Genomic DNA, 72,089 nt, shown 5'->3' on the forward strand with positions numbered 1-72,089 from the left:
TGAGAGAGCTGGTTGGGATCTGAGTGACCACAACTTCCCTGAGAAGTTCTAAAGATGTCATGCGCTTGGCTGCCCAATCATCCCTTTCCCTTGGGAGAGATGAGGCACTGCTAGTTAGCCGGAGCAAAACCGGATTGAAGGTGACAGAGGTCCTTCTAAGTGGGTAAGACTCAGTCCCCCACACCAGGAACGACCCTGCTACCTAAAAATCCAGTAGTCTCATTTAGGATAATGAGAGCCCACGCGACATGGCGCCGCCAACGTTTGGTCTGGCTCTAATTTTTAGGTCCGGCTGTCTCTCTCGGTCTCATATATATATTGACTCCTCGGTTCCGTTTACGGAGACGTCCGTGGCACTGAGGACTTCCGCCACCGCAATATAGGTAGATCCTATTCATAGCGGTTGGTTGTTCAAGCTTGAACTCTGAAAGGAAAACCCCGATATTGGTGTGCCTTCTCTGAACTAGCGCTGTTTTCATAATGGCGAATCCCCAGGTAATGAACATAGCAGTTAATATGCGACACCCGCTCACAGTTCATTTGCTAGCACATGGTCTCACAAACCAGGGGGGTCCAGTCACGTTTGTGGTGGACGCCCATGCAGCCTATAGAACAGAACTTTTTTATTCTTGGGTCATATTTCCAGCAGTTGATGGGAATTCAAACACATTTCACGATTACACTCTTGCAAATGTCCCTGGACAATACAGGGCATATGCATATTTAGAAATACCTCTATCTTATCAAGAACATAATAATTGGCTTGATGGCGCCCTACCCCACACCATAGCACCAGTTAGGCTAGGTCCACTAAGTAATGATGGTCCTACCTGGCCTTTATTGGCTACATATACACCACATCCAGCGGTTGCTCAGTTAGCGGTGGCAGAAGTTCGTCGTTTATATACAGAATTAACGGCTACATATAGACGCTTAGTACAATTTGTGATGCAGACATTAAACACAAACCCAGCGCGTGCTGCTCCGACACAACCACATGCAGTGGTTCCGGGTATCAATCCGGCTACTGTGCACTCTGTTATGGGCAAAGTACCGGCTAAACGAGAGGAAACTCCATTTTGGCTGGTGCAAAAAATTAATACGCTGGAGGCAGTATTTCCTCATACGGGACCTCAGGATAAACATAGAATATTAACGATGTGTTTACCGTTTGGTATGGTTCCTACAGTGGACCATTGTAATACATGGGGCACGGTGTTTGCCGCGCTCTACACTACAGCACACGGTACACCGACATTGGCTAATTTACCGGAAGTGCTCAAACAAATTCAAGATGAATATGGGGCTGCCCCTGCCTTAGATTTAGGGATGCAGCTGATTGGGAATTTTGCCACAGTTTCTTCCATCATATTGAGTAATCTGAAAGGGGAAGCAGTGGCACTGGCGGTGCGTATGCGTCTTTGTGACGTCCCGCAACTCGATCAGGAGCGGGAGCTGCAGAGAATAATAACGGAAACATATTCCAGTATTGGTCGTGATAGCCTAGGGGCTAGACCACAGAAACCACAGTTTCAGGGAAAGGGTAGTAAAGATGCTACTAAACAACAGTAACCGAGGGTACGAAAAAGTGCTGGGAGAAAAAACAACAAACACCTAAGAAAGAAAGGGGAGAATCTCCGCGAACGGAGACCCTGCAGGCAAGGTATAATCTCAGAAATAGGGATAATTTGAAGACGCCTGATAGATATCAACATACTGATACAGGACTCATCGGAAAAAAGAAATGAGAGAGGTGGGCGGTCAGAGCGGAGAACAGAGTACGTGAAACCGAGACAGGAATCACAACGCTCATCGGAGGTTTCTGTCAAGAAGGAAGAGAAACCAATCCAACAAAAACAGCAGTTTAAAAAGAAAAAAGTGGCGGCAGTCTCAGTTAGACATGCCACACAGGAAGAGAGTTCTCTTGAAGAACAAGACATGAGCACTAGCACTGTTAGAAAGCGCGGCAGAGGTCACAATAGTTCGCCGGAATCTTCTAGAGCATCTGGAGGTGAAAGCAACTGATGACTTCATACTAGTCGAAACAGCAGATATGCGTGTCTCTGATCCCGATAGAGTTTATACAGTAACTTTACAATTAGAAGGAGACATTGAGCGCACTATAAACGCCATCTTTTGGGATCGTGTAGTCAAGATATATGACATTCTGCTGGCCGAACAGGATTGGCCCCCTGACTTTGTTTGCGACTGTCCGGTTGGGGAGGAGGTTATTACACCTTCATTCTCACCACTTGTTCCGGGAGAACTCGCAGAGTCCTATAGCATTAAATGGGCTTTGGCACAAGCACCCGCCTTACATAGAAATCATGTGGGGTGGGATAGGGATTCACCTTATCATGTAATTCCGATTAAGGGCGAACCTCAGCTGCAACCGCAATATCCTATAAAATTTGAAGCAAGGGCATCGGTAAGGAACATACTTACACAATTGGAGTACCAGGGTGTAATTGAACCCTGTGTCTCGCCGATGAATAATCCCTTATTCCCTTAAACCGGACCATTCTTATAGGATAGTGGTGGACTACAGACATTTAAACGGACATGCACGCACATATGCTATACAGAATTCACATTGCGCAGCACTCATGAATAATATTGTGCGTAAGAAATACAAAACAACATTGGAGATTTCGAATGGTTTCTTCTGCCAGAATATAGCGCCCAAAAGTAGGGATTTTACGAGTTTAAGGGCGATTGGCTCTCAGAATTTTTTTTGTCGTTTGCCTCAAGGGTATAAGAATAGCCCAGGACTGTTTTCGGCTCGTGTGACTGAAATTTTGCACGAGTTGGACCCTGAAGCTTTGTCATATGTTGATGATATATATCTCACAGATGATGAGTTACTACAACATTTAAGGCGGGTAGCCCGCATTGTTGTGGGATTTGCCGAAATTGGCTACAAATTTAACTTCAAGAAGTCGAAAATTGCCTTCCTCAGCGTCATTTTCCTGGGATATGAGCTGTCGAACGAGGGTAAGAGCTTAGCGCCTCACTTTTTAGAAAAATGTGCACAGTTGCAACCTCTTAATACAATTAAGAAACTCCAGTCGTTGTTGGGATTTCTAAATTTTGGCAGAACTTACATTCCTGATTATGCTACACGTATAAAACCATTGTATGAATTGATTCGCCCAGATTTTTCGAGTAGATTTTGGACGATTGAGCATACACATACTCTCTGAGACTTGCAATCTGATCTCCCAGCTGCAAAGCATTTACATACACGGGACAATAAGACACATCTGGTCATCAGGGTTATAGCTGGGGCCGTTGGGTTTACGTATGTCACTTTTAATGAGGGTGAGACAGTCCCGATAGGATACAAGTCCCACTTGTATTCAGCTGCAGAACAACGTTTTGCACAAATTGAGAAAATTCTCACTGCTGTACAGATGGCTGTGATTAAAGAACAACCTCTTGCGCAGGGCCAACGCATCATTGTCGTTTCCCCGATTCCAGCCTTAAAGGCTGTTACAAAAGCGAGCGTTCCTAATGCGGAAGCATTACACCTGCGATGGATACAATGGGCTACGTCTTTGACAGCCACTGATGTAGATTACATTTTTGACCCAAAACTGCTGACACAAGAATTTCTCCAATATGAAATGGAATACCCGGTTCCCGCTGGCACGTTGCCTATTGATCAATATCAGGTGGTCATGTACACCGATGGCTCTGCGCAACCTGCGGTGGGAACTAAACAACAGTATTCTGCTGCATGTGCAGTAGAGAGTGGCTATATGGAGGGGAAGAAGTTCTGCCCCCAACATACAACACAGACCTTGGGAGACTGTACGGCACAGTTGGCTGAGCTGAAAGCTCTGTTATTAGCCTTGGAACATGCGGATCCGGCACAGTTTACACTGCTTGTTTGTGATTCCTATTATTGTGTTCAGTCTTTCAATGAATATTTGCATTACTGGAGGTTAAATGGGTTCAGAGATTCCAAGGGTAACACTATAAAACACAGGTTACTGTGGGGGAAGGTTGCGGATCTGAAGGAGACGCTTCCTAAGGTCCATGTTGTACATACACTTGGACACCAGCACGTTGGAATACACGTTGCTGTAAATACTTTGGCTGATGAAGCCGCAAACTCGGCGGTGGCAGTTGCCACTGTGGCCACTGTAACTCGTTCGAGTTCCAAACCAGACACAGAGATTTTGGCAGCCATAAAAGCTACGGCTGATGGCACGTCATATCCTAAAGGATTTCCGTCTAAATATGATTACTCAATGGGTGGTATGCTGAACGCTGAAGTTAAGATCCCAGGCGTTGGTGTACGTGACATGCCCAATAAAATCGTGCAACCTCAATTGATTACTGCAGCACATGAGGGGGCGGCATCTGCACATGCTGGCGTGGCTGCCACAATTTCACTGTTACAGGCCCGTTATTGGTGGCCTGGTCTCTATAAAGAGACGAAGCAGTATGTCCTTTGTTGTGACATCTGTCAACTAATTAAAGTTTCCATGGCTAGACGCCCGCAGCAGACGCCTCTTCTAATATCGAATAAACCATTACAGTGTGTGTACTTGGATCATTGTGGTCCGCTGACACCAGATAGTGCATACAAATATATATTGGTAGCTGTAGATTCGTGCTCCAGATTTGTGTGGGTGTGGCCACAGCGCTTGGCTGACGCTCAAACTATTATTAAAGATTTGCGCATCTTTGTCGATACATATGCGGTTGCGGCGTTCCATTCGGACCAGGGCCCTGCTTTTGCCTCTAAGGCATTCAGGGACGCCATGGCTTCGTTGGGGGTCCAGCTCCAGTTCTCGTCTCCGTTTCATCCCGAGGGAAATTCTGTAGTGGAGCGATTAAATCGCGATTTAAAGCAATCCTTAATGGCCAGAGTTATAGGTACGAGTCGTAGTTGGCTAACCCACCTGTATGGAGTACAGAGAGCACTGAATAACTTGCCTAGAAGGTCCCTGGGGGGTCGTACCTCATATGAGGGCCTGTTCGGAACACGAATGTTTGTTCCAGAGCTAGATGGTCCTGGTGTGGAGGCGGCGGAAACACCGTTTGACATAAATGATAGTGTCACTGTTTTGCAGGATTTACAACAATTCCATGAAGATAACTCTTCTGCACATGCTGCCTCCACAGGAATTAAGGATGAGCCAGTAACGCCTACTGGTTGGATTCCCAGAGTTGGGAATCTTGTGCGTGAAAAGGTTGCAGTGAAAAAAGAATTTGGCCCTTCGTATCGAGCGCCAGTCCCTGTACTGGGGATCCACGGCACACGAACTGTGATTTTGCCGCCGTTGCAAGGGGCCAAAGGAAATCGCTTTGTCTCCATCGACAATGTCAAGTTACAACATGTGGCCGATTCTGCACAGCAGACCAAGAGGAACGCCCAGTAGTTCCCGAATCCCTCTCACTACTGGGGAAAATGTTCCGCTGCAGGTGATTTGCACCGACGCTGTTTCCTCTCTGAGCTTGGGGAGGGTGGAAGCTGATCTTACGATTGTTCCACTGACGGTGAATAATTTGGACTCTTTTGATCAAGTTGCAGTGACTACTGATGTTGCTGAGGGTGTTATCTACAGCATGCCACGGCGAGGGACACCTGCTGCTCCTTTGTTTACGGTGGCACCTTTTGCGAGAACTGCCTCCGGATGTTTTAATACCCATGATGATGGTATGTCGGACTCTTTGTCATCTTCAACACCAGACCTGGGTCCACGTAAAATGATGTATTGGCTTAAAGATACGTATTTTGTTTTTCCTTGGAACTATCTGTGGCTTTCCATGACTCTGATGGTTTTTTTTCTGTGGATAGGGTTTGTTGTTACCTTTTTTCTAGTAATACATGGTCATTTTCTTCCTGAAAGATCCAAGGTTGAGCAGGTGGAGAAGGTGTTGACACCACATTTTTCATCGCAGAAGGTTCAAAGAGACTTGTCCTTTGTGAACATTTCTGCTTTACCTGTTCCGGATGGGATTGTGTGGGATAGAGTAATGTTTGATATATATGGTCCCACTGAGATAATTCAAATACCGTATGTTCTGAAGTTATCAATGAATGATGTAGTTATACCAGGCATTGTATCTGATGATTGGGATGTGAAGACAGTTGATTCTATGTTGACAGAATTGCAGTATTATACTGTCTATGAAAATGAAGATGCTTACCAGTTTAGAGATAATTATGGTGACATGTTTTGTTACAATTATTATGGACACCACTTTATTCATAAAGCCAGTAGCCCTAAAACGGTATTTGAATATGTGCAATGGGAACATTGCCTAACTCCTCCGCAGGGGAGTTCTAAAACATATTCTGGCAAATTTACATATTTTTCTGGGCATCATCAAAAAAATGCTAAGTCGTATTATTTTAAGATAACTCCGCAAGCAGATAAGCGAATACTGTTGACCGATACCAAATTTCTGTATTCAAATTCATTTGTTTCCCAGCTGTCTATTGAAGGGTATGAATATTGGTCCAAGTATGTTGATTTGAAGAGTGTTTGGGGAACAAAGCATTGGCAAACGCGGGGTAGAGAAACATTGTTTAGGGCATGTATCATTCCTGTCCAGATGATTTTCTTAAATGACACTGTACAACAGACTAGCTGTTTGAGCTTAGCATCCATTAGAGAATTGAATATGCCTAGCATACCTGTCCCTTCCAAAATGAAAGATTGGCAGCAACATATTAATGCCACTTTTACTGAGCTTACAGAGTGGGTCCAGAATGGTACGTTTAACTCTTCCTTGACACGTCCAGGCGGGTGGTTATTGTGGCCCATTGACACTAATGGGTGTCATCAACGTTTTATTACTTCCTCCGGGGGTTTCAGGACAAGTAGGGCAGACCCTCGCTACATATCACCTGAACATGCTGATATCATTACTACATATAGGGGGTCATTCTGACCTTGGCGGTCCATGACCGCCATGGCGGAGTGCGGCGGAAGCACCGCCAACAGGCTGGCGGTGCTTCCGGGGCAATTCTGACCGTGGCGGGAAAGCCGCGGTCGGAAAAGGGGAGCCGGCGGTTTCCCGACGGTTTCCCGCTGGCCCAGGGAACCCGCCATGGCGGTGCTGCTTGCAGCACCACCATGGGGATTCCGACCCCCTTCCCGCCAGCCTGTTTCTGGCGGTGTCCACCGCCAGAACCAGGATGGCGGGAAGGGTGCCGTGGGGCCCCTGGGGGCCCCTGCACTGCCCATGCCACTGGCATGGGCAGTGCAGGGGCCCCCTAACAGGGCCCCACAAAGATTTTCACTGTCTGCTGTGCAGACAGTGAAAATCGCAACGGGTGCCACTGCAACCTTCGCACCCCTTCAACTCCGCCGGCTCCATTCCGAGCCGGCTTCATTGTTGAAGGGGCTGTCCCACTGGGCCGGCCGGCGGTCTTCTGGCGGTCGCCCGCCGGCCCAGCGGGAAAGCCGGAATGGCCGCCGCGGTCTTTTGACCGCGGAGCAGTCTTTCGGCGGGAACCGCTTGGCGGGCGGCGACCGCCGACCGCCGTGGTCAGAATGACCGCCATAGTGTGGGGAAGCTTTGTCAACAATGGTTAAAGTCATCTACGCTAGATGCAGTTAAAACACATCTCACGCTTCTGTCTAATTATACTGACTTGCAGAATTTTTTGTCAGGCCCGAGAGTGCCCCGGAGAAAGCGTTTTTTGTATGAAGTGTACAATGAGATATGGAAACTTTCCCAACAGGAGGCAGCGGCCTGGTTGAGGCAAATAGATCAGGAGAATTTAAAACAAGCATTGTCTGTTGTGGATAATGGAATACACACCCTGTCCGACCGTATATATACAATTGACAACATCGTTTCCTCTGCTATAGACATTATTAGATCAGATATGTCTTCTTTATATCATGGACAGAGTCAGACGCGGTCTATTATGCAGTTAGGTTGGACACTTCAGACATTGAAGGCGGGTCGCGTTCCGTGGCAGCATATCAGAGCCAGGGAAATATTTTTTTCCTTCAATCTGACGCGTCAACAACAGCTGATGGCAAAAAAGGAAGCGACATATGTTATGTTGAATATTGAAAAATTGGAGAGGTTGCCTTTTACTGTGGCCGAGATTCCCTCAGCCGAATGGTTGATACACAGGGTTATTAATCTGCCTATTTCCGCTTTACAATTCACTTCTTGTTTGAAACATGTTCCGGTGGGCAGATATGAAAGATTGGGGGACAGTTATATACATGAGGTGTGGGAGCTTCCCTTTTTATACAGATGTCTTAATGGCATGAGAGAGGTTTTTCTTAGCGGTAGTGAATGCGAAACTTCTGTCAGCCATTCAATGGTTTGTAAGCAGCTGTCCTTGCATGGGGCGTGTAAAGCCTCGGTTGCAAACTTGGCCTGCTATCTAAAGAGAGTTCCAGTCCCTGTGAATAAAAACAGATTCCAGGTGCTTTCTAACGGCAGCTACGTCCTTCTTAACAGTGAAAACTGTTGTGGCATGCGTGCCTGAATAGTTTACGTGGTCTTGGTCACCAAGGCCGTTACATGCTGCGGTAATGTGTTGTTTCCCCCCACGAACTTAAGGGAGGTAGCGTATATCTGGCCTCGCATTGCTACTTCCAAGGTGAATTTCGACAAGTTGAGTCGACTAAAGGCTCTATTGTTTCAAAAGCATGTGGCCCTTACATCTGCACGCGAGACCTACGCACTCCAGGTGGCGAGGTCATCGGCAGAAATACAGTCCCTGTTAAATACTAACTTTCCGAGCCACTTTGGTGAACTCGTGGGACATATATTTAATACGTCCAGCACTGCTGGAATTGCACATTTTTTTAAAGCCGTTGGTGTTGGTTTTGCTCACGCCTTCTTTTCCATATTCGGTTTGATACCCTTGGCTATTCATTCTATTTTCGGAAGCATTTTTGGAGGATTTCCGATAACTTTGGCTTTATTGGCTGGTGTTTTGCTGTTGCTGTTGCTTTTCTGCAATGGCTGTCCCGCCGCTACAAGAACCAATGTTGGTGCTCCCATCGGCGCAGCTGTGTCGTGAGCGCATGATGCAGCATTTTGGAGCATCTTTCCTAGGACATTTGGAGTGTGACTGGTCTCTGACGTTCAGACCAGTTTTGGAATGTGTGCAACCCATGTTTCGGTGCCTTTGGTGCTCTTTTGAATATGCACTGGCTCTCAGTCTCTCACTGCAGAGCCCCCCAGTGGTTGATGTTGATCTGTTGATGTTCCCGATTAGGGCTCATTCCCAGACATGTGCCCTGCGGTTGCGTTTGCTGCGTAAGGCGGTCTACGAGATTCCCTTCCTGGAGGAAGATGGTTTTGTCTCGTTCGTGGGCCCTGCACGGGGTGCCGCCTTGGATGATTCTGAGGTTTTGGAACACACCTGCTCCATGGTAGTGTTTGACGTGGATTTTCGGTTTTGACATCTGCCGAGGTGGAGGATATCCTGCTATTCGTGGCTTCCATTTGAAATTGGACTTCTTCCAAATTGACATTGTATGAATTTGGCTCTTCCGTCACATGGTTGCATATCTAAATTTAGTTTTTGAGCTTTGGTGTCCTCTGGACTTGTCGAAATATGTTTGGTAGATTTGTAGATTTTTATATCTGGGGTGTATTTTTTAATGTTACGTTTTTGATTAGAACCACTTTCTACCGACAAGGGGAGGGTTTAGTGTGGTCATTTTTATGTATCCTTTGCGCGTTTGCATCAGGCGTTAGGCCTTCGTGCACTTTGCCCTGGATGTATTTTATTCCTTTGCTCGCAGCATTGGGCCTCTGTGCACTTTGCTCTACATGCATTTTATTTAGCTTCGTACTGTTATTATTCAAATAGCCAGTTCTACGGTCTTGTTTTATTTTTTATATTACACTGTTTAGCCTACTTCAGCACTGGAGTTCTCAATAACACATTCGTGCTCACTCTGTGCTTCAGTCAAGGATACAGTCTGGTACATTGCCGATAGACGTGGTAGGAGTTTAGTCTTTGGGTTACAGCTTGCGTAGGGACGTTTTTGTTATAAAAACACTTCCCTGTCCTAACACAAGAAAGAGGGAGATTCCGACCAGGGAACCACAACTAGACGCTGACTGCCCTGTTGCAGATGCTGATCCAGATCACAGGCCTTTGCTCAGGTATGAGGGTTGATGTCTTCCCAGGGAATCTGAAAGGCAAGCTTAGAGCTTAACATGCTGTGCTCGAAATAGAACTGACTTAGAGAGAAAGTAACCTATTAACACTATGATAGCGTTATGCTTATGTTTCACTCTCCTCATTACTATTTCAATCCTACTGTGTTGTATGGTTCTGGTTATTGCGGCTCACGCCTTGTTATCTAAAATGCAGTTGTTTTATTAAAACCAATCTATAAAACTCAAACTGCCTTTGTCATTTGTATATGAGATCATACTGTAAATGAGAGAGCTGGTTGGGATCTGAATGACCACGACTTCCCTGAGAAGTTCTAAAGATATCATGCGCTCGGCTGCCCAATCATCCCTTCCCCTTGGGAGAGATGAGGCACTGCTAGTTAGCCGGAGCAAAACAGGATTGAAGGTGACAGAGGTCCTTCTAAGTGGGTAAGACTCAGTCCCCCACAACAGGACGACCCTGCTACCTAAAAATCCAGTAGTCTCATTTAGGATAATGAGAGCCCACGCGACAACCCGTTTGAGCTGGAAATTATAGTACAGGATGATGTAGTGATGTGGAGTTTATGGCAGAGGCAAGGAAAAAAGAGAGTGCCACAAGGATTTTGATCAAAGAGATTAACTCCATCCATGAGCAATTATACCCCGTTAAAAAAAGAACTAGCAGGAGCATATTGGGCGTTAGTAGAAACAGAGCGCATAACTGGTGACCGGCCGGTTACCTTAGGAACACGGGTCCCCTTACTAGGCTGGATAAGAGAAGGAGGGGTTGGCACTAAAGTAGGCAGGGCGCAGGAGTCTACCATCGTAAAGTGGAAATGGTATCTGCAGCAGAGGGCAAAACTGGGGCCAGCAGGAGTATCGAAGTTACAAGAAGATATGCTGGGGGCAGTGGACTTACAAGCAATGGTCCCCTCGCCAGAGCCATCTGAGAAGGAGTCCTCACCATTTAAAACAGCCCCACCTTTTGAACTGCTCACAGAAGAAGAACAGCAAAATGCATGGTTCACAGATGGTACCACCCGGTACCATCAAGGAAAAAGACAATGGCAAACAGTCGCATTCCAGCCTGCTACAGAAACGCTGTTGCTGCGAGGAGGAAATAATGGATCAAGTCAGCTTGCAGAACTGCAGGGGGGTAGCAGCAGTGACCGAACAGGCCCCCATCGGAGAGAAAACGTTTGTGTACACTGACAGCTGGGCCACCTACCAAGGACTAGTAAGCTGGGCCCCGACTTGGCGCAAGGATGGATGGAAAATCAAAGGCACCCCCATTTGGGGAGGCGACCAGCTATGGGAAGAGATGTGGGAGAAAGGGCAAAAATGTAAAATCTATGTGGGACATGTGGATGCCCATTGCCCATCAGACACCTCACTTACATCTCTATTCAACAACACCACAGATCAGATGGCCAAAACACGAACAGTGATCATCAATGAGGAGGCTGAAGCTGCTCTAGCAAACTGGGCCCATGCAACATCGGGACATCTAGGAGAGAATGGCACTTATGCATGGGCACAGCAACAACAGATTCCAGTTACTAAAGAACAGGTCCAACAAGCAGTAAAAGAGTGCCCCACATGCAACCAGATAAGACAAATGCCCCTGCAAAAGAAGCCTAGCTGCCATATCAGAAGAGGAACCGCAGCCGCTACAGTGTGGCAATTGGACTATATCGGGCCGCTACCAAAGGAAGGAGGAAAAAGCTACGTATTGACCATGGTGGACACCTACTCTGGCCTTATGTTGGGTATGACCTGTAAGTCTGCAGACCAAAAGTCCACTTTGCGAGGGCTAAATTACCTTATAAAACATTTTGGGGTACCTGATGAAATCCAAACAGATAGGGGCACACACTTTTCAGGGAAAACAGTGCAGGATTGGGCGCAGGAACAGGGAATTCGGTGGATTTTACACCTTGGTTATTATCCACAAGCTGCAGGCATGATTGAGAGATATAACGGATTGTTGAAAGAACAGCTAAAAAAGTTATCAGCACATCAGACTCTAAAAGGATGGAGTAGTAATTTAGACAAAGCCTTGTTCGAATTGAACAATAGACCAATTGGGCAGCAGACTCCTTTCATTCGGATGACAGAGCATGATAAAGAAATCACCCACACAATGATTGTCTGGAAAACAGACCCTAGAGCTCGATTACCTTTACAGGCTACTTCTGGCAGTATAGGACTGGACCTGTTTGCTCCAGAGGATGGAGAAATACCCGTAGGACAGGTGAAGACTGTTCCCCTAGGAATAGGAGTGAGAGTACCACCTGGAACATATGGTAGAATTGCCCCTCAATCCAGCCTAGCCATCAAGGGAGTGTCGGTGCTAGGGGGAGTCATAGACCCAGATTTTAGAGTAGAGGTTAGAGTAGCATTACTGAACCAAGGAGATGCTCCTGTATCGTATTAAACACATGACAGACTTGCCCAATTGATTTGTGAACAAGCGTATACCCCCCACATTGAAGAAAGATCTGCCCCCCCGATAACACTCAGAGAGTTGAAGGAGGATTTGGAATCACAGGAAGAAGAGTATGGGTACATCATCCAGGGAAAAAGACAGAGGCAGGAGAGATAGTGATCCAAGGGGTGGGGAGTACGTATATTGTACTTTTAAAGAATTCTAATGTACCTGTATTTGTACCTGCAGTGAGACTTACCCCACGGTCGTAAATGATGACATCTGCATCGATGACGTGGTTCCTGTTTGCGGTCATGATTATAACCGGAAAAAGCATATTGGTCCGACTGAATGTAGCAGAGAATGTCATCACGGACCTTCATGTCACTTGTGCACCTCAAGCCGCTAATGTAACTGATGACCAGGGAAATGTTTCACTTTGCAACGTGAAGGTACCTGGAGGCAAGTGGATGGCTGCCAAAGCTGTAACCTGGAAGGTAACTGGACAGCAAATCCGACATGCCAACGGGCTGAACGAGTTGCAGGGAATGCCCGCAACAGTACAGGCTTTGAATTATACGCTAAACATGATATGTAAATATTGTGATACCATTGTACCTTTTACACCAGTACAGACATACCAGTGTAGATCTTATGATTGTTCTAACAAACAAGATATTTTACCAGGAAATATGGTGGTTGTTACAATGACTAATAGAACTAAAGGAGTTCGATACTCCAAACCGCCCGCCTTTATGTTTTATGTAGCCGAAAGACGCATGGTCAGCAATTTAGGCAACGTTTCCATAGTTCGATATAGAATAGGATGTAAGCAAGCTTTGCATGCAAGCATAATTAACCATATTGTGTTACAGATAACTATTGCCAAGGGGAATGTTTCTAAGTATGATCCATTATGCACCCCATGGACACTACAGTTATGGCCCTTGCCGAAGTTACGCATCAGAAGAGATCTAGGATCCATGATAGCCGGGGCCACTGGAATTGGGGTTGGGGCCCTGAACGCTTTTGATATTGAAGCCATCAGGAATAAGCTATCTTTTACAGGATAAAGTACAGGGGAGGCCATAAACGTAATTTCACAATGGGGGCCCACACACTCACAAGAAGTATGGAAGGTTCTGCGTGGGTTGTATCGTGATTGGCAATGGCATAATTTCACTTATGAACAATTTGGAAAAAGCTTTCAAAGCACACAAACAGTGTCCAAAGGAATTCAGTGCATAGTATGGCAAAGCATTGTTAATCAACAGTATGTAGACTTCAAAGCGGAATGGGGACAGCTTCAAGGTGAATATTGGAGACAACAATTGCATTTGCCTGAGGAAATATGGGTAAAGCCCATACAATTTTATTGTGAGGAAGAGATGTGTTATGCTCATTTTGATATAGCTAGAAGTGATCCTCCTGAAATATGGTGCCCCTTTATATTGCTCCCTGTAGTAATAGGTGAAGAATGGTGGATACCTCACACTGACAAAAAATGGATTGATCAAACAAATCACACCATAGATCCCACTAGATGTGCAGATTGGTCTAAGGGGTGGGTATGTACCCACACTGGACGGGTGCTAGATCCATGCCTTCACCCAATACCAGGAGAATGTGAATGGTTACCTTATCCTGTTAATGGCACAGACTTATATCAGATAGGAACAGAGAGTATATGTTACGTTACCAATCATCCCTTACTTATTAACGGATTTGTACAAACCACCGGAGAGCAGGTAATGTGTATGTGCAATATTACCAGCATTATTGACATAAGTACTCACATCCTATACTGACCGACTAAGTTCACCACAACCACATTACAGACGCAAATGCAAGCACAGTTAGAATGGAACATCCCGCTTGTTATGAAGCAACCTAGACTAGAGGCAATCAGGCGCTCTGCACAAATCACATTTGCTAAATTCGACATGGCAGATAAGTATACCAAGGATACCGCCATACAGATGACCATAGACGCCAAACAGCTTATGCACACTGCTTCACGCATCCAGCAAGTAACTGAGCACCATTGGTATGACATCTTCTTAGGTTGGGCACCAGGAGCTACGAAGACGCTAAATATAGTGTTACATCCGCTAATCTGGTTATTGATTGTCTGTGTCACGCTAATGATTATACTATGTAGACTATATGTACGCACAAACCAGCTTTATACTAAAATGCAGGCGCTTAGAATAATGCTAACAAGTATTCGTAGCCATCTAGCTAGCGAAGTGTTACAATAAATAATTCTTGTTTCGCAAGCATCACGCTCATCTAAGGGGTGGAGTGATCAGCATAGGGAAATGTGTGGAAAACATTGTGACGCGAAGGATTAATTAGCTTGAAAAGTGTAGATGAGCGTGATGCCTGCCGAAGCCAGAGCAACGTGGAAGAAATTCACGATGTTCACTTTCAAGCTTGTTTTCTTTTGACATTCTGTAGATAAACTTATTCGCAGCTGCATGTGTGAGAAACAGGCTGTGAAGGAGATTCAGTCTCAACCTTGAGAACGAGACCACAGTAAAAGATGGAATGAAAACAATGGCCAAGGAATGGCAAGGCAGCCAAGAGACATGTACTGATAACATAGCTAGAAAATACTGGAAGGGGATAGAATCCAAGCTTCAGGTTACTTAAACACTGAAAGGTGGGTGAGGGAATTGAAGCTCGCAGATGGAGTTGTGAAACTGTCATCTTCAGACCCAGAGCTGCCTCCCTATTGTGCTGTTCCAAGACCGTGACGCACGAGGGGGAGAGAGGTCCAAGCGGGAGGTGGAGGGCTTCTCAGTATTTCATGGACTAAGTTAAGTTCCACCCAGGGATGAAAGCTTTTGTTTCTCTGCTCTATTATTATGATTGATTATTATGCTTGCACTGTGTTTATAATCTGAGAAATTCAGCTTGTTTATAGTTTTTTTCTTACTGAACATCGTAGTGTGAGTCTGCTACAGTAATTGAAATATGCATTTTAGTGTGCAGTAAATCAAAGCTTATCTGAAGTATTCAACTCGTTTATATTCTGCTCCCTGAACATCGTAGTGTATCACATTTTGGTATACAGTTATTCCAAGTTTATATCTGTCAAAGAACTATTTGCTCAGATGTATATATAGATGCTCTTTGTAGTGTACTTATATATAAATAGATGCTTTTTTTTAATTGCTATTTTTATTCTGTCAATGAACTCTTTGCTCATACGTATACATAGATGCTCTTTGTAGTGTACTTATATATAAATAGATGCTTTTCATTGCTATTCTTATTCCACTATTGTTGATGTGCTAAATGCCTGCATTTACCTGAAATTCTAGTAAAGCTAAATTGTATTCATAATTGGCGTGTGGTCCTTCATTGAGCGTCCTTATTGACTTATACCGAACAGGTGTCAACCAGCCACCTGGATAAGACAGCCTCCATGTTGTCACAGTTATGTGCAGGTCTAGTCATGAGTCTGTGGAGCCATTCCCTGCATTAACAGAGTATCCTTCAAAGCAGAATTGACCTCAAGCCAAAGAGAAATTGACGACACACATGGGGATAGTCCAGCTATGGCACTGCAAAACATTTATGAGGCTGACAACAGGGCAACCTTGGTGTGCTCACAAACTTTATGGATCAGTAATATGAAACCGTGAGGAAAGCAACTATGAGACAAATGTACCCACAGGGAACCTCTAGGGTAACGCAAAGACAGGAATCAGTCAGGCTAACATGATGCAGGCTTTGTCAGGAACAAACATGAACAAGGCAAATACACAGTGAGCAGACTCTGACTTGGAAAAGCTGGAACAACACTGTGTGAACTAAAAACTGTATTTGTGCTGTGGGCTGCAACGTTACACTGTACCCCAAGGCCTGTGTTACACAAGTGATTTATACGGCAATGCACAACAAGGATATTCATAAAATGGCAGCTTCTAAGCAATTCCAGGCAGCAGCAATGGCAGTGCAGGTTCAAATGGCTGGTCTGCATGGAAGTGCTCACAGGTGTGCGCAGCTTCAGTCTCTCACAAGTCCTGTAGATGTGAATAAAGTTCAAAGGGCCAACAGTACCTTTCACATGGGAAGCAATGGACAGCTGATTACAGGTCCTACCGACTACCGGTGTATAATTTTGTCTTTGTACTGTTGGGAGTGTGTATTGCTAGTTGGGGTATTGTTGGGCTGTTTGTGGGTTCTTTAAGTTTCATTTTCTTACCTTCTTTCCCATTTTCCCTTTCCTATCCCTACTATTTTTGTCATGTTGGGAAGGCCACGTCTGGGGAGAATGGGTGAGGAGTAGCTGGGGGCTTTCATTTGGCTGGTGTGCCACTTACTCCCCCTGATGTTAGACGCTGGTGACAGGGTGATACAGGGGCATCACACCAAGGCGAGGAGGCTCAGCTGGTCCAATGTGCTGTTCCATCTGAAGAGAGTATTCAACAGGCAGCCCAATGACCACAAACTCAAACATCGCTGGCCTGAACTTGTGGCCAGAGAGCAAGACCTGCTGGACCACCTGGGTGTGGTGATTGGTGGCCCTGTTGGTGAGTACAAATCAGACTAATGTGCATATTTCCATGCTCTGTAGAGACAGTAGCAGATTTGTTGACATGCTGCATGCGATGTTTGTGGACATGTGGAATGCAAGTTAAATATACAGTGGCCCTGATTTATACAATATTTTCTACACATTACTGTCATGTGTTGACGCAAAAGCTGCACAAACGTACATAACACAACTTGATCTTGTAAATTAGTCGGCTTTGACGTCAGTAGATGATGGTAATGCGGCTCAAACATATGTTTGATTCATGGCCTGTGAGTGTACCAGGATTGAGATGTCTTCCACATGCTAAATCAAGGAATTAAAGTAGTCCCCAATTATTTGGAATACATGTCTGAACTGTATTCATGGCCATACTTCCAAAGTTCCTCCTAGCCTCTGGTAATATACTAGGCTGATACTTTGATTTGGTTCGTGCGGCATTTAAATTAGTTATGGATGCCTAAGTAATAGACACTGGATAATATCTAAATGTTTGGTGCTACTTTCCATAGCTGTAGTGTAACAACATGAAGCGAATGCTACACATTTTAAAAAATGAATATCTGGCCATATGTTCATTGTTCCTGTGTGCTTTAATTTGCCTTGGGCACACTTACTGGTACAGAGCTGATGCATTTGCCATCTGTGCCACTTTATAGCCAAGCAAATTTCATAAGTTAATGGGTCATCATGGGATCCCTGAACTTGGTGAATGCATGGTCACAAATTATTTATTTGCATGATGTTGTGCACGGGACCCCTGACTGCTTCCATCATACATTTAAAGTGAGGAAATAGTTTGCTAGTTTACGTTTGGTACACCCCTGCTGATCTAGTGCAGCATATGTACAATTGTTAACTTCTCAGTATGAAGGCTATCACAGACATGGGTGTATGCTAAGACCAGCAGACCAGCATTCCTATGACTGCTGCCATTCCTGAGGTGCATACAAATTGAGACCTACCTCATCAAGATTGCCATAGTAGGACATTTGCTAAACCATGTTTCAATTAGGGGGCAGTGTCAGTTTGTTGTATAACCACAGATCACCCAATTTGGCAAATGTAAGATGATGAATGTGGCTAACTGTGATTTACAATACCTGATATAGGTACACAGGGCCCTGAGTAACACATTTCAGGTGCAATGACTAAACCTGTGCCCATGCATTCTGTCACGGATGATCAAATTACACAATGTCAGCATATATTTATTTTTTATTTTTTATTTAGATAAATGGCCAATCCATGTTTAGTGTAACATTGTCATCAAGTAACACACAGGATCCATGCCATCATGTTGTCATAGGGGGCATATATGGCTCAGGGTACACTGGCAATGTGGCATATGTAACCTACAGACAACACAGGCCCACATAAAATGTACCATAGAAAGCACAATAATTCATGAGCTAAACTCAACCCACATGAGCATCACACAGTAACTGATTGTCCCTTGATGCACATGCCACAATACATGAGTGACTGGTATTGCAGTGCACCAGGAATGTGGCTTTGCATGTCTCTCATAACAACAAACGAAGAAATGGAGTACCCTCGAGAAAGAATTCTGCACAAAATTGAGTAATCATGTTTGTCACCACATGATTGGTAGGGCCAGTGTGTGTGTGCATATGTGTGTCTATCACTCACTGGAGTGACAGGGTCAATATATGTTTGCAGTAGTATGTCTGTTGGGGTGTGTACATGCCTGAGGTGCTGCTCTATCATATCAAATGTCGCACACAGTGATTTGTTGTCCCATGTTTTGTACAGTGAGCAGACATTGAGCCCATTTCACCCTTCCATGTTTTACAGGTGGACCAGTCCCCTACACAACTGAAGAAGTGGCTCGATTTGTGGCCCCAGACATATCCAGTAGGTGTTGCTATGTTAGTTCTGTGTTGTGTTTGCAGCTGTTGTGTGATTGACTCCTGTGTGTTGGACACATAGCAAGGTATGATGTGCTGGCACATGATCTGATATGTGACTTGACTGGACTTTGACATTTTGTTCCATTTTTAATTCTGACAATCAGTGACGGAGAGTCATATTTAGGGATTCTAGTGCTGAGTTGTAGGCATGGGCAGGTGAACAGGCTGATATTTGTTGCTACGTTTATGCCAATAAAAAATTTGGAGGTGGCCAGTTTCATGATTTAGCCAGCAAGTCATACCCTGATTCACACAGACCAGTGATGCCGAAATATTACCTACACACTTGAGCATCCCTGTTAACTAATAAACATGTAGGAATGTATGTTTGACTTCCTAGCAGCATCTAGCCCTACATGTTGTGCTCCATTTCTGTGGCACTTAAGTGACATGTCATAAGTGTGCATGCAGCTGAAGCCCAGATGGCTGCTTGCATCTATGTGCTTGTTTTTGGAAAGGTATTAGTGAGATCAAATGATGTTGACAATTGTCTGCAATTAGGAACATAAATGTGGATGTGATTGTCCAATGTTTGAGTCTATCCTAGTTTGCAGCCCTCCTTACCTGTGGTAGACTGACTAAACCCATGGACAGCTGTCCAAAGCTTCCTGGCTGTCCTTGATGTTTGAAAGTATGAGTTGCATGTCCATCACCCCCTGAGGCACAGGGGTAGGATTATGAAATATGTGTACCTAGGTGTGTGGATCCCAGTGAAGAAGACAGACATGTAATTCCAACATTCCTTTGTTCCAACCTAGGATACCCCATCATGATTAGCAGCTGCATACCGTCCTGGCAATTCCATTTACAAATCACAGGTTTTGTGGACCTTGATTGTCATCCAGAAGATAGTCATTTGTTGACCTGTCACATGTGGAGTACTTGCAGCATTTGTTATGTGACTAATGGCAGAACAGTGATGCACAGATCATTTAAGTAGGTACACAATGTTTTGGGCATTGCTGTGCTGTTAGATAGGAGATGTGTAGGCTGCGTTGGCATGTAATTCCTCAGGGACAATGTATGATCTGTACTGTGATTTGGACTGTGTAAGCTAATTTTGAGGAAGTGTTAGAATATCATCAGTAGATGTATCACACAATGATGTCACTAATGTTCGGCATTCTCTATTTTGACAGCTGCCAACATGGATGCCAATCAGATCAGAGAATTCCAGTGGTGGGCAATGCGTTACCGCCACATTCTAGATATTGAGTCTGGGTTCCGCAACATAGCACGGAGTTACACCCATGAGAGGGCCACAGGGGTCAGGAGGGCATTTGCCCAAGGGGGGCCATCCTTGCCGACAACAGCCACCACCACCAGCACAACGGCTCCAACGACAGTCACACAAAGGATGACAGCCACTGTTGCAGGTCCCTCTACATCATCAGCTCCAGGCCCATGGACTGCTGCTCCTGCACCTAACCCTCCAAGCACGGCACTGGCACCAGCACAACCATCCACTAGCCTAGTGGAAAACAGACAACCCCTGCTGCAGTCATAGACAATGCCGAATTTATGAACATGAGACGTAACGGATATTGCGCAGGATGGACAGGCTGCAGCAGGAGGTGTCCGCAATAGCAGGAGACTGTGTGGGATAAAGAAGATCCTGCGGAGGGCAAACTTGTGGCTTTGTGACCCTCAGCCATGATTCCCTCCCCCCTCCTCTTTCCTGTTTCTTATATTTAGTGGGTTTAGGGGGCTTAGTGTTAGGTTAGGGTTGGGGGGGTGGAGGGGATTATATATTAACATATATTATTTTGGTGGGTGGGGGATGATGTTGGGTTTTATGTGTATAAAAATAAAAAAAATGCAAAAAACAAATATTTAAAATATATATATATATATATATATATATATATATATATATATATATATATATATATATATTTGTTTAGGATAAGTTAGTATGTGTTTAGGTTGGTGTATGTTGTCCTACATGTGTCCCGTCATATAAGGGGGGTGGGGGTTTGATGTTTAGAGTGTTTAGTTAAATGTGATAAGTAAGTTTAGATTAGGGTAGTTAGGGCCAGTTGTGAGTAATGTGTAGTTAGGATAGGTTAAGTTAGTTAAGGTGTTTCCCCTAGTTTTAGTATCCTTTTTTACAGTCACATAAATATTTAGGTACTCCTTTACAGTATGTGTCATATGCTTGGGGATCAGGGCCTTGGCATGGGTGAACAGTGTATACCATGACACCCCGTGGCGCAAACCACAGGTTAGAGTCTTTTTTTTTTTACTCAAACCATTGCACCACGGGGTAAAGAAAAACAACATTAACACGGCGAAAATGACTTTAATCTGGTTTATAACGTCGCAAACCGGACACGTGCCTTTTTTTTGCCGCAATAGCGTTGAAAAGCAGCGCAAACACAGCAAAATGTGCAAAGGGGCCCCAAAATGGATCCCAGAAGCCATGAGAGACCCCAGGAACACTACAACCGACCAGGAACCAGGCAGGAGGACCCAGACAAGACCCAGGAGAGGGAGAAGAAGAAAAGGAAGTGTCAGTTCAGTGCAGAGGAGCATGAAATACTGGTGAAAGAGGTGACGGAACACCAGCATCAACTTTTTGTCACCTCAAAATTGCCAAATGGGAAGAGAGAGGCAATTTGGCAACAAATTGTCGACAAGATAAACAGTGTGGCAGAAGTACGGAGAACAGTCACTGAGTGCAAGAAACGCTGGCATGACTGCAAGCGCAGGGCCAAGGAAAAGATGGCAAGGAACAGGAAGGCAGCACTGCAGACTGGAGATGGAAGTCTAGCACTGCAGGAGGCCCAGGACCACATGGAGGAGATGGTGGCAGCCATCCTCCCAGAGGAGATCGTCACAGGGATTCAAGGACAGGACAGCGCAGACTACCAGGAAACCACACAGATGCAGGGTGAGTTGCATGGGGGGCAAAAATGCCTAAATGTTAACTGTGAGCGGGGGTGACATACCTACCACACAATGCATGTCAGCCATGATAATCAGGTAGTGGAAAGGGCAAAGGGGCACGGCACGGGTGCATGGGCTGTGCAGGCGAAACCTGGGCACAGCACAACACTACCCCAACAACCTTTGCATGGGGGTACTCTGCCATACCAAGGCTGTTGGAAAGGCAAAGGCAGTCCAGGAGGGTAGGGTACAATGTAAAACTGACCTGCTGTCACACGACAGCTGGTATTGTCGCTACATGAACTAGGGCTCAATTACCAGTCTCAAGCCATATCCGCAAGTGGTATTTACCATTGACAACAGTTGCCACTACCACCTGTGCTGCGTGTGCAAGTCAAGTAGCTTATGGCAGTTACATGTCAATGGATCAAACACACCCAAAATACAGGGTTCAAGATGACGACGTTATCAATCCCCTGTAATTCCTAACAAAGTGCAAATCCTGTCAAATGCTCATGTCTATAGGCGCAATAAACATCAAGTAGTGTTACTTACATTGTGAAGTACACAGCAGTAATTTCATACCCATGCTGCACATGTCAGGGTCTACCCCGTGTCTGTGTTACAATAGCTGCAATGGCACCTTGCAACATCCCAACTGTCATACTGCTGCATTGAGGGTGAGGACATATGTGTCTAGCTAGTTAAACACACCCTCACGGTCATAAGAGGAAATGGAACACTGCCAGGGCCATCGCTGCAATCCAATGTAGCACACATTCCCCAACATCAACATTACACACTACTAATGCTGACACCTGTATCGTGCCATGCTAATGCTATACATAGTATGTGCTAGGTCTCAGTAACATATAGGTGGATGTGAAATATCTGAGACTGGGTCGGTTCCAGATTGTTAAGTGTGGTGGAAGTAGCATCAGAACACCCACAGCCAGTGCAAGGCCTCACCATGACAATGGAAGTAGACAGAGGGTTGAGTAGGACAATAAGGTGGCAACAAACAATTTGGACAGAACCTACACCTAGAAGATGTGACGCAGACAAGTCCCCAAACTGCCCAAACTACATGTGACATGCAGGTGGGGCATAGGCCTGGGAGAATGCTAATCTTAATGACAGGAACAATTAACAGGAACAAAGATTACAATGTTCCACTAATAGGAAGTCAGTAACGTCACATTACAAATGCCACAACACAGACACACTAATTGTACAATATCTCATTGCAGAGGACGATGGCTCTTCTGGGGATATGCCTGTCCTGGACTTCCCTGATAAAATAGATGACGAGCTGACAAACATTAGCCAGCAGACCCTCCAAGATGTCCTTGGAACCCTCCAGACCCCACCTTCAGTCGCAAGTAGGAGCACAGAAGTAGCAGCCGTCACAGAGGACCCACGCACCACCCCAATAGTGCGACCTGCCAGCTCCAACCCAGCTGAGGACTCTGAGGACACTGGTACCACCTTTGAGAGGACTGTAGTTGGAGTACAATGGGAGATGTCCAAGGAGGTGCGGGTGGGGATGCAAAATATGGCAGCCAGCCTTGAGGGGATGCGCACGTGCATGATGTCATCTGCAGAACAGGCAGCAGCCATGCAAGCCCTACCATCTATCCTGCAAGGACTTCAACAATGTGTAAGGGAGTTCACCACAGCAGTCAGAGAGTTCCCACAACACCTGGCATCCCAAACCTTTCGCTGCATGCACGAATGCAATCATGAGCCCCTCAGGGTTGACCTAGCTGCCTACCACAGTGATGTGGCTGCTATACTAAAGAACCAGCAGCTCCTCCTTGCTGCAGTAATGCCCTTAATAGCCCCACAGTTGGCAGCTACCAGGATTTCTGACTTCAAGTCTTCAAACACTGAAGTGTGTGTTGCCCCTTCAAACCCACCACCACCAAGGGCAGAGGAGACGACACACACATCAGAAGATGAAGACGTGGAACAGATCACCTTCACCCGTAGGAGTACCCGGTAGCACTGGTCCATGCCACATGGGCACTGATATCCTAGGTCCTGTGCTTGTTAACATGCCAGTCTTGCTACAGTTGGGCACATGCACTGTTCTCCAGCACACTGTTTACCTTGACACTGTGCTCTGTGATTGTCTCTCACTACCTCATAGGCAATTCATGTTCCTCTGCACTGTATGGCACTTCACCCCAGCATGTCCAATGACATGTACCATTGCACTTCTGCTGCATCACAATAGAAGGCATCACACTAATGGACTCATAATCCTGGACTATGTAATTATTGCACTACAGCACTTTAAAATAAATAGCACTTACACAACCACTTTGTCTCTGTGTAATGTGACACATAAACTGTGTAGGAGATTAGTGATGTATGTCACGTGTCAATGGCCATAGAATGTCAATACAACTGCGTTGAAAGAGTGTGGGCTGATAACTATGCACTAGGGTCTGGATTGTATCATCATCTGCGCTTCCTGAGGCATATTTCTGAAGTAAATTGAAAACAAACAGTATAATGCTGTGTTGGACTGAAAAAGTCAGCTTCAAGGTAGGTATAAGCTGAAAATCAATATGGCCAACATTCCCTTCAAGACCTTTATGTATGTGACATCTGACTATAAACTTTCATCACACACACACACCATACAGCAGGAATGGATGTGTACGAGTGTATGGACAAATATGTAACCTGGGAGTACAATGTAAGAAATGATGGATGTGATTTATGTATACAATACTACATAAGATCATAACATCACTCAGCTTATCAGGGTTCACATGAACATCAGGCTGCAGGCAGACTTACCACAGTGCCCTAGATTCCAAATCAGGACTCATATAATGACAGATTTAAAAACACATCCAAACTTCACAACACATTGGGAACCATAGTAACCTTGAGTGGTGAGTGCAATGGATGGCAGATGCATAGAGAAGTAGCTTTGGTGTAGCTGCCAATGTGACTGCACATTAGGAATTGTGAATAACCATGTCAATAATGGGATTCTGATGCAGGATCGAACACAAATGCAAATACTAAATTTACACTGTTCTCCCATGCCAAGGCCCTGATCCCAAAGCATATGACACATAGTGTAAAGGAAATACCTAAAACTTTATTTCACAGTAATAAAGGATACCAAAACTAGGGGAAACACCTTAGCTAACCTAACCTATCCTAACTAATTACCCACAACTGGCCCTAACTACCCTAAGCTAAACTTACCTATCACATGTAACTAAACACTCTAAACATCAACCCCCCTCCTATGACGGGACACATGTAGGACAACATATTCTAACCTAAACACATACTAACTTATCTTAAACAAATATAGTTGTGTTTTTTTTTACACATAAACCCCAACATCATCCCCCACCCACCCACAAAAAAAACATGTAATAATATAACCCTCTCCACCCCCAACCCACTTATACTAACTAAAATAACAGCCTACTCTAACCTAACACTAAACACCCTAAACCCACTAAAGAAAAGAACCAGGAAAGAGGAGGGAGGGGAGGGAACCCTGGGTGAGGATCCAAAATTCACAAATCGGCCATCCGCAGGATCTTCCTAATACCCCGCAGTCTCCTGCTATTGCGGTACACCTCCTGCAGCAGCCTGTCCATCCTGCGCAACATCCATTGCATGTCACGTCTCATGTTCTGAAATTCTACATAGTCTATCACTGCAGCTGGGGTTGTCTGTGTTCCACTTGTTGATGGTACCGCTGGTGCCGGTGCGGTGCTTGGAGGGGGAGGTGCAGGAGATGCTGCCTGTGGGCCTGGGGCAGATGAGGTTGAGGATCCTGCAACAGTGGCTGTCATCCTTTGGGTAACTGTGGTCTAAGCTGTAGTGGTGGTGGTGGCTGTTGTGGGCAAGGCAGGCCCCCCTTGGGCAAATGCCCTCCAGACCCCTGTGGCTCTCTCATGGCGATACCGGCGAGCCATATTGCGGAACCCAGACTCCACATCTAGTATGTGACAGTAACACATTGCCTGCCTCTGGAATTTCCTGATTTCATGGGCATTCATGTTAGCAGCTGTAAAAATAGAGAAAGCCAAACATTAGTGACATCATCATGTGATACATCTACAGATGATATTGTAACACTTCCTCAAAAATAGGTGATACTGTCCAAATCACAGTACAGATCATAGAATGCCCCTGAGCAATGACATACCAATGCAGCCTACACATCTCCTATCTAACTGTCACGCCGCAGCATGCCGTTTAATACCGCGGCCTGTGTGTGGGCCGCGGGAGAAGCCGCGGCTTGCACACAGGCCGCCGGAGAAGCCGCGGCTTGCACACAGGCTGCGAGAGAAGCCGCAAGCCTGGTCAGGGGTCGCGGTACTCGCCGCGTCCCCTTCTTTCGTTCCTGCTGCATGGGCAGACGCGGCAGGACTTGAGACCCCGAGTGGGTTTCAGACCTGCCGCACATAGCGCATTTAGTGCGCTTTACATTCAGATTATTTTACATAAAACTTCTGCTTCACCACTTACCAGTATCTACAGGCAAAAGCCGAATACCTGCACATGGTGGTGTTTTTATGCCTGCCTTTTCCCTTTCCCAGCATGCTACCCACTTCCTCTCTTCCCAGCATGCATTGTTTCTCTCTGTTTGGACGCATGTGCTTTATTCACTATTATGCTCTTTTCCCCAATCCAAGATGGTGGTGTTTCTACTTCCTGTTTCCTACTTCCTGTCTAGGGGTATATAAGGGGAATTCAGCTGCTTGTTCATTGCGTTGCAACACTCCTTTGGTGGTAGTCACGCTCCGGCTGGTTTCTTCTTGTGAATCCAGTTTTTCCTGACCTGTCTTCGTCTCCCGTTTTCCTGTACCCTCAGATCTTCAGCTCTAAACGCCTTGGTGTCCTCCTTCTGTTTCAGGGAGTTCCTGTTGGAGGTTTTTTACCCTATTGGGGTTTTCCTCTGGGACTCCTTCTGGAGGGCACGGACTGTAGTTGCTTGCTATTGTCAAACAGCACCGTGGCTACCGGAAGGGGTCGCCCCTACCTCGGCCAGAGCAGAACCTGCCGGAACCGGGGTCGTTCCCCAACCCTCATCAACTTCGACGGTAAGCCCAGTGAAAACCGTGACACTAACAGCACAGCAATGCACAAAAAGGTGTGGACCTACTTAAGTGATCTCTACATCTGTGTACTGCTATTAGTCACATAACAAATGCTGCAAGTACTCCACATGTGTCAGGCCAACTAATGACTATCTTCTGGAAGACAACCAAGACCCACAAGGCCTGTGATTCGTAAATGGAATTGCCTGGATGGGGAATGTTTGAATTGCATGTCTGTCTTCTACACTGGGATCCTCACGCCTAGGTACACATATTTCCTAACCCTGTGCTTCAGGGGGGTATGGACATACAACACATACTTTCAAACATCAAGGACAGGCAGGAAGCTTTGGACAGCTGTCCATGGGTTTAGTCAGTCCTGCACAGGTAAGGAGGGCTGCTAACTAGGATTGACTCAAACATTGGACAATCACATCCACATTTATGTTTCTTATTGCGTACAGTTGTCAACATCATTATATCTCACTTTCCAAAAACAAGCACATAGATGCAAGCACCCATCTGTGCTTGACCCTCATGCACACCTATGACATTCACTTAAGTGCCACATAAATTGAGCACAACATGTGGAGCTAGATGCTGCTAGGAAGTCAAGCATACATTCCTACATGTTCATTAGTTAACACGGATGCTCAAGTGTGTAGGTAATACTTCGGCATCACTGGTCTGTGTGAATCAGGGTATGACTTGCTGACTAAATCATGAAACTGGCCACCTCCAAATTAATCACTGGCATACATGTAGCAAAAAAACACCCTGTTCACCTGCCCATGCCTATAGCGCTGCACTCGACTCCCAATATATGACTCTCCGCCACAGAATGTCCGACTCAAACATGTAACAAAATGTAAACCTCCAGTCAAGTCACATATCAGATAATGTGCCAGCACATCATACCTTGCAATGAGTCCAACACACAGAAGTCAATCACACAAAAGCTGCAAACACAACACAGGGCAAACATATCAACACTTACTGGATACGTCTGGGTCCGCAAATCGAGCCACTTCTCCAATTATGTAGGGGGCTGATCCACCTGTAAAACATGGAAGGGTGAAATGTGTTCAATGTCTACTCCCTGTACATAACTTGGATAAACAAATAACTGTGTGACATTTTATATGATAGAGCAGCACATCAGGCATGTAGACACCCCAACAGACATACTACTGCAAACATGCATTGACACTGTCACTCCAGTGAGTGATAGACACACATATGCACACATGCACTAGCCCTAACAATCATGTGGTGCCAAACATGATTACTCAATTTTGTGCTTAATTCATTCTAGCGGGTACTCCATTTCATCATTTGTAATTATGAGAGACATGCAATGCCACATTCCTGGTGCACTACAATACCAGTGACTCAGGTATTGTGGCTTGTGCATCAAGGAACAATGAGTTACTGTGTGATGCTCATGTGGGTTGATTTGCGTTCAGGAAGGATTGTGCTTCCAATGGTCCATTATATGTGTGCCAGTGTTGTATGTAGGTTACATATGCCACATTGGCAGTGTACCCAGAGCCGTATATGCCTCCTATGACAACATGATGGCAGGGATCCTGTGTGTTATGTGATGGAAATGTTACGCTAAACATGGGTTGGCCATTTATCTAAATCAAAACAACTAACAAATATATGCTGACAGTGTCTATTTTGATCATCCGTGACAGAATGCATGGGCACAGGTGTAGTCATTGCACCTGAAATGTGTTACTCAGGGCCCTGTGTACCTATATCAGGTATTGTAGATCACAGTTTGCCACATTCATTAGCTTACATTTGCAAAGTTGGGTAATCTGTGGGTATACAACCGAACTGACACTGTCCCCTAATTGAAGCATGGTTTAGCAAATGTCCTGGTTCTGCAATCTAGATGACGTAGGTCTCAATTCGTAAGAACCTTGGGAATTGCGGCACTCACAGGAATGCTGGCCTGCTGATCTTAGCATACAGCCATGTCTGTGATTGCCTTCATACTGAGAAGTCAACAATTGTACATATGCTGCACTAGATCAGCAGGGGTGTACCAAATGTAAACTAGCAAACTATTTAGTGACTTTAAATGTATGTTGGAAGCAGTCAGTGGTCCCTTGCACAACATCATGCAAATAAATATTTTCTGACCATGCATTCACAAAGGTCACGGATCCCATGATGAACCATTAACTTTAGAAAAATGTTTGGCTACAAAGTGACACAGATGGCAAATGCACCAGCTCAGTACCAGCTATTGTGCCCAAGGAAAAATTGTTGTTGGGCTATGCTACTCAATGATAGGAATTCTACACCTACTCTGAAAAGCCACAAGAGGAACCTGTGTACTGCTACTGCAATCTGGTAGAATCCGGGCACAATTACGTTTGGCCATGTGAAAGATTATCTGTCCAGATGTAAATACACAGAAACAATGAACTTAGGGCCAGATGTTATTGTTTTTTTTATGTGTAACATTTGCTTCAGTTGTTTACGCTACAGCTATGGAAAGTAGCACAAAAAAATTATCAAGTGTGCATTACATTGGCATCCATAATTAATTTAAATGCTGCACAAACCAAGTCAAAATATCAGCCTAAGACATTAACTGAGGTTAGGAAGATAATTGTACGTAGGGCCATGAATACTGTGCAGACATGCATTAAAAGATTTGGGAACAACTTTGGTTACTTGCATTAGCATGTGAAATACATCTCATTCCTGGTACACTCACAGGCCCTGAATAATACTTATATTTATGCTGCCACATTACCATCATCTATTGACGTAAAAGCAGCACTTATTAACAAGATAAAGTTGTCTTATGTAAGTTTGTGCAGCTTTTGCGTCAACAAATGACGGTAATGCATAGCAAAAATAGTATTCATCAGGGCCACAGTTTCTTCAACTTGCATTCCACATGTCCACAAACATTGCATGCAGCATATCACAAAATCTGCGACTGTCACTACAGAGCATTTAACTGTACACATTAATCTAATTTGTACTCACCAACAGGACCACCAATCACCACACCCAGGTGGTCCAGCAGGTCTTCCTCTCTGGCCACCAGGTCAGGCCAGCGATGTTTCAGTTGGTTGTCGTTGCACTGGCTGTTGAACAGTCTTTTTAGGTGTAACAGCACCTCTGACCACCTGAGCCTCCTAGCCTCGGTGTGATACCCCTGTATCACCTTGCCACCAGCCTCCAACTTCATTTGGAGGAAGTGGCACACCAGCCAAATAAAAGCCCCCAGCTCCTCCTCGCCCATTCTCCCCAGACGTGGCCTTCCCAACATATCAGAAATAATAGGAATAGGAAAGGGTAAAGAGGGAATTACAGGAAATCATGCTCTGGGTGATTTTGTATGCATCTCATGATCCCAAGGAATCATAATCAGAGTTTAGCCTCATGGAGCATTGCAGAAATACAGATTAGGATACTGAAAAAGCCACATCACATTTGATGGGTATGAATGTACAGCCAACATCACACACAGTATAAATGACATAGATCCTGTATATTTCATATGTGAAGGGCAATATCAGAGGACTACAGCTATGAGACACATCCATGTTGCCAACGTGGTCCATTGCAGCACATGACACACAACTAAGACACCATCAATCAGAATGAAAAAATGTGTCTCATACATGAGGCAGTGGATGTGCCATTACATTAGTAACAGGAATGTATGACCAGACCCTTGACAGCAGTAAGTGTGACATCAGCTATCTCTGCAAGGAGCCTGTGTGACAAGAAGTCCATCTAAGCTGAAAATGGATAGCATGAGTGCCCCAAGTATGACAAGCATTGCTCACAAAACATGCCCTGCGCAGTCCATCCCCGGTAATAAGTCCTGCCAGTGCCATGTTTTAAGTCTCTCCTCACCCTTCTCTAGGGGGCCCTGGAAATTGACTATCTGTACCCTGAGATTCCTCAGCTACACACACCCAGACTCCCATTCTGACTCCTGTGTGCTTCCCACTTCAGGATGGCATGCCATAGTCATAGTTCATCAGTCTGCATGGAGTTCAGGTCAAATAATGCACTGCCTGGTAGTCGGTAAGACCTGTAATCAGCTGTCCATTGCTTCCCATGTGAAAGGTCCACTTGGCCCTTTAAACTTGATTCTCAACTATACAACTTGTGAGAGACTGAAGCTGCACACACCTGTGAGCACTACCATGCAGACCAGGCATTTGAACCTGCCCTACCCTTGCTGCTGCCTGGAACGGCATAGAAACTGCATTATATGTATATCACTGTTATGCATTGCCGTATAAATCACTTGTGTAACACAGGCCTTGGGTTATTGTGTAACGTTGCAGCACACACGACAAAAACTGTTTACATTTTCCACAGTGTTCTTCCAGCTTTGACCAGTCTCAGTCTGCTCACTGTGTATTTGCCATGTTCATTTCCGTTCCTGATTGATCCTGCATCCTGTTAGCCTGATTAGTTCCTGTCTTTGCGTTACCATAAAGGTTCCCTGTGGCTACATTTGTCTCATAGTTGCTTTCCATGCCCTCACTTTCCTCCTGGGGTATTGTGTCAGGTAGGTCTACAATGAATACTCAAATGTATAGCGTGATCAGTTTACTTATCGTATCACAGGGTGGAACTTGTCTTCAAATAGCCTAATCACGGTCCATCCCTTGTCTGGTTTTCATGTATGCATGAGTGACAAATAGTGACAGTGTACCATGGCTGTATGCCTGGATTGGGCATGGTACCTCCAGCACAAAAACAGCGTTAGATAATGTGCATGAAATGTCAACACATGTTTGGACCCTGACGGTCCACACACTGATTCACATTGGCCCCAAAATATTGATGGGGCTTGTGTGGTGAATAGCTGTGAGATTAATCAGCACAGAGGCACTGATGTTCCCGGGTGCAGTGGGAATTTTAGAGGCCACCCTGTGTACAAATGTTGTGAGGAAACTTGCCGGTTTAAAATTCCTGATCCATTAACAGCACACCCAGGTTACCCGGTTGTCAGTCTCATAAAAAGTCTGCAGTGCCATAGCAGGACTATCCATCCCCATGTGTGTTCTCAATTCCTCTTTGGCTTTCGTTCAATTCAGCTGTGAAGGATACTTTGTTAATGCAGCGAATGGCTCCACAGACTCATGACTAGACCTGCACGTAACTGTGACAACATGGACCCCAATAATGACACAGGCTTCACATGAGCCCACACTCTTGAATTGGGCACCTTTGTGCAATTAACCACTGGAAATATGTGAACACGCGCTGCTTGGTCTTCTGGTCCTCTACTGCCTCAGGAGAAACATAGGTCATTTATATGACTCAACTGTGGAGTGACATTACATTTGTGGATTGGTTTTGGGACTCGGTGTCACAAACACCGTACCCACATAGTATTTTCAAAGGCCTGACTCATGGGTAGTATGCCAACAAGTGACCAGGAAGTGGTATCCAACATTCCAGGAAATGTGATGGCTTAGTCTTGGAACATTGCCATGATCAACCGTCTTCTATCTATCCTGTGCATGGTTTGTCATGGGAGATGCTTATGTCCCAAAAATCTGGGAAGTTCACACAGCATATGTTGCTACATGTATGACAAACACATTTCCTTACTCATTTCCACACTGAATAGCATCTGATGGTTGTCCACATTGACAACACATGCGTACAAGCACATTTAGGAAAACACGTCTTGTGATATTCACTCACTGGGCCAACTAAAATTGTAAGAGCCAATTCACACACATTGACACACAGGCAATGAGTTACTGTATTGAGTTGCATAGTCTTCCTATCCTCTATTGACGCACAACCTGCTCAAACTGGGTAATACCAATTTGTATTCCACAAGTTTGGGGATCTATTGCGTCAGTGAAGAGTGCAAATCCGGTACAACAACTATAGGATCATGGTCCGCAGTAGTGTGATCTGCCACATGTGCCCATGCACTGGAATGCACAATATAGGTGCAAACAGCCTATCTCTGTATAGTTACAGCTGTCATGTACTATAAAATTTGAGAAATTACCCAAATCCAATAAAATACATAAATTTTGACTCATAGGCGTCAAAATAGATGCACATGCATCGATAAAAAAACACCACATATGCATAGAAAAATTACGCTCGCTGCCATGATACATCCATTGGCCCTGAACGGTAATTCCCACACTGTACCCCATGAAACTGGTTAACTATGAAAAATATTTGAAAATATGGATGCAGGGTAATTTCTAGCATGTGCGTCCAAACAAAATGAGGCACAGACTGTAAGCATTTTAATATTTTGATGCATCAGAATGAAAAAGCACTGCATTTGAGGCAGGAAGTGATGTAATAGGATGTCCTGTTTTCAGAATTGGTACAGTGGGTGTACTTTCACTTTGGAGCCTGTGATTTTTCTTGACTGTGTGGCTGTGTTTGGACTTGTCTCTCTGTGAATATTGGGAATTTGTTTCCTGTGTGCTCTTTATATTGTCTTTTGGTGTTTTCTAAGTGTCTGTGGTATCCTGTGTAAGTGTATTTTTGTCATTTCTGGTGTCTAATTTTGTCTTTGTACTGTTGGGAGTCTGTTGAGGGTAGTGTTAGTTTGGGGATAGTTGGGCTGTTGTAGTGTTATTTACTTTTCATTTCCCTCTCCTCCTTTCCCTTCATTAACCTCTGTACCCCTTAATTCCTTCATTTTTTCAAGCATGTTGGGTAGGCCACGTCTCGGTAGAATGGGAGAGGAGGAGCTGGGGCAATTCATTTGGCTGGTGTGCCACTTCCTCCCATTGATGATAGAAGCAGTTGGCCGGGTGATTCAGGGGTATCACACAGAGGCAAGGAGGCTCCGGTGGGCAAAGGACCTGTACCATCTGCAACGCATATACAACACACCGCGCAACGACCACCAGCTAAAGCACCGTTGGGCTGACCTTGTTGCCAGGGTGCAAGACCTGCTGGACTACCTGGGGATTGTGATTGGTGGCCCTGTTGGAGAGTACAATTCAGAGTAATGTGCACATTTAAATGCCCTGTAGTGACAGTAGCAGATTTGTTCATATGCTGCAGGCAATGTTTTTGGACATGTGGAATGCAAGTTAAACATACAGTGGGCGTGAGTTATGCAATAATTGCCGCACATTACGGTCATTTGTTGACGCAACAGCTGCACTGAGTTACAAACCACAACTGGAGCCTGTAAATTAGTGCTGCCTTCACGTCAATAGATGATGCAAATGTGGCTCTAACATATGTTTTAGGCATGGTCTGTGACCATGTTTTTAATCCAGATAATTTCAAGAATTAATGTGTCCCTCAATTATTTCTGATACATGTCTGAACTGGATTCTGACACATAAGTAACAAGTTATTTCTAACCTCAGGTAACATCTTAGGCTGATAGTTTGACTTGGTTGTGCCGCAATTAAATTAGGGATGGATGCCAAAAGTAATGCACAGGGGTTCATATCTAAATGTTTTGTGCTACTTTCCATAGCTGTGGCACATAAAATGAAGCAAGTTATACAAATTGAGGTGTAGCAACTATCCATGGCCCTCTGTTCATTGTACCTGTGTGTTTTACATTGGTCTTGGGCACAATAGCTGGAACAGAGCGAATGCATTTGACATCTGTGTTACTCTATAGCCATGAACTTCTGATAAGTTATGGGATCATCATAGGATACCTGACTTTGGGGAATGCATGATCACAATGTATTAAGTGCATGATGTTGTGCAAGGGACCCTTGACCAATTCCATCATACATATAAAGTTCACTAATGCTTTGCTAGTTTCGTTTGGCACACCCATGCTGATCTAGTGCAGCATATGCTTAATAACTAACTTCCCAGTATGGAGGCTATCACTGAAATGGGTGTATGCTAAGATCAGAAGACCAGCATTCCTGTGACTTCTCCCATTCCGAAGGTACATGCAAACTGAAACCTACATAATCATGATTGACACAGTGGTGCATTTGCTAAACCATGTGTTAATAATATCACAGTGTCAGTTTGCTGTGTATCCGCTCATCAACCAACTTGGCAAATGTAAGATGATGAATGTGGCTCACTGTGAGTTCCTAAACCCATAATGGGTACGCTGGGCAAAGCGCGACACATTTCAGGTGATATGACTACACCTGTGCCCATGCAGTCTGTCATGGATGACTACAATATACACTGTCAACATATATCTCCTTGTTGTATCCAAATATTGAAACTGGTCAATCCATGGCTAGCCTCAAACTGTCACCAAATAATGCACAGGATCCCTGCCATAATGGTGTCATAGGGGGCATATGTGGCTCAGGGTACACTGTTAATGTAGCATATGTAACCTAGACACAACACAGGCCCTACATGTAAGGGACCATAGAAAGCATGATAAATCATGACCTTAAATCAACCCACAAGTGAGTCATACAGTAAATGATTGTCCTTTGATGCAGAAGCCACAATACCTGAGTGACTGGTATTGCAGTGCTCCTGGAAAGTGACTTTGCATGTCTCTCATTACTACAAATGATGAAATGAGTCTGCAAACAATTGATGGAGCATGTTTGCTACCACATGATAGTTAGGGCCACTGCATGTGTGCAGATATGTGTGTATCACTCATTGGAGTGACCGGGTCTGTACATGTTTGCAGTGGTATGTGTGTTGTAGTATCATCATGCCTGAGAGGCTGGACTTTCAGTTTTAATGTTACACACAGTAATTTTATTTGGAAGTGATGTACAGTGCACAGACATTGAGCACATTTCTTCCTTCCATGCTTTACAGGTGGACCTGCCCCTTGCACAATCGGAGAAGTGGCTCGATTTGTGGACCCAGACATACCCAGTAAGTGTTGATATTTCAGTTCTGTGTTGTGTTTGCAGCTGTTGTGTGATTGACTCTTGTGTGTTGGACACATAGCAAGGTATGATGTGCTGGTAAATGATTAGATATGTTACTTGAGTGGAGTATCACTTATTCCCATCTTTGAGTTGGACAATCATTAGCGTATAGTCATATTTTGGGATTGTAGTGCAGCCCTGTAGGTATGCCATGTGAATAGGGTGACATTTGTTGTTACATTTTTTATTAAGAAAATTTTGCAGAGGGCCATATTTATGATTTAGTCAGCAAGTCAGACCCTGAATCTCACAGAATAGGGATGCCAAAGTCTTACCCACAGACTTGAGCCTCCCTGTTCACTAATGAACATGTTTGACTGTATGTTTGACTTTCTAGCAGAATGTAGCTTCACATGTTGTGCTACGTGTATGTGGCACTTGCGTACAATGTCATAGGTGTGCAGCTCATGGCTAGATGTGTGCTTGCATCTATCTGCTTGTGGCAAGACATGTATAAATGGTATTAAATGATGTTGACAGTTGTCTGCATTTACAAACATAAATGTGGATGGGATTGTCCAAGGTTTGGGTGTATCCTAGTTGGACATCCTCCTTACCTGTGCTGGACTGCCCAAACCCATGTACAGCTGTCCAAAGCTTCCTGGGTGTCCTAGATTTTGGAAAGTATTTGTTGCTTGTCCATCCCCTCCCCCCGAGGCACAGGCTTAGGGTTATGAAATGTGTACCTAGGAGTGATGATCCAAGTTTAGTATTCATGTAAATCTGTAAATCACTTGTCCAAAATTAGCATACCCACTCATGATTAGCAACTGCATTCCATCCTGGCAATTCCATTTACAAATCACAGATTTTGTGGCCCTTGATTGTCATCCAGAAGATAGTCATTAGTTGGCCTGTCACACGTGGAGGACTTGCAGCATTTTTTGCGTGACAAATGGCTGAACAATGATGCATAGGTCATTTAAGTTGTTACGCATCTTTAAGAGCATTGCTGTGTTGTTAGATAGGACATGTGTAGGCTGCGTTGGCATGTACTTCCTCAGGGCGAATCTGTGATCTGTTTGGTGATATGGCCTGTTTCAGCAGGATTAGCTGTATTGTCTGATTTACTTCACTAGCTATATCACACAAAGAAGTACCTAATGTTTGGTTTTATCTTTTTTAACAGCAGCCAACATGAATGCCATCCAGATTTGGGAGTTTCAGCGCCGGGCGATGCGTTACCGCCACATTCTGGATGTGGAGTCTGGGTTCCGCCACATGGCACGGCGTTACCGCCATGAAAGAGCCTCCAGAGTGGGGAGGGCATTTGACCAAGGGGGCCCTTCGGTGTCCACAACAGCCGCCACCACCAGCACCACCGCTACCACCCAGGTGGCACCAAGCATATCAGGCACCACTGCAGGACCATCAACCTCCACTGCTCCCAGACCTATGACAGCACCACCTTCACCTCCCCGTACAAGCATAGCACCGACAACCGGACAAACATCTACAACTGGTACCCAGACCACCCCTGATGCAGTCATTGACCCTGCAGATTTCCAAAGGATGCAACGTGACATGCAACATATGTTGAGGAAAATTAACAGGCTGCAGCCTCAAATTATTGAGAGGGTGCATGCCATCTAGAAGACCCTGCGGAGGGCGAACTTGTGAAAAATATACCCTCTGCCTTGAATACCTCCCCTCCCTCCTCTTTCCTGGTTCTTTTAATTAGTGGGTTTAGGGGGCTTAGTGTTAGGTTAGAATATGCTGTTAGTTTAGTTAGTAGTAGTGGGTTGGGGGTGGGGGTATGAAAATGTTAATTTTTTTTTATTATGTGGGTGGGTGGGTGGGGGATGATGTTGGTGTTTTGGTGTTTTAAAAAATAAAAAATAAATAAAAATAAAACAAAAATATATATAATAATACAAAAAATATATATTTGTTTAGTATAAGATAGTATGTGTTTAGGTTAGTATATGTTGTCCTCCATGTGTCCCGTCTTATAAGGGGGTGGGAGGTTGATGTTTTAAGGGCCATATTTATACTCCGTTTGCACCGAAATTGCGTCGTTTTTTTTGACGCAATTTCGACGCAAAACTAACGCCAACTAACGCCATATTTATACTATGGCGTTAGAGGCGAATAGCGCCAAAGTTCCCGGAATGTGCGTCATTTTTTAGCGTGAACCCCTTCCTTGCGTTAATGATATGCAAGGGAGGCGTTCCCGTCTAAAAAATGACTCCCAGGCCTTTACGTGGTATTTATACTCCCGGGCAAAAGAGACGCCCGGGAGTTGGCGTGGCTAAAAACGGCGCATTTGCGCCACTTTTTAACGCCTGCTCAGGGCAGGCGTTAAGGGGCCTGTGGGCTCAAAATGAGCCCACAGGTGCCCTCCCATGCCCCCAGGGACCCCCCCTGCCACCCTTGCCCACCCCAGGAGGACCCCCAAGGATGGAGGGACCCACCCCAGGGACATTCAGGTAAGTTCAGGTAAGTATAATTTTTTATTTTTTATATTTTTTTTTGGTGGCATAGGGGGGCCTTATTTGTGCCCCCCTACATGCCACTATGCCCAATGACCATGCCCAGGGGACAGAAGTCCCCTGGGCATGGCCATTGGGCAAGGGGGCATGACTCCTATCTTTACAATGATAGGAGTCATGTTGATGGGGGATGGGCGTCGAAAATAAATGGCGCAAGTCGGGTTAAGACGATTTTTTCGACGTAACCTGACTTGCCCCATTTTAAGACGCCCATGCGCCATTTTCCCCCTACGCCGGCGCTGTCTGGTCTACGTGGTTTTTTCCCACGCAAACCAGGCAGCGCCGGTCTGATTGCGCCGTCTAACGCCATTCCATAAATACGGCGCCCGCATGGCGCTTCAGAATGGCGTTAGACGGCGCAAAACTTTTTGACGCTAAACTGCGTTAGCGCAGTTTAGCGTCAAAAAGTATAAATATGGGCCTAAGTGTTTAGTTAAATGTGCTAAGTAGGTTTAGCTTAGGTTAGTTAGGGCCTGTTGTGGGTAATGTGGGTAATGTGCTTGGGGATCAGGGCCTTGCCATGGCTGAACAGTGTCTCTTTAGTATTTGCATTTGTGTCCCATCCTGCAACCAATTCCCAATTGAGCTGTTACATTGGCAGCTACACCAGAGCTACTTTGCTAAGATTCTGCCATCCATTGCACCCGCCACTCAAGGTTACTATGGATCGCAAAGTGTTGTTAATTTTTGATGTATGTTTTCAATCTCACATACTTTGGGACCAGATTTGGTATTGAGGACACTGTGTTACGTCTGCCTGCAGCCTGATGCTCAAGTGAAGCCTTGTAAGGTGAGTGGTGGTGTGATCTCATGTAGTATGGTATACATAACTCACACCTATCATTAGTTACATTGTTCAGCCAGGTTACTTATTTGAACGTACACTCATACACATCCATTCCTGCTGTATGGTGTGTGTTAGGAAAACTTTGGGTCAAATGTCACATACGTAAAGATTAGCTTGAAGAAAAATTTTAAGACAATAATTTTTGGCTTAGACATCCCTTCAGGAAGACTTATTCTGTCCAACACATCATTATAGTGTATAGTTTCTATTTCCCTCAGAATTAACCCTCAGGAAGGGCAGATGATGGTACAATCCAGACCACAGTGCCTAGTTATCAGCCCACGTTCTTTCAGGGCAGTTGTATTGACATTCTATAATCATTGACATAAGGCAAACATCACTGATCTCCCTCACGGTTGATGTGTCACATTACACAAAGACAAAGTGGTTGTGTAAGTGCTATTCATTATAAAGTGCTGTAGTGCTATATTTACATTGTCCATGATTGTGAGTCCATTAGTGTGATACCTCTCTTACAGCTGTGCTGATTTCCTTTACACTTTTTTCAAGTTCTTGCAAGATTGATGTTCGCCCTTGCATGGCTGTTGCCTGTTCTGCAGTTGACATCATGCACGAACGCACCCCCTCTAGGCTAGCTGACATATTTTCCATCCCCACCCGCACCTCCTTGGCCAGCTCCCAATGTACTCCAACTACAGTCCTCTCAAAGGTGGTACCAGTGCCCTCAGAGTCCTCAGCTGCGTTGGAGCTGGTGTGTCGTACTATTGGGGTGGTGCGTGGGTCCTCTGTGATGGCTGCTACTTCTGTGCTCCTCCTTGCGACTGAAGGTCCACGCACACATACTGACAAACATTCCAACAGACACACACAGTTATACACGCACACATACATACAGACATACACGCACACATACAAACATACAGACAGACACACACACATTTCCAAACACACAGCACCCCCTGCATGCATGCACGCACTCACACACCCCCTCTACACACTCACACTCACACCCCCATGCACGCACGCAACACACAGCACCCCCCACCCCCATCCCCTAACGGACGATCACCTTACCTGGTCTGGTGATCCTCCGGGAGGGGACGGGAGCCATGGGGGCTGCTCCGCCACCAGCACTCCATCACCAGAACACCGCCACACCGCCACACCGAATCATGGGACGTGATTCGGTGGGCGGTGTTCTGATGACGTGGAGGTGGAGCAGCCTCCACTACCCCGCCGTCTGCCAGTATGGCTGCTTGCGGCTCTCCGTCTGAAAAAATGATGGAGGGCTGCCAGCAGTCATAATACGCTGTGCGGAAAACCGCCTGCACTAGCGGTCTTCAGCGCGGTGCTACCTTGGCAGTCTTTCCAAAGACCGCAGAGGACGAAATGAGGGCCCAAGTCTATTGCAATTTGTACAGCAAAGGATTTAAGCATAGCTTTGAGACAGTGTCAACATTGTTGAGCTGTAAAATGACAAAAGCTATTTACCACTCCTGGCACAGTATTACAGCTTTGGACTGATAAAATCCCATCCAAATCAACATGGAATGAGTAAAAGCAACTTCTGACACATGTTTCACTCTCATTAGAACTTTTCAGAGAGAGTAAGCTTTGCCCAGACACAAGGGAACACCCAGTATGGGTCAAAACATATCCCTTTCAGGGTTAGAGTGGTGCATAAATTATGCAAAAAAGAAGAGAGAACTGTGGGTTGTTTCGAAGTTCAGGTGGAGAGGAGCAAATTATGGAGTTGGAGTAATTTTTCGTACGTGAAAACCTACCTTGCGCTAATGACATGCAAGGTAGGCTTTCCAGTGCAAAAAATTACTCATAGGCATGTGCACCATATTTATCCTCCGGCGTCAAAATGACACACAGGAGGAGGCGGGCCTTAAAAAATGGCGCCCACCCGGATTTGTGCCGTTTTTTAACGCCTGGGTCAGGGCAGGCGTTAAGGGACCTGTGGGCTCATTTCCATGGTAGCAGTCCACAGGTGCCATTCCCTGCACCCAGGGACACTCCCTGCCACCCTCTCGAGACCCCTGGAGGACACCCATTAATGGGGGGACCCATCACCACTTTGTTATCATATGTCATTAAACACCTACCTTCATCACTCAATCATGCTAAGGGTAATTTTTTATGCATCACATGATTGCGAGGGATCATAATCAAAGTTTAGCCTCATGGAGCATTGCAGAAATACAGATTAGGATACTGAAAAAGCCACATCACATTTTGATTGGTACGAATGTACAGCCAACATCACACACAGTGTAAATGGCATATATCCTGTCTAATTCACATGTGAAGGACAATATCAGAGGACCACAGCTATGAGACTCATCCATGTTGCCAACATGGTCCATTGCAGCACATGACACACAACTAAGACACCATCAATCATAAGGAAAAAAGTGTCTCATACATAAGGCTGTGGATGTGCTATTGCATTGGTAACAGGAATGTATGACCAGACCCTTGACAGCAATAATTGTGACATCAGCTATCTCTGCAAGGAGCATGTGTGACAAGAAGTCCATCTAAGCTGAAAATGGATTGCACAAGTGCCCCAAGTATGACAAGCATTGCTCACAAGACATGCCCTGCGCAGTCCATCTCAGGGAATAAGTCCTGCCACTGCTATGTTTTAAGTCTCTCCCCACACTTATCTAGGGTGCCCTGTAAATGGACTATATGTACGCTGAGATTCATCAGCTACATACACCCAGACTCCCATTCTGATTCCTGTGTGCTTCCCTCTTCAGTATGGCATGCCATAGTCACAGTTCACCAGTCTGCATGGACTTCAGGACCGATAATGCACTGTCTGGTAGTAGGACCTGTAATCAGCTGTCCATTGCTTCCCATGTGAAAAGTCTAGTTGGTCCTTTAAACTTGATTCTCAACTCCAGGACTTGTGAGAGACTGAAGCTGCACACACTTGTGAGCACTTCCATGCAGATCAGCCAAATTGAACCTGCCCTGCCTTTGCTGCTGCATGGAACTGCTTAGAAGCTGCCCTTTTCTGAATCTCCTTGTTGTGCATAGGTGTACAAATCACTTGTGTAACAGAGCCCTTGCAGGATTGTGTAACATTGCCGACCACAGCACAAAAACTGTTTTTAGTTCCCACAGTGTTGTTCCAGCTTTTCCCAGTCAGAGTCTACTCCCTGTGTATTTGCCATGTTCATGTTAGTTCCTGACAGAGCCTGTGTCCTGTTAGCCTGACTGGTTCCTGTCTTTACGTTAACCATAGAGGTTGTGATGAAAGCTGCCTGTTTCCTATTTCTGATCCATAAAGTTTTTAATCACACCAAGGTTGCCCCATCGTCAGCCTTATGAGTGTTCTGTAGTACCACAGCTGGATTATCCCCATGTGTGTCGTTAGTTGTTCTTTGGCTTTAGTTCAAATCTGCTTTGAAGGATACTCTGTTAATTGAGGGAATGGCTCCACAGACTCATGAATAGACCTGCACATAACTGTGACAACATGGAGGCCAATACTGACACAGGGTACACATGGCCACACACTTGAACTGGACACCTTAGTGCACTGAACCACTGGAAATATGTGAACACATTCACCATGGTCTGCCGGTCCTCCACAGCCATAGTAGAAACATAGGTCATTTACATGACTCATACTGTGGGGTACCACAACTTTTTTGGAGTGGATTTGGGACTCTGTGTCACAAACACTGTACCTACCTAGCATGTTCAAATGATGGACTCATGGGTAGTATACACACAAGTGACCATGAAGTGGTATCCAACATTCCATTACATGTGATGGCTTACATTTGTAACATTGCCATTATCAACCGTCCTCTATCTATCCTGTGTATAGTTTGTCATGGGAGATGTTTTGTCCCCAAAGATAGGGAAGTTCACATAGAATAAGACGCAACAGATATGACAAACACATATCATGACTGATGTACCTCAATGAATGGCATCTGATGGTTATCCACAATAACAACATATGCATACAAGCACATTATGCAAAACACGTCTTGTGACGTTCACACAGAGGCCCAACAACAATTGAAATAGCCAAATCCCAGACATAAACACACAGGCCATGATTGAATTATTTAAGTTGCGTAGCCTTGCTATCCTCTATTGATGCACCACCTGCTCATACTACAGAATACCAATTTTAATTCCAAATGTTTGAGTTGCTGTTGCGTCAGTTAGGAGTACTAATCCGGCACAACAACATGAGAATGATTGTCTGCAGTAGTGTGGTCTGCCACATGTGCCCAAACACTAGAACACATACAGCAGGCCCTAACAGCCTATCTTTGTGTAGTTATAGCCTTCATGTATGCTAAAAATGTGAAAAATTACACAAACACAGTTAAAGACAGATATTTTGATGCAAAAGCATCAAAAAAGAAGCATATGTATCAAAATATGCTGCATATGCGTTAGAAAATGAAGCTCACAGCCGTTATACATCCATTGGTCCCTAGCGTTAATTCCAACACTGCACCCCATGAAATTGGTTATCCATGAAAAAATATATTTTTAAGCATATGCGTCAAGAAATATTGACGCAAAGCCCATAAGCGTCATACAATTCCACGCATCATAATAAAAACGTACCTCATTTGAGACAGGAAGTGATGTAATAGGATATCCTGTTTACAGGAATGGTACAGTGGGTGTACTTTCACTTTCACTTTGCAGTCTGTGATTTTTCTAGACTGTGTAGTGAGTTGTGTCTGTCAAAATTGTGCTTTTGTCTCCTGTGTGCCATTTAAATTGTCATCTGTTGTGTTTGTAATTGTCTCTGTAAATCAGTGTAGGTGTGTTTTTGTCATTTTTTGTGTCTAAATTTGTATTTGTACTGTTGGGAGTGTGTAATGGGTATTGTTAGTCGGGGTTTTATTGGGCTGTTTGTGGGTTCTTTAAGTTTCATTTTCATACCTCCTTTTCCTGTATTTCCCTATTTTCCCTTTCCTATCCCTAATATTTTTGTGATGTTGGGAAGGCCACGTCTGGGGAGAATGGGTAAGGAGGAGCTGGGGGCTTTCATTTGGCTGGGGTGCCACTTCCTCCCCCTGATGTTAGAGGCTGGTGGCAGGGTGATACAGGGGTATCACACTGAGGTGAAGAGGCTCAGGTGGTCCAAGGTGCTGTTCCACCTAAAGAGAGTGTTCAACAGCCAGCACAATGACCACCAACTCAAACATCGCTGGGCTGACCTTGTGGCCAGAGAGCAAGACCTGCTGGACCACCTGGGTGTGGTGATTGGTGGCCCTGTTGGTGAGTACAAATCAGATTAATGTGTACAGTAAAATGCTCTCTAGTGACAGTCGCAGATTTGGTGACATGCTGCATGGAATGTTTGTGGACATGTGGAATGCAAGTTGAACATACAGTGGCCCTAATTTATACAATATTTGCTACGCATTACCGTCATTTGTTGATGCAAAAGCTGCACAAACTTACAAAAGACAACTTGATCTTGTAAATTAGTGCTGCTTTGACGTCAATAGATGATGGTAATGCGGCACAAACTAATGTATTATTCATGGCCTGTGAGTGTACAAGGAATGAGATGTATTTCACATGCTAATGCAAGGAATGAATGTAGTCCCCAATTTTTTTGAATACATGTCTGAACGGTATTCATGGTCGTATGTACAAAGATCTTCCTAACCTCTGGTAATATCCTAGGCTGATATTTTGACTTGGTTTGTGCAGCATTTAAATCAATTATGGATGCCAAAGTAATGCACAATTGATAATATCTACATGTTTGGTGCTACTTTCTATAGCTGTAGCGTAAAAACATGAAGCAAATGCTACACAGAAAAACATAAAAAGATCTGGCCCTTTGTTCATTGTTCCTGTGTGTTTTATTTTGCCTTGGGCACAATTGCTGGTACAGAGCTGATGCATTTGCCATCTGTGTCACTTTATAGCCAAGCAATTTTTATAAGTTAATGGGTCATCATGGGATCCCTGAACTTTGTGAATGCATGGTCACAAATTATTTATTTGTATGATGTTGTGCAAGGGACCCCTGACTGCTTCCATCATACATTTAAAGTGACGAAATAGTTTGCTAGTTTACGTTTGGTACAACCCTGCTGACCTAGTGCATCATATGTACAATTGTTAACTTCTCAGTATGAAGGCTATCACAGACATGGGTGTATGCTAAGATCAGCAGACCACCATTCCTACGACTGCTGCCATTCCCAAGGTGCATACAAATTGAGATCTACCTCATCAAGGTTGCCACAGTGGGACATTTGCTAAACTATGTCTCAATTAGGGGACAGTGTCAGTTTGTTGTATAACCACTAATCACCCTGTCTTTCATTACAACAAATGAAGAAATGGAGTACCATCTAGAAATAATTCTGCACAAAATTGCGTAATCATGTTTGGCACCACATAATTGTTAGGGCCAGTGCATGTGTGCATATGTGTGTCTATCACTCATTGGAGTGACAGGATCAATACATGTTTGCAGTAGTATGTCTGTTGGGGTGTCTACATGCCTGAGGTGCCGCTCTATCATATAAAATGTCACACAGAGTGATTTGTTGTTCCAAGTTTTGGACTGTGAGCAGACATTGAGCACATTTCACCCTTCCATGTTTTACAGGTGGACCAACCCCCTACACAATTGGAGAAGTGGCTCGATTTGCGGCCCCAGACATACCCAGTAAGTGTTGATATGTTAGTTCTGTGTTGTGTTTGCAGCTGTCGTGTGATTGACTCCTGTGTGTTGGACATATTTCAAGGTATGATGTGCTGGCATATGATCTGATATGTGACTTGCCTGGAGTTTGACATTTTGTTCCATGTTTGAGTTGGAAAATCAGTGTCGGAGAGTCATATTTTGGGATTCTAGTGCTGCGCTATAGGTGTGGGCAGGTGAACAGGGTGAAATTTGTTGCTACATTTCTGCCAATGATACATTTGGAGGTGGCCATTTTCATGATGTAATCAGCAGGTCATACCCTGATTCACACAGACCAGTGATGACAAAGTATTACCCACAGACTTGAGCCTCCCTGTTAACTAATGTACATGTCGGACTGTATGTTTGACTTCCTAGCAGCATCTAGCTCCACATGTTGTGCTATGTTTATGTGGCACTTGAGTAGAATGTCAGAGGTGTGCATGCATCTGAAGCCCAGATGGGTGCTTGCATCTATGTACTTGTTTTTGGAAAGGGATTAGTGAGATCAAATGATGTTGACAATTGTTCGCAATTAGGAACATAAATGTGGATGTGAATGTCCAATGTTTGAGTCCATCCTAGTTGGCAGCCCTCCTTACCTGTGGTAGACTGACTAAACCCATGGACAGCTGTCCAAAGCTTCCTGGCTGCCCTTGATGTTTGAAAGCATGTGTTGCATGTCCATCACCCCCTGAGGCACAGGGTTAGGGTTATGAAATATGTGTACATTGGTGTGAGGATCCCAGTGTAGAAGACAGACATGTAATTCCAACATTCATTTGTTCCAACCTAGGATACCCCCTCATGATTAGCAACTGCATACTGTCCAGGCAATTCCATTTACAAATCACTGATCTTATGGCCCTTGATTGTCATCCAGAAGATAGTTATTAGTTGGCCTGGCACATGTGGATTACTTGCAACATTTGTTATGTGACTAATAGCAGTACAAAGATGCACAGATTATTTAACTAACTACACACCTTTTGAGCATTGCTGTGCTGTTAGATAGTAGATGTATAGGCTGCCTTGGCCTGTCATTCCTCTGGGACATTCTATGATCTGTACTGTCATTTAGACTGTTTAAGCTAATTTTGAGGAAGTGTTAGAATATCATCTGTAGATGTATCACACAATGATGTCACTAATGTTTGGCTTTCTCTATTTTTACAGCTGCCAACATGAATGCCCATGAGATCAGGGAATTCCAGAGGCAGGCAATGTGTTACCACCACATACTAGATGTGGAGTCCGGGTTCCACAATATGGCACGGCGTTATCGCCATGCGAGAGCCACAGGGGTCTGGAGGGCATTAGCCCAAAGGGGGGGGGGCATCCTTGCCCACAACAGCCACCACCACCAGCACAACCGCTCAGAACACAGTCACACAAATTATGACAGCCACTGTTGCATGTCCGTCAATCTCAGAAGCTCCTTCAGCTCCCCCTCCAAGCATGGCACCAGCACCAGCACAACCATCCACTAGTGGCACACAGACAACCCCAGCTGCAGTGATAGACAATGCCCAATTCCAAGCAATGAGATGTGACATGCAACGGATGTTGAGCAGGATGGACAGGCTGCAGCAGGAGATGTCCTGCAATAGCAGGAGAATGCAGGGTATTAAGAAGGTCCTGCGGAGGGCACATTTGTGACTTTTGGACCCTCAGCCATGATTCCCTCCCCTCCCTCCTCTTTCCTGGTTCTTATATTTAGTAGGTTTAGGGGGCTTAGTGTTAGTTTAGAGTAGGCTGTTAGTTTAGTTAGTATAAGTGGGTTGGGGGTGGAGAGGGTTATATTATTACATGTGTTTATTTTGTGGGTGGGTGGGTGGGGGGTGATGTTTGGGTTTATGCGTATTAAAACAAACATACAAAAAAAAAAAAATATATATATATATACATATAAAAAAAAATACCAAAACAATATATATTTGTTTAGGATAAGATAGTATGTGTTTAGGTTAATATATGTTGTCCTACATGTATTCCGTCAAATAAGGGGGGTGGGGGGCTGATGTTTAGAGTGTTTAGTTCAATGTGATAGGTAAGTTTAGATTAGGGTAGTTAGGGCCAGTTGTGGGTAATGTGTAGTTAGGATAGGTTAGGTTAGTTAAGGTGTTTCTCCTAGTTTTCATATCCTTTTGTACTGTTAAATAAATATTTAGGTACTCCTTTACAGTATGTGTCATGTGCTTGGGGATCAGGGCCTTGGCATGGGTGAACAGTGTTAATTTAGTATTTGTATTTGTGTACCATCCTGCATCCGAATCCCATTATTGACATGGTTATTCACAATTCCTATTGTGCAGTCACATTGGCAGCTACACCAAAGCTACTTCTCAATGCATCTGCCATCCATTGCACCCACCTCTCAAGGTTACTATGGTTCCCAATGTGTTGTGAAGTTTGGATGTCTGTTTTAAATCTGTCATTGTTTGAGACCTGATTTGGAATCTTGGGCACTGTGGTACGGCTGCCTGCAGCCTGATGTTCATAAGAACCCTGAAAAGCTGAATGAAGTTATAATCTTATGTAGTATTGTATACATTACTCACACCTATCCTTTCGTACACTGTACTCCCAGGTTACATAATTGTCCATACACTCGTACACATCCATTCCTGCTGTATGGTGTGTGTGATGAAAGTTTATAGTCAGATGTCACATACATAAAGATTATCTTGAAGGGAATTTTGGCCACATTGATTTTCAGCTTATACATACCATGAAGCGGACTTTTTCAGTCCAACACAGCATCATACTGTTTGTTTTCAATTTACAGAAATAAGCCTCAGGAAGCGCAGATGATGATACAATCCAGACCCCAGTGCATAGTTATCACCCCTCAATCTTTCAACGCAGTTGTATTGACATTCTATGGCCATTGATATGTGATAAACATCACTAATCTCCTACATAGTTGATGTGTCACATTACACAGAGACAAAGTGGTTGTGTAAGTGCTATTTATTTTAAAGTGCCGTAGTGCAATAATTACATAGTCCGAGATTGTGAGTCCATTAGTGTGACGCCTTCTATTGTGATGCTACACAAGTGCAAGGAGACATGTCATTGGACAAGCTGGGGTGAAGTGTCATACAGTGCAGAGGAACATGAATTGCCAATGAGGTAGTGAGAGACAATCACAGAGCATAGTGTCAAGGTAAACAGTGTGCTGGGGGACAGTGCATGTGTGCAGCTCTTGCAAGACTGGCATGTTAACAAGCACAGGACCTAGGATATCAGAGCCCATGTAGCTTGGACTTGTGCTACCGGGTACTCCTATGGGTGAAGGTGATCTGTTCCACGTCTTCATCTTCTGATGTGTGAGTCGTCTCCTCTGCCCTTGGTGATGATGGGTTTGAAGGGGCAACACACACTTCAATGTTTGAAGACGTGGAGTCAGAAATCCTGGTAGCTGCCAACTGCGGGGCTATTAATGGCATTACTGCAGCAATGAGGAGCTGCTGGGTCTTGAGTATAGCAGCTACATCACTGTGGTAGGCAGCCAGATCTGCCCTGAAGTGGTCATGATTGCATTTGTGCACGCAGGGAAAGATTTGGGGTGCCAGGTTTGGCTGCAACTCCCTTACTGCAGTGGTGAATTCCCTTACACTGTTTTGTAGTCCTTGCTGGATGGATGTTAGTGCTTGCATGGGTGGTGCCTGTTCTGCAGATTACATAATGCACAAACGCATCCCCTCAAGGCTGGCTGCCATATTTTGCATCCCCACCCGCACCTCCTTGGCCAGCTCCCGCTGTACTCCAACTACAGTCCTCTCAAAGGTGGTACCAGTGTCCTCAGAGTCCTCAGCTGGGTTGGAGCTGGCAGGTCGTACTACTGGTGTGGTGGATGGGTCCTCTGTGATGGTGGCTACTTCTGTGCTCCTCCTTGCGACTGAAGGTGGGGTCTGGAGGGTTCGAAGGACAACTTGGAGGGTCTGCTGGCTAATGTTTGTCAGCTCGTCATCCATGTCATCAGGGAAGTCCAGGACAGGCATATCTCCAGGAGAACCATCGTTTTCTGCAATGAGATATTGTACAATTAGTGTGTCTGGCATTTATAAAGTGACATTCCTGACTTCCTATTAGTTGCACATTGTGATCTTAGTTCCTGTTCATTGTTCCTGTCATTAAGATTAGTCACATGTATGTCACATGTAGTGTGGGCAGTTTGGTGAATTGTCTGCGTCACATCCTCTAGGTGTAGGTTCTGTCCAAATTGTATGTCGCCACCTTCTTGTACTACTCAACCCTCCTTCTACTTCCATTATCATGGTGTGGCCTTGCACTGGCTGTGGGTGTTCTGATGTCACTTGCACCACACTTAACAATCTGGAACTGACTCAGTCTCAGATAGTTCAAATCCACCTATATGTTGCTGAGACCTAGCATATACTATGCATAGCATTGGGATGGCACAATAAAGGTGCCAGCATTGGCAGTGTGTACTGTTGATGTTGGGGAATGTGGGCTAACGCCATTCCAACACGCCAGGGCCTTATTTATGGATATGACATTAGCCGGTGCTGCAGGCTGGTCAGAGTAAAAAAAAATAACTCTAACCAGGCAGCGTCGGCATAGGGGAAAATGGGGGTTGTGCGTCAAAAAATGGTGCGAGTCAGGTTAGAGTAAAAAATCATGGCTCTAACCGGACTTGCGCCATTGTTTGACGCACAACCCCAATTGAAATGACTCCTGTCTTGCCAAAGACAGGAGTCATGCCCCCCTACCCAATGGCAATGCCCAGGGGACTTCTGTGTGCCAACCCACACTGCGCACGTCCAAAGGCAGTGTGTGGTGCATGATTGGATTCCTACGGGGTTTGGCCTCACGGTCTGGCCTTCTGTGGCATAGGTTTGGATGCCTATGGGGAGTTGGACCTGCCGGCAACCCTGCCACGCATGCCCAAAGGCTGGATGTGGTACAGCTTTGGATGCTTACAGGGGTTGGCTGGAGGGCCTGGGCTGTAGCCAGGCCCTGCAGACCAACCCCCACCGCACATGGCCAAAGGCAGTGCGCGGCGTGGCGCTGGATGCATTCGGCAGGTGGCAGCAAGTGGGGTGTCGGCTGCAGGGTCTGGCCTGCCAGCAGACCCTGTGGGCATTTCCCACCTGTGCGTGGCCTAAGGCCATGCATGGCATGGGGCTGGATGCATGCAGGAAGTTGACTGCAAAACTTCAGCCAACCCCACACTGTGTTAAAAAAAACATAGAAATTCACCGAAAAAAACAAAGGTTACAGGAACTTTATAGTTAGGCTACAAACCTACATGCACAAAGCCATAGAATTTCATCTTTTATAGTTGGTTATTTCAAGTAACTATAACTTGTGCCCTCGCCATGCACAGCTAATTACTCTACATGTTACATCAGTCATGACATCTACCATGGCATCATTGGTATTATCACTGCAACATTTACAATAACATTGTTGATGGGGAAAACTGTGCATGGCGGGGACGCAGGGTATCGTTACCTTAAGGCATGAGTTAAAGTTACTTGAAATAAATGTGAGTAAACGGGTGAATTTCTTTGATTTTGTGCATGTAGATTCAGAACTTAACTATAACACCTGTCTAACCTTTGTTTGTTTCTGTGAAGATATATATATATATATATATATATATATATATATATATATATATATATATATATAGGGCCTGGGGAATGGGGTCTTCAGGCCCATACCCCCCCTTCCCTTTAAAATATATATGGCCCTGGGGATGGGTTCCCCAGGGTCATATTAGGCTTGGGATGCGGCCTGCACAGTCCCCATAACCTCTAAAACAAAATGGCCCTTGGAGATGGGGGTCCAATTAAATTAATGATGAGAAAACTGTGCATGGTGGGGGAGCGAGTTATTGTTACCTTAGGGAAACTATTGTACAGCCTTTGTTCAGCTAATGGGTGTACGTTTTTACAAAACATGTGCTCCTAATGCATCATAGGTGTGCAGTGGAATTTAACACATTCTAACTGTTTTTATTAGATCCTTTTTAACCCCTTTGCTGCCAGGCCTTTTCGCCCTCAGGTACAAAGCCTTTTTTGGCTATTTGGGGCACTTTGTGCTTAGGCCCTCATACCTTTTTGTCCACATAAGCTACCCACACCAGATTTGTATCCTTTTTTTCCAAAATCCAGAAATTCTAGAGGTACCCAGAGCTTGCGGGTTCCCCTGGAGGAAACCAAGAATTAGCCAAAATACAGCAAAAATTTCATCTTTTTGCAAAAAACTGGGAAAAAGTGCTTCAGAAGAAAGCATGTGTTTTTTCCCCTAAAAATGGCATCAACAAAGGATTTGCTGTGCTACAATCACCATCTTCCCAGATTTTGGGAACAGCCAGGCTTATATCAGAAAACCAAATTTTCAACATAATTTTGGTATTTTACTAGACATTCCCCGTTTGTACTATTTTTGTGCTTTTAGCTTCCTTCCAGTTAGTGACAGAAATGAGTGTGAAACCAATGCTAGATCCCGGACAGCTAAACATTTCTGAAAATTAGACAAAATTCTAAATTCAGCAAGGGGTCATTTGTGTACATCCTACAAGGTTTTCCTGCTGAAAATAACAGCTGAAATAAAAAATATTGAAATTGAGGTGAAAAAAACAGCCATTTCTCTCCACATTTTACTCTGTAACTTTTTCCTGCGATGTCATATTTTTTAAAGCAATATACCGTTATGTCTGCTGGACTCTTCTGGTTGCGGGTATATAGGGCTTGTAGATTCATCAACAATCCTAGGTACCCAGACCCAATAAAGGAGCTGCACCTTGCAATGGGTTTTCATTGCATAACAGGTATACAGCAATTAATTTGGTGAAAATAGGTATCAAGGAAACCTTTGTATTTCCAAAATAGGCACAAGATAAGGTGTTGAGAAGCAGTGGTTATTTGCACATCTCTGAATTCCGGGGTCCCCATACAAGCATGTGAATTACAGGGCATTTCTCAAATAGTCGTCTTTTTTCCACACTGTCTTACAGTTGGAAGGAAAAAATGTAGAGAAATACAAGGGGCAATAACACTTGTTCCTCTATTTTGTGTTCCCCCAAGTCTCCGGATAAAAAGGGTACTTCACGTGCATGGGTAGGCCTAATGCCCTTGACAGGAAATGCAACATGGACACATCACATTTTAACATTGAAATCTGACGTGTTTTTTGGAAAGTGCCTAGCTGTGGATTTTGGCCTCTTGCTCAGCTGGCACCTAGTTAAACTTACCAAACCTGTGAATTTTTCAACATTAGACATCTAGGAGAATCCTGGATGGGGTGACTTGTGGGGCACTCGCCAGGTTCTGTTACCCAGAATCCTTTGCAAACCTCCAAATTTGTCAAAAAAACAATTTTTCCTCATATTTTGGTGATGGAAAGTTCTGAGAACTGAGGGGAGCCACAAACTCCATTAAACCAGCACTCCCCCAAATCTCCCGATAAAAATGGTACCTCACTTGTGTGGTTAGGCCTAGTGCCCGCGGCAGGAAATGCCCCAAAACACAACATGGACATAGCACATTTTCCCAAAGAAAACTGATCTGTTTTTTGCAAAGTGCCTAGCTGTGGATTTTGGCCTCTAGCTCAGCCGCCACCTAGGAAAACCTAACAAACCTGGACATTTCTGAAAACTACACACCTAGGGGAATCCAGGATGGGGTGACTTGTGGGGCTCTCACCAGGTTCTATTACCCTAAATCCGTTGCAAACCTCAAAATTTAGCAAAGAAACCCAAACACTTTTTCCTCATATTTCGGTTCTGCAAAGTTCTGGATTCTGAGGGGAGCCACAAACTTCCTTCTACCTAGCATTCCCCCACATCTCTCGATAAAAATGGTACCTCACTTGTGTGGGTAGGACTAGTGCCCGCAACATGAAATGCCCCAAAACACAATGAGGACACATCACATTTTCCCAAGGAGAACTGACCTGTTTTTTTGTAATGTGCCTAGCTGTGGATTTTGGCTTCTAGCTCTGCCGACACCTAGTTAAACTTACCAAACCTGTGAATTTATCAACATTAGACACCTAGGAGAATCCTGGATGGGGTGACTTGTGGGGCACTCGCCAGGTTCTGTTACCCAGAATCCTTTGCAAACCTCCAAATTTGTAAAAAAAAAAAATTTCCTCATATTTTGGTGATGGAAAGTTCTGAGAACTGAGGGGAGCCACAAACTCCATTAAACCAGCACTCCCCCAAATCTCCCGATAAAAATGGTACCTGACTTGTGTGGTTAGGCCTAGTGCCCGCGGCAGGAAATGCCCCAAAACACAACATGGACATAGCACATTTTCCCAAAGAAAACTGATCTGTTTTTTGCAAAGTGCCTAGCTGTGGATTTTGGCCTCTAGCTCAGCCGCCACCTAGGAAAACCTAACAAACCTGGACATTTCTGAAAACTACACACCTAGGGGAATCCAGGATGGGGTGACTTGTGGGGCTCTCACCAGGTTCTATTACCCTGAATCCGTTGCAAACCTCAAAATTTAGCAAAAAAACCCAAACACTTTTTCCTCATATTTCGGTTCTGCAAAGTTCTGGATTCTGAGGGGAGCCACAAACTTCCTTCTACCTAGCATTCCCCCACATCTCTCGATAAAAATGGTACCTCACTTGTGTGGGTAGGACTAGTGCCCGCAACATGAAATGCCCCAAACCACAACGAGGACACATCACATTTTACCAAGGAGAACTGACCTGTTTTTTGCAATGTGCCTAGCTGTGGATTTTGGCTTCTAGCTCTGCCGACACCTAAGGAAACCTAGCAAACATACATTTATGGAAAGTAGACACCTAGGGGAATCCAGAATGGGGTGACTTGTGGGGCTCTCACCAGGTTCTAATACCCAGAATCCTTTGCAAACCTCAAAAGTTGGTAAAAAAACACTTTTTCCTCAGATTTCGGTGTTGGAAAGTTCTGGAATCTGAGGGGAGCCACAAACTTCCTTCTATCCAGCGTTCCTCCACGTCTACCGATAAAAATGCTACCTCACTTGTGTGGTTAGGCCTAGTGCCCATGACAGGAAATGCCCCAAAACACAACATGGACACATCACATTTTCCCAAAGAAAACTGACCTGTTTTTTGCAAAGTGCCTAGCTGTGGATTTTGTCCTCCAGCTCAGCCAACACCTAGTAAAACCAAGCAAACCTGGACATTTCTGAAAACTAGACACCTAGGGAAATTCAGAATAGGGTGACTTGTGGGGCTCTCACCAGGTTCTATTACCCTGAATCCGTTGCAAACCTCAAAATTTTGCAAAAAAACCCAAACACTTTTTCCTCATATTTCGGTTCTGCAAAGTTCTGGATTCTGAGGGGAGCCACAAACTTCCTTCTACCCAGTGCTTTAAATGGAAAAAAATAAGTGCAGGTACTCACCAAAAAGAGTGGTGGACTGGGGTGGAGTTTGGGGTGGGCATAAGGGTGGTGCTAAGGGTGGGGCAAGGGGCGGGGCTAGGTTTTGGGGCATTCTAAGCTTTGTATGCCAGAAATCTGCATACACTGTAAGAATGAAAGATGTATCTGTCCATGAGTTATTACACTAATGGCCATTTGTATAGTACTTATATGTGAAGTGGTGATTATTAACCAAAGTAATCCTTCTTTAGCAATCTTAGAATAACAATGTATTGAGGAAAAAACAGCAACATTCCCAATGTATGCCTTGCTGTTTTCATGTATTTCCTTGATGCAGGTTCATGAATCATTAAGCTATATCCCAAGGATTTTAACGACAGGTAACACAAGGATCTCTGCAGCAAAAACAATAACCAACTGAGCTACCTACATAAACAAATCTGTGATCTGCATGTTTCATTCTGCGCATTATGGCAGACAGCATTATGGCAGACACGTTGATCCAGCCTTCCAGGGGGGCCTCTGATAGAGCCAGCCCTGTTCTGGAGAGAGTCTCGTCCTGATGACCTTGACTAATTCTTAAACAGACTGTTTTAAATAGTGTTTTCCTTTAATATATTTTTAATGTAGGTGGTGTTTGCATTTTACAGGCAAATGTTGTGTTTATGTTTAATGCAACCTCCATAAAAAAGTTTCTTGTATTTCAAAACAGTACCTCACACATGAGGAAAGGGAGGGTGTCACAGAGATTATTTATAGTAATAGTGAGCTGATGCTGTGTTACAAACTTAAAATCAGGTCACTTTCCCAGAATATTAGATGTAAACACATTTAGAATTTTGCCGAGTGTGTCTGTGCACTGACAGTGTCCTGGCCAAAGAGGGCACAAAAGAGCTGAAACAGGATCATAAATTCAAAGCTGTTCCAAACAGGGGCACCCTAAATACGTTTGGCCAAGGGCCACAAAACCTCAAGATGTCCCTGACTTACACATCCATTTCATACTCAGAATCACCTTCAGTTTCACACAAACACAAGTTCCACATGTCATTCTCACAGGCATAACTGTGCTTGCAAACTTGCACATTTTGGCTTTTAATTTCCATCTTTCACATGCTTTCTGCTTTCTCCCATTGTGAAGCATTTTCGTTTTTTTCTTTTCCTCGCAGTAAATTCTGGAGGCAGAAAAATAAGGCCCTCAAAAATAAGTGCTGGTGCCCCGCACCTGAGAAGAAACCACCGGCTCAAATTAAGCTCTGCTCACATGTTGTCTTTTTACACATACAATTGCGGACAATGGCAGCTCTCAAAAATGTTGTAGATCCTGCACCAGAAGCACTGCCCTGAAGGATTCAGTATTCACCATAAAAAAATACCAAAAAAATGGTCATTGTTGATCTTTGTTCTATGCATGTGTGTGGACTCCCACAAAATATGTGAGAAGGGGCTGGTAGCCCCAAGTGGCCTCCTATGTAACATTTTAAATCCATCCCCTATTTTTCAAATACATGGTTTATTGCTGAGATTTTTTTAATCTCTTGCATAGAATGAAAAAAAGAACTACAAATCCCAGAATGCACAGGTTTGGCCTCGAAAATTAAAAAATGTATGAAAATGTCACATCTTCCATGGAACATCTTCCATGTAACAATTGGTTTGGATCTGGTTTTCCATCTAAAGCAAGAGATTGCCACTTGCAGAACGCTAAAAAAAAAAAATATATTTTGCCTCTAATGTAGTTTTTCTTTGAGGTTAATCGGGAAAGATGGTGGAGAGAGCAGGGATTTTCTTTCACGCAAACGCCTTCACTTTAAAAACGCTGATGGGTGAAAATGTGCAGGCATTTTAAACAACGGGCTTACTAATCAAGCTGCACTGCCCTGAACAATGCTTGCCACACCCCTGCCCATTAGGGTTCACAATCACCTTTTAAGCTGAAGATAGCTCCCTGCAGCCACACCCTTCCTCTCCCCTTGTAACTTCCAATGCAGCTCAGATAGCTCACCGAGGCCTACAAACAAGAGCCGCTGCTACAGCAACTCATCCCCGGCTTCCACTCTCCTAGAGCCATTTGAAACTGAAACTGCTGCCGAGGCAGGAATTTATGAGCAGCACCACTTGCGTAAATTCCAGGACCCCCGTAAGTACCGGTACTCTCCTTCTCAGAGGAAAAGTTCCGGTACTCAAGGGGAGAAAATAAAAAAGTGCTGGTACTCCGTACCGGTGAGTACCGGCCCATTTAAAGCACTGCTTCTACCTAGCATTCCTCCACATCTCTCGATAAAAATGGTACCTCACTTGTGTGGGTAGGACTAGTGCCCGCAACATGAAATGCCCCAAAACACAACGAGGACACATCACATTTTCCCAAGGAGAACTGACCTGTTTTTTGCAATGTGCCTAGCTGTGGATTTTGGCTTCTAGCTCTGCCGACACCTAAGGAAACCTAGCAAACATACATTTATGGAAAGTAGACACCTAGGGGAATCCAGAATGGGGTGACTTGTGGGGCTCTCACCAGGTTCTAATACCCAGAATCCTTTGCAAACCTCAAAAGTTGGTAAAAAAACACTTTTTCCTCAGATTTCGGTGTTGGAAAGTTCTGGAATCTGAGGGGAGCCACACACTTCCTTCTATCCAGCGTTCCTCCAGGTCTACCGATAAAAATGGTACCTCACTTGTGTGGTTAGGCCTAGTGCCCATGACAGGAAATGCCCCAAAACACAACATGGACACATCACATTTTCCCAAAGAAAACTGACCTGTTTTTTGCAAAGTGCTTAGCTGTGGATTTTGTCCTCCAGCTCAGCCAACACCTAGTAAAACCAAGCAAACCTGGACATTTCTGAAAACTAGACACCTAGGGAAATTCAGAATAGGGTGACTTGTGGGGCACTCGCGAGGTTCTGTTACCCAGAATCCTTTGCAAACCTCAAGATTTGTAAAAAAAACAAAACACTTTTTTCCACATATTTTGGTGATGGAAAGTTCTGGAATATGAGGGGAGCCAAAAACTTCCTTCTACCCAGCGTTACCCAGCTCCCCCAATAAAAATGGTACCTCACTTGTGTGGGTAGACCCTGTGCCCGCGTTAGGAAAAGCTCCAAAAAAACAAAACAATGTGGTCACATCAAAATTATCTATTACAAAACTACCTGTTTTTCCGGGGGGGGGGGCACCTGCATTTTTGGTTACAGAAGCAGCGGTTATATAGGGAAACATACCTAACCGAGACATTGTTTTAAACTAGGCACCTGGAGGAGTCTAGGGAGGTGTGGCTTGCATGGATCCCCGAACATTTTCTTACCCCGATTCCTCTGCAAATGACCGCCGCACCCGGGACCAAAAACTGAGGCGTCCCCCCCACCCCAGAAAGATAGGTAGTTTTGTAATAGATCATTTTGATGTGTCCACATCCTTCTGTGATGTTCCAAACACTTAAATTGTGAAAAGAAATGCACTTAGGTTATGTTAAAAAGACCCCTCACCCACCAACCAAGTTGGTGGCATGCTTCATCATCAGGGTGTGCTTCGATGCCTCATTACAGCGTAGAAGGTTTTTTCATTTTTACCACACATATTGGTTGGATTTGGCGCGAGGGTGAGTGATAGTTCAGTAGATCTAATTTTATTAACAAGTGATTTCACAAAAATGAAATGCACTGTTAATAACTAAAAGGCCAAAAAACTGAAGCAAAGACTCACAGTTTTACAGTCCATTCACACACCTTTCATACATGACATGCACAAGACCATTCCCTCCATCAGCCGCGGGTCCAGCCCATTACAACACTCGCATCAACGGACAGCGCCATTCAAGAGCCCATCACTTTCATACACCCATATGCCTGATAGAGGAATAACACCAGCTGATGGGAGTCTGTGGACTGGTGTTTGGCTAGCAGTGTGTTGTAGTGGCCAACAGCAAGTCACTATTTACACCGCCAGCCAAGCGTCACTCTACGCACACCGCCAGCCAAGCGCCACTGCACGCACACCGCCAGCCAAACGCCACTCCACGCACACCCCCAGCCAAGAGCCACTCATGCACACCGCCAGCCAAGCACCACTCCATGCACACCACCATCACTTCTTTTTTAAACAACAAAGAAACCACTAACTAATAAGTGCAAAACTACAAACACAAAAGCTCTAACTAAATACATGACAGTAATGCCAACCGTGAACTGAACATAAGAAAATATAAAACAGGCAGTTTACGCTCACGGTAGTTACCAAAAATTCTTTTGGGTGTGGTAACTCCTGAAACAGCCAGACATACACAGCCCAGGCTTTGAAGGACAATCAGGGCAGTACATCCGACTCTTCCTCCGGATACCTCTTTGGGCACATACTGTACCTTTCTTAGTGGGCAAGTCTTTTTTGGGAGTGGGAGGAATGTGATCAGGAAAGTGGAAATCTTTCAATCCAGCCTTATCCTCCACCACTGCTTCTCTAGGAACCCTTGCCTGTTCCACCACAATAAGGCTCTCTATCACTGTCTCCTGAACTTTAACAAACTTCATCCTTCACTCAGGGGAACAATCCTTGAACACAATAAAAGCATTAAAAGTTGCTAAATAGAAGAGATGTATAGACAACTTTTTATACCAAACATAAGACTTATGAACAGCAGTGCTCATTTCGGCAAACTGAAGCCAAACAGTCACAGGGGAAGCAAGCTCATCATGGATGGCAGTCAGCATGTACACATCCCTCCTGTCTTCAAATTTCAGAGCTAGCAGCTTATTATTACGCAGGGCACGGCACTGTCCCCTCTCACGTTTTTTACAGACAAACTCCATTGGATAACCTTTCCGGTTAGAGCGGATTGTGCTACAGGCAACAGTGTCCACTCTGAACAATTCCCTGAACAACTGCACTCCAGTGTAGAAGTTATATACATACAAATGGTGCCTTTGTTAAACAGTCATCTACCAAGTTCCCACACAATTTTCTCACTAACTCTAAAAGTGGGCGTACAACCATGGGGGTCAATACTGGAATTCCTACCAGTGTAGACCCAAACGTTACACACATATCCTGTACTACTTTCAGACAGCATATACATCTTAATTCCATACTGTGCCCTCATGCTAGGAATGTACTGCTCAAAAACCAAACACCCCTTGAACAGGACCGAAGACTCATCTACAGATATTTCTTTCCCTGGAACATAGGCCTCTGAAAACCGATCTACAAAATGATCAAGGACAGGCTTAATCTTAAAAAGACAGTCATAATCAGGGTGATCTTGTGGCAAAGCTAAAGCATTGTCAACAAAATGCAGCATCCGAAGAAGAAGCAAATACTGATTACGAATCATGGTTGTAGGAAATATAGCCGCTGTCATGAAGTAGCTATTAGACCAATAAGAAGCCAGTGACGGATTCCTTATCAACCCCATCAAAAAAGTCAAACCCAGGAACATTTTCAACTCTTTCAGATTTGCGGGAATCCACTGGGTAGCTCTAGACTGTGGCCTAAGTCTGGCATTGTTGTCCCTCAAACACTGATCTGCATACAAATTAGTCTGCTCAGCAATCTCTTCCAAAAATACATCATCCATAAACAACTGAAAGAAATTGATAGGCAAAATGTTTTCTGTATTCACTCTACACCCTAGGAGACCAGTTAAGGCAAGCAACTCTGGCTGCTCCATGTTTGGGGCAACCCAGAGTTCTGGTCTTCCAATGGTAAACCTTTCAGCCCCAGGCTGCTGCACATCAGTTTCCCCCTCTAAAACAGGCCTTTCATCTGCACTGAGAGTGGCTTCTTCATCAGATGATTCCTCTCAGACAGAAAATTCACTGCCAGAATCTCTCACTTCCTCCTTTGCCTCAGATGCAGAGTCAGTCTCATAATCATGATCTAAAGATGACTCAAAAAGCATACCAACAACCTTCTGAGCATTCACTCTGCGGCTAGCCATTATCCTTTCTAAGAAGTGTAACTTGACAAATGCACCAACAACAACCAGCACTGTCTAAAATAAGTAATAAACAAAGTTTGGCTTTATCACAAAGAGTTATGCACTCAAAAACTATACCACTCACTTGCCTGAAAAAGCTAGAATCACGAGCAACTACTCTGCGCAAACACAGCAATCACCAATGACATCCCACTAAAAAGAAAAAAGAAGATAAAATTAGACCTAAGACAACACAAATATCATTGTGCACAAATCTAAGGACAATTTCCTGCATTTAGTTCACCACCTACCAACATGCCATTCATGCATGGCAGCAATACTCTTTTGGAGTAAATTGATTTTTCCTACCTAAAACATGCAACTTCACAAATTGCAGGTCAACCACTGCCAAAACCGCAAGGAGCCACAGTAAAGGAAGCAAAAGCTTTGGACTAGAACAAGAAGGAGAAATAAACTGTTATAATCACAAATGTAAATACTTTGCCAGTTGACAAACACCCCGCCAACAAACATTTAGAAATTTTCCCTGGTGTCTAGTGGTTTCTGCCGCCTTTGGGGGCAGATGGCCTACAAAAAATACCGATCTGCCCCCTAGGGGGGCAAAATGGCCAACAGTTGTGTGCCCCCCGGGGGTGCGACCCTTGCCCAAGGGGTCGCCCGCCCACACAAAAAAAAAACTTTAAAAAATCCCTGGTGTCTTAGTGGCTTCTGCAGATGGGCCTAAAAAAATAGGCCGATCTGGCCCCAAAAGGGGCAGAAATGGCCATCAGTAATGTTCCCCCTTCGGGGGGTAATCCTTGCTAAAGGGGCCACCCCCCACACAAAACACACACACATATACACAATATCCCTGGTGCCTAAGTAGATTCTGCCCCCCTTGCATGCAGATTGGCCTACAAAAAAATAGGCCAATCTGCCCCCAATGGGGTCTGAAATGGCCAACAGTTTTGTGTTCCCTTTGGGAGGTGACTTTTGCCAAAGGGGGCGCCCCCCCAACACAAGAAAAACAAAGAAAAAAATCCCTGGTGTCTTGGTGGTTTCTGCCCCCTTGGGGGCAGATGGGCTTAAAAAAAATATCAATCATATGCCCCTTTTGGGGGGGCCACCCCTGCCCAAGGGGTGACCCCAGAGAAACAAAAAAACACACAAACACACACACAACAATCCCTGGGGCCTAGTGGGTTTTGACCCCCCGGGTGGCCAGATCAGCCAAAAACATGGCCGAACTAGCCCCAGGGGGGGCCAAAACATACAAAAAAATCTTGGCCCCAGGGCAGCGACCCTTCCCCAAGGGGTTGCTGCCCTAAAACATCATTATAAGTTAATCCCTGGTGTCTTGTGGGTTTCGACCCCCCTGGGGGGCAGATCAGCCGGAAAAATCGCCGCGCTAGGCCCCAGGGGCTAGCTCGGATATTATATTGCCCCCAGGGGAGCGTCCCTTGCCTAAAGGGTTGCTCTCCAATATAAACAAAAAAATCCCTGGTGCCTAGTGGGTGGATTCCTGCCACACGATCGTGGGTTTCACCCGCGGTCCTGGAGCAGGAATTCATTCAAAACAGGCACAGGGGGAAAGCAAAAACTCTTACCTCTCCCCCTGTGTCTGTTCCCCCCCAAACCCCACCAAGGAGAAGGTCTTACCCAAAGAGGGTCCTCTCTCTCCACGCGCTGGAAGCAAATGGCTTCCAGCGCGTCCCCGGCAGCTTTTGATGACACTGTGAGCACGCCAACGTCATCAGTTCGCCAAGGAGAGGTCAGGATGGATATCATCCCTGACTGGGTGTTGTGGATGGGAGGCCCACGGGAGGAGCGCTAGTGCTCCCCAGTGGGCCTGGTGCAGGACAAGCTGGTCTCGTCCTTGGCACACGGCAACCTTGGCCGTGGGTGTGACCAGCTCGTCCCAGGCACCCGAGGGGTTAATACTCTTTGTGTATTTCTTATGAGAGTTTCACTATTTGCAAACACTGTGGTACAGGGTGAACGCTCTCCGTAGAGTTAAAAGTGTTAACAAGATCCACTTCTCTACTTATATCCACTTAATTTCCCAATGAAGGTTCAGTGGCTGTCAGGGGTTTGTTATAGGTTACAACTGTCCATAATAGGGAATTCGCAATGGAACAGGGCTTCAGTATCTCAAGCATCACCACACCAAGCAGCACACACACCTCACTAGCAGACACCTCCACAACATTCAAGCACTCGTCCCCTGTGTCCTCTCCCACCCTGTCTGTCCCCTCTACTAAAGGACACAAACGCAAGCACTCAGACACCCAACAGCCATCAACCTCACACACGCACACTGTCCATGCACCTGCACCTGCACCCAAGTCCAGCAAACATACACCTCCAACAGCCACTCCCTCAACCTCCACTCCCATCCCTCCTCCCCCTTCACGCCCCACTGTCCCTAAGAAGCTTTTCCTAGCTCAACTTGACCTGTTTCCTCCACCTCCCCTCCCCGTACTGCCCATAAGAGCAGGGTCCCAAAGACCCAGCCCAGCACCTCAGCCAAACAGTCCACGCGGACAGTGGAGTCACCTCCTAGTCATGGAAGCAAGACAGTGATGGATCCCACTCCACCTTCCAAGAAGGGTAAGGATCCCACACCCCCTGCCATGAAGGGGAAGAAGCCCTCAACTCCTGCCATGAAGGGGAAGAAGCCCTGGACTCCTGCCATGAAGGGGAAGGAGGCCGCACCTCCTGCCATGAAGGGATGAAGGGGAAGAAGACCTCGACTCCAGCAGAGGCTGGCAGGGTGACACCACCACCAGTGGTCAAGGAACCCTCACCTCCAGCTGAGGGTGCCCAGGAGGCACCTTCACCTGCTGATACAGTGCAGCCCTCACCTCCAGCAGAGGCTGGCAGGGTGACACCACCACCACCAGTGGTCACGGAGCCCTCGCCTCCAGCTGAGGCAGTGCAGCCCACTCCTCCTGCAGAGGCTGCACCTTCACCTGCTAAGACAGTGCAGCCCTCACCTCCAGCAGACGCTGCCAGGAGGCACCTTCACCTTCTGATACAGTGCGGCCCTCACCGCCAGATGAAACAGTGCAGCCCTTACCTCCAGATGAGACAGTTCAGACCTCACCTCCAGCAGAGGGCATGTAGGCCACCCTCCTGGGACTGCTGTACAAGGAGCCCCCTCCAAAACCAGTGGGCAAGTCACCCACCTGAGAGTCTGTGTCCTTGCACTCCCCAGCACAGAGAAGTGTGCAAGGAGCCCCCTCCAGAACCAGTGGGCAAGTTCCCGACTTTGGCTGAGGTGCCCCTCCGCGACCAATCCCCTTGAGGTGCCTGCCCACTTGCAAAATGATGCCCCTGCAGAGTACTGTGCGGATGATGTCAGGAGACAAGTTGGGCCTTGGACTGTACTTTGTACTTTGGACTGAGCATTTGCCCTTTGTGGACATTTGTAAATATCTCTTTTTTATGCAATTGGTTCATTTGGTGGCTCTTCGCATTCAATGAATTCTCATTACTGCCTTTGTGTTGTTCTTGCATTATTATGCCGTGTGTTGTGTACCATTGGTTTTGTCTGCAACTGGTTGTGTGTATGGTGTGTGTGTGTGTGTGTCTGATGTGTGCTGTGTGTGTGTTTATCACTCTCCTTTTCCTGCCTCCCTCCCTTGTGTGCTAGGTGGCTGTACTCACCGTCTTCGTCGGTGTTAGTGTTCCAGGTGGAGCATGGTGTAGAAGAGCATCGGGAAGACTTGCAGTTCCGGTTCCATGGCCACATTGGTCTTCTCTGTGTCTCTGTAGGTGAGTCTTTCGTCTTCTGTGTTCTGTTTCTGTCAGGCTTTTGATGGCGTTGGTGCCGCCCCAGAAATCGTGGCGGTGTACTGTGTCGTGATATGGTGGGCGAAACTTTGTCTCCTTCCTGGCTGTTGATGGCAACCCCCAGCATGCGTAGTGTTAACGCCCTGGTGGATAATGTGGTACATTGGCTGTCCATGGGAGTTCTCACCGCCATGGTCACAATTTGGCAGTAATTACTGCTGGCCTGTTGGCGGTATTTCTGCCACTTTATCACTCAGCGCCAATGTCATGATGAGGGCCTTGATCACTTATTATCAAGTAAATCCCAATCAAGAGTAACTGAAATACTGGATGAATCACAGAGATGGGCACACCCTTCAAGTAGCAAGGTAAATCAGCTACCGACGCATTGCAAATGCCATGCAAGGTCACCCGTTTGTAAATCATTGAATGGCTTACAGAAGTTTCAAATTCGCTTCTGCTAAGAAAAACCTCCTTTTCACCACTCACACATTTGAAATCAAAGGGCAGCTCCCACACCTCATGGATGCAACTATCTTCTAGATATTCAAACCTGCCAAGAGGAAAGTGTTTCAAACCTGAGGTGAATTAGAATATCGATACTGACAGGGATATCACCCCATGTATTAACCACATTGATGATGGTGTTTCAGCTACTGTAAAAGGCAGCGTTTCTAGCTTTTCCATATTAAAAATGGTGTAATTAGCTTCCTTCTTTGCCATTATCTACTGTCTCAGTGTAAGGGTGAATGCTGCAATTAACTCCTTGGAGTAACTATGCTTCCAAGGCACGTGACCCACCTTCAGAACTTGTAAAGTCCAACTTAACTGCATATTGGACCCAAGCTGACTTAGCCCATGTTGTACCTATGACATATCATTCTGAGTTATGACAATAGCAGAAGACACAATGTTGTTTATTGTGTACATACAAGTGGACAGAGTGTTCAAACCATTATCGATCATGGCTAAAGCTTTCTTTAAGATTTCTTGTCTATTTGTCTTAAATGAGCAGCAGCTTCCATTTGCAAACGCTTCCAAATTTTGTTACATATTGTACATAGAAATCTTTTGGAGTGTGGTTTTTGAGGACCTAACAAGAAATCTTCTAAGTCTATGCCTTCAAAAAGGAGAGAGAGGTGTTCTTTTACAGCTGTTAATGTGGATGTTTGCAACCATTGCTGACATACTTTACCCACGCTGTATAAGGTGATGATACCTGAATGCTGTTTGATGATGTAACAAGGGTCATGCTTGCTCTATAACCCAGTGTGGAGTTGATAAAAGGTGAATGACAACCATTTGTGTCCACTGGCCGCAATAAACACCCATTGAGCCCTGAAAATTATGAATTAAAGGTACTGTTCTGATTGCCAATTGTCAAAATTCGCTATGGAGGAAATATTGGGCACATTAATTTATTTTGCGTTTGCTAACCCAAGGCAAGTTGTTTGCTGAACAGTGTTGTTATATTGGAGTGGGAGCGGTTACTTAAACACCTCAGGTACCCCGTCCACAGCTTATCATCCAGCATAAAGCAGCAACATCTTGGAGAAAAACTAGACCATGAAGTGTTTGTTAAGAGTTACCAGTGAATTGTCTTATCATGCTGGTTTTAATGCTCCAACTCCAGTGGAAATACGTGGCAAGTGCACAGATTATAAACTCCTCAGTATCAGCTCTCAGTAGCCTCAGAGCCAGTAAATACTGTCTAACTTCCAGCGGTCTACAAATTGGCAAAATCCATCTGAACCTAGGTTTTATATACCTTGGGCAAAAGAAGAAAAGTCAAATGTTCATCCGCATGCTGGCATATGGGACAGTCCATCTTCTGATCAAATTTAGATCTCCAATTTGCACAAAATGATTGAAGTGGCAGTGTCCCGTGCCAAAATTCTACATACAATAGCCTAGCTGCAGGAACTGTGATGTAAACTAAAAAGGGCACACACATACTGTGAGGGCGGGTAGGCTAACAATGGAATTTCTTCAACTTAAGCATGAGCCCTGGCCCGAGAACTTCTTGAACCTTCCTTTGCCTCCGTATGCCCGTGTCTCATATATCCAGCTAAGATATGGTACATTGCCCATCAATAGTTTCACGGCCCACTGGCCATCTAACATCTTTTCAACCGATAGATGTATTTCTTGCCAACACTGTAAAGAAACAACAGAGCACATACTATTCTTCTGCCCTTTGTACAAGAGTCCCAGAGGGAGATGGATCATTCCCCTCTGCAAAAAAATATTACTGCAGGACAGAGCTAACGCCACCAGAATTTGTACATATGACACATCTTCTCTGGTGGCCACTACAGTTACCAAATATCGGAGGCCTGGTCCATCCGCCGTAGGTTCACTGTAGCAAAGGGCATTTGAGTTAATCTGGCAATAGTCCACAGAGGGAGACTCAATTGTTATCGATGCCTCTCTCCTTATTCTTCATATAGTTTTAGCAGGAATTTCATTAGGAACTAGCGGCCCTTCACATGACCAATAGAGATTGCACAAGTTTATAGAGACATTTCTGTACTCGAAATTTGACATGCTTTTCGACAAAATATTATATATCTGGAAGGGAATTTTATCTTTCTTTTGGATTGGCGAAGGCCAGGCCTTATGAAAAGAAATAGTTGCACATATTGGTATGATAGACATAAGTTTTTATTATAGCTTTTTCCTTTTTTACTATCCTTACTATCTTATTTATGTCTCATTTATTGTATTTTATCTATGATCAAAAGCTTAGTCTTGAGGATTTTACAGTTATATTTCTTCGATTGTTACTGGTCTTATTAGCACTTTGTATTGTTATCACGAATTTTAACACATATTATTTATTAAGTAAGAGTGTTATCTTTGTAATTTTAAATGGTCTAGAATTCTAGACCGAATGAATTTAAATAAAAAAAATACTGTGTGATTTAAGATCAAAGAAGGATGCAGTAAGAGTACCTTGTTTCCTGCTTCTCACCTCTAATGCCCATTTATGCACCCAATAAATTAGCTTAGAAAGGTTCAGAGGATACTCCTGGTCATTCCAGTGGTCCTCCAAACTGATTTGACACAGGGTATCCCTGACAGAGTATATCCAATGTTGGAGTTCTTGACTAGCTTTATTACTTCTGTAAGAGCATTATAATCTACTGCTAGGGCTGGTGTAGTTTTCAGCCTCCTCTAAAACATTATTGGTTTTAGCTGAGCCTTATAAAGTATTGGTTTGACACCCAAATGCCTTTGCAAAAGTAGCCATGGTGCACTTTTAGGGAGGTCTATCAAAGATCTTAAAAAGCTGTTTTCTGCTTTCCCCAGACAAGACAACTCTGCGAAGCTCCATAGTTTTGCTTTGTATAAGGCACTGCCTTCAGCCTCCACATTATACACTGTAAGTGCAGGGAATATATTTTTTGTTTTCGAGGCTTGGTACCCCAGAGGCATGGTGACACAAGTTCATGCTGCTCCACTTTACCTGAGAGGACCAGTCCATACTGCTTGCTAGTATAATGCCTAGATAATCATATTCTGTCACTCTTTCCAGATCCCTGATTTCCAGGTTGAAGGTTCCTCTAAAAGACTTGTGGGGGTTGAGAGCCATAAATTTAGTTTTTGCATGGTTTATTATCAGCCTCCTCTCCATGCAAAAGGCCTCACACCGATCAGTCAATGTCTGCAGACCCTTTGGGGTCTTAGACACCAGCAGGGTATCATCTGCAAACAAAAGTAGAGGAATGTTATGCCCTGAAATTTTCGGGGCATCACTATTACAATTTTGCAGGTAAGTCACCACATCATTAAGGTAGACACAAAACAAAGTAGGTACAAGGCGCAACTGTGCTGCACCCCTGTAGGTTTTGCTATGCGTCTTCTGAAGTCCCCCTTGAGACCCCATCAAACTTGTGCATAGGTTTCATAGTGTAACCTCATCGGAATACTTAATAAATCATCGGGTACCCCATTGTTTTTTAGCATACTCAAAGTTTGGAGCAGGGTACCAGGTCGAATGCAGACTTAAAGTCCACAAAGATCAGGTATAAATGTGATTTTTGGAGGGTCACCATCTTCCAATATATGGTCATAAATCTAAAGACCTGGTCGATGGCGCTAATGTCACTCTGAAATCTTGCTTGAGGATTATTTAAGGCGGCTGTTTCATCTAACTTCACACAGCAGAGGACGGAGCTATATCAACACTACTACCCATATTTTGATAGGACTCACTCATTACTTACTGGGGACCCGATCTACAAGGGACCGGTATGACCTGGTCCAGCACAGGACACCCAAAAGAGACAACATATGTTATACATGAGAACCTGGTGAGGCACAAATGTATAAAGCTCTATACACCACTGTTGGTTTAAGGGGGAAGCAGGCAATGAGATATACACATACATTGCCAAAGGGGGCAAGGATGTTCCCAGTGGGATCTGGGACACCCCATAGATTGTTTGGAGTGGGAGAATGAGAGTAAGTGACAATTGTGAACTTGATGTATATATTCAAGATGGCTTCTACACGTGCAAAAAGCAGACATCGTTACTAATGCCAAGAACGGTATATTAGAGACCTGATGACTAAGCTATATAATTTTTGCACAGTGTGTGACTACAGAGTGACACTCCCACTTCTACCCCGGTTTTGGAAATTCTAACATGAAACTCTGGTAAGAATGGAGATCCCAGAAATTCTCTGGGCTTTCACGAAATAAGTATGTGTTGGCGAAAGTCACCACTCATATGTTGTGCACTTGGTGGTCAGCGACGTGAAGCATGGAAACTGTATAGCGAGTTTTCCTCTTGGTAATCTAAAAGGCAACGTGAAGCATGGAAACTGTGTAGAGAGTTTTCCTCTTGGTAATCTAAAGTGAGTTTAAGGAGAAGAGTAATGAGTATATATTGTTCCATAGGATAAACCGAGGTGTTGCTAGGGCATAAGACCAACAAAGCCAGAGGGACCAGTGTTCACCCCATCATAGCAGGTACTAATGTGAGAAGAGAAAGACCACGGTAAGGGGTCATTTTTATCCTGTTGAAGGCGCAGTGACCCTGGGAGGCAAACAGAGGGCTGAGACATGTCGATCTATGCAGATTAGGGGACAGGGAGATAATTAACCAGAGTCCACCTACATCTTGATTTTTAATCCTGCCAAGGGGGACCGAAAATAACATTTAGGAAGGCACCCCCTTACACAATTTTAATATTAGCTGGTATAGTGGATCCCTTCAGACATAGAGTACATACCCTAGCACACACATTCCTTGCTCCACTCTAGATGTTGGGCTTCACCAGACTGTTGTAGCACACCGAATGATGAAGCATGCCACGATTTAGTGGTTGAGCGCATTTTTAATAAAGTCACGAGGGTTCCAAGAAGATAGAATTTAGGAATTAGCACTAGGGCTTCCTCCCTCCCTTTTTCAGTGTGTGTGAGGTTTGCTGTTTCATCTATCCAACTATATGTCTCTAAGAGTTGCCTGCAGAATACTTTCTGGATGACATCTGTCAGGCTGATAGGCCTGTAATTTAGGGGTGAGTCCCTATAACCCTTTTTATGTACTGGTACAATCTCAGCTGCCTTCCAGTTTGCCAGGGTCCGTGTCCCTTCTAGAATTGCATTGGATAGTATGTTTATGTATGTGGCCCAGTTCTGGGGTCCAGGCAAAAGAGGCCACCCGGAACCCATCCGGTCCCTCCACTTCCCTAAAGTGACACAGCTAATAGCAGATAGGGTTTCCCCTCGTTCAATACGTAGTGAAGTTGAACCTGCCTGTAGATCCAGATCTTCTGGTTCACACCCTCTATGGCTGAAAACAGAGGTAAATCAAATAGCTCAATAAAGTGCTTATGCCATGTTTCCGGATAGATAGAGTTTGCCAGTGACTCTCTGAAGCTCCTACCCCCCACTGGCTACCAGGCTCAGGTATCTCTTGATGTTCCTTGAAACTCTAGCCTCATATAGCTCTTCCCAGATCTGGCTTTCCCATTAAGCACAAGCCCTTGCCTGGATCTGCTTGTATGTTTTCCTTTGCAACTTGATATATGCTGGGTCCCCTCCCTTCAAAGCTAAACTGAGATCCCCCATTGCTGCCCTGCAATCACTGGTGTACCATCTGGTGGTAGCATGCACCTGTAGTTTAGTTCAGGATCACTTTTGCACAACACTTCCCAACAGGATTTTGAAAAAGTTCTTGTGGGTGACCACAGTCTCCTGTGTTAGGAGTTGCAAGGGTAAAAGGTTTTCCAAAGTTGTTATAGCCTGTGTAGAAAAGCAAAATGAACAGATGATGGATGGAATGCTGAACAATGCAAACATTCACCCTCAGTCACAAATATCTGGATTTAATACATCATTTTTTTTCTCACCACGCCACCCCAGTTTGGACACCGCCATATGCAATCAGTCTTGACCCTGTTCCCCATGTGAACAGCCCAGGGAGGACCTAGCTTGGAAGTTTGGGCTGGACTGTTCCCCTGGGGAACAGGGTCAAGATTGATTTGCATATGTCTGGGTCCAAAACTGGGGTGGTGTGGTAGGCATAAAAACAATGGATTAAACTCAGATCTTTGTGACTGGGCATAAATGTTTGCATTGTTCCGCATTTCGCCTATCATCTGTCCCTTTTTTTTGTTGCTTATGTTGCAGTGAGTGGGAAGGGTATTCCCAGGCGTGGGTCCCATGCTCACTGCTCCATTGGATTTAAACTAGCCTGACTGATGAAGAGTGATACTGTGAAACTAGTCCTAGGATGTTTGTTTCTGTTCCAGGGAGAATCTGGCTAGCAGCTCAGGCTGGACTGTTCACATGGAGAACCGGGTCAAGAATGATATGCATATAGCTGGGCTCAAACTGGGGTGAGTAGGGGACAAAAAAAACACTGGAGTAAACCAAGAGCATTGTGAATGGGGGTAAATGTTTGCATTGTTCAGCATTCTGTCCATCATTTGTTCTTTTTGCTTTTGTAACTGTGAGTGGGAAGAGTATGCCCAGACTTTGGTCCTGTGCTCACTGCGTCATTTGATTCAAGCTAGCCTGGCTGATGAAGGGTGATACCCAGAAACTATGGATTAAACCCTGATCTTTGTGACTGGGTTGAATGTGTGCATTGTTTAGCATTCTGTCCATAATTTGTTC

This window comes from Pleurodeles waltl, chromosome 4_2 (assembly GCF_031143425.1).
Source record: "Pleurodeles waltl isolate 20211129_DDA chromosome 4_2, aPleWal1.hap1.20221129, whole genome shotgun sequence".
Lineage (NCBI taxonomy): Eukaryota > Metazoa > Chordata > Amphibia > Caudata > Salamandridae > Pleurodeles > Pleurodeles waltl.